The sequence below is a fragment of the Colossoma macropomum genome, unplaced genomic scaffold, assembly GCF_904425465.1.
Source record: "Colossoma macropomum unplaced genomic scaffold, Colossoma_macropomum, whole genome shotgun sequence".
Lineage (NCBI taxonomy): Eukaryota > Metazoa > Chordata > Actinopteri > Characiformes > Serrasalmidae > Colossoma > Colossoma macropomum.
In genome coordinates this window covers 10,341,283-10,413,371 of record NW_023494786.1, presented here as the reverse complement: position 1 = coordinate 10,413,371, position 72,089 = coordinate 10,341,283, and the positions used below count along the sequence as shown (strand labels likewise).

Genomic DNA, 72,089 nt, shown 5'->3' with positions numbered 1-72,089 from the left:
CTTTTCCAACAATACTAGCTATGACCTTCTAGCCCAAAGAGAACCGGAGCTAAGTGTGCCAATGCCATTAGGTCAATATTTCCAGGCCCAATAGCCCCCCTGCGGGCACGTGCATCATGACCAAATGCTGTCAGTGGGAGGGGCTGCCCCATCTACTAATCAACTCATTAGCATTTTGAAAGCTCGCTCTCTTTCTAAGTTCCAGGGCCAAGAAAGTTATCACTTGGGTCCGACTTTGGAGCTTCAGATCTCGGCCGTGCTTTTTTTCGAAGGTCCCTAACTTTAACTTTACTTCTTTCTACATACTTCCGTTCTGGAAATATAAGCCTGGGAATGTGATACTTTAGCCGGGGGGACTTTGAAAGCTCAACAGGGGCCCTTGAGAATTAACCACTGCCACCAAACTTTAATAGCTTACATCCGAGACCCAGTCCTTCATCAAGTAAAAACCCCCTGAGTCAATGATTCACACCATTTCCAAGATACAATCACCTTACCCCTTTATTTCAATTGCCCATTGCTCCAGGGATGTTATACCCACCACCACCACCAAATATTAATAGCTTACTCTGCTTCTCCACCTGCTTCCAACGACCCATCATCCAATACCCTAGCATGCTCTGTTCCGGAGATCAACAATACCCACCCTTCTGTACCGCCACAATATCCATATACTTCTTGCGGCTCTTCTTCCCCTAGTTCCATCCTCGGGCTTCCTCGGATACCCCACTCTCATCCCTACTGGGCTGTGGACTCCCAGGAACACAGTACACCATTTGAACTCTTTGGGCCCACACTTAAGCACCCCAGGGGGCTTATATTCTTTAATATGGCTGCCATAGAGAACTGGGCCACTGGGAAGACCAGAAAAACATTAACCCTGAAATTGATTCCCACTGGAAGACCATAAAGACAATTTTTCAACATTTTTACCAACCAATGGTAGGCTATAAAAACAATTTTTCTGTTTTCCTTAGCCACTGGTAGACCACAAAAGCTTTTTCACAGCACTTTTCACCCATAGTGCCATCTGGTCAGCCTGGCAGCATGGGTCATACACCCTGGAGCTGCCACCTAGGTGAATTATGGCCACTTGGAGACCTATGGGTTCTCCAAAATGGGGGGCTTTTGTTTTCCCACTCTGGCTGCAGTGCAGAGCCCCACATTGGAGTAGACAAAAGGTTGGACTGAGGGATGACTTTCAATGGATCACAACGAAGGAGCTGCCCTGCCACTCATGACACCCTGGCCCAGAATCAGGTCATTTGAGAGTCCTTTAACACCTGGTTCCACACAAACTTGCAAGAAGGTGCGGGACTTTTTCAGCCACACCTGAGCCCAGTCACGGATGGCTCTGCTCATGGGGGGTCCCCCGGGAGGGAACCCCAGCTATGCCAGACCAACCGAAGATCCGTGGCGCAGGGTTATTGTTACTTTTAGGTGGGATTCTGACTTGGAGGCATTCAGTCATAAACCCCCAGATGGTAGCTTCACACCATTGGCTCCTCAGCCAAGAACATGCACCAAATGTCTAAAACTGCAGTTCCTCTTGTACTGAGCAGGATTACTATTGCCACAACACTACATCAGTAGGGTAAAACTAACCTGTCTTATGACGGTCTAAACCCAGCTCACGTTCCCTGTTAGTGGGTGAACAACCCAATGCTTTGTGAATCTTCTTCACAATGATAGGAAGAGCCGACTTTGAAGGATCGAAAAGTGACTATGAACACTTGGCCTCTACAAGCCAGTTATCCTTATGGTAACTTTTCTGACACCTCCTGCTTATAACCCAAAAAGCCAAAAGGATCGTGAGGCCCTGCTTTCACGGTCTGTATTCATACTGAAAATTAAGATCAAGCAAGCTTTTGCCCTTCTGCTATATGTGAAGTTTCCATCCTCCCTAAGCTTGCCTTAGGACACCTGCATTACGCTTTGACAGATGTACCGCCCCAGCCCAACTCTGCACTGGTCACTGTCCCCGGAGCAGGTTGTGGCCATGGGTCGGGGAGGGGCCCACAGAGCTTGACACTGAAAGTGAAAGCCCCATGTCAGGGGGCTCACCTCCCTGCCTCACTAGGTGAGTGAGGAAACGATAAGAGTAGTGGTATTTCACTGGTGGCACCCAACGGAGTGGGGCCTCCCAATTATTCCACACCTCTCATGTCTCTTCACAATGACAGACTAGAGTCAAGCTCAACAGGGTCTTCTTTCCCTGCTGAGTCTGCCAAGCCTGTTCCCTTGTCTGTGGTTTCACTAGATAGTAGGTAGGAATCTCGTTCATCCATTCATTCACATCACTAATTAGAAGACGAGGCACCTGGCTTCTTTTTGGAGAAAACACATACGAGTTCTTTCGTGGTGATGTAGCTGCTACCACTTGCCCAAACCATCCACAGGGGCATAGGCACGTGCCCATGTCCACCCTTGGGCTGTTAGTAAGTTGATCATTTGGGACGCCCCTCAGGTATCCAACCCACTTGTCATCAAGTGATCCAAAGGCCACTTCCCAGTAGAAAGTGTACCCCACACAATGGCAATCCTACCAGCCCCTCCTTGTAATTTTGCCTCAGGGGAAAAAATAAAAAAGCAAGGATGATGTGCAATGGCTGGCGGATGAATCATGGCAGGATCCCCTGGCAGCCAGTTGTAAGACTGGGGGTGAGCTTACTCTCCACCTCGGGCTATGGATGCGCCATCTTCGGGTCCACCCCCCATCTGTAAAGAGGTGGACCCTAGTGTATCAGACGAAGAACTCGCCCATACACCCAGTTGCCCGATGGGCTGCACCAGCTTTCTGAAGTCCCTCAGGACATCAATAGAGTACAAGAGGGCTCGTCGGCTGAACAGCTCACCGAAAGTCTTGAACCAACGTGGCTATCTGAGAATCATAAGGAGTATAATGTCCGACCTTTTTTCTCTGCCGCCATCTTGAGAGACCATACAGAGCACTCGAACTGCACAGTGACAGTAACAACCAAAGCAGTGGTGCCTTTGCATAACACCAGGTCAGGCAGTCTCAGTTCGCCCAAAGGTCCACTTATCCTGAGTTCCCCGAGTACCAGGGCCACCTCTCAGCCTCCTCCACCACAAGGGCACACAATTTGTTGTGTCACTTAGTCCTGCTTCCCTGAACTGCCAGACACTGCCCAAGTATGTGTGAGCAAAATTCTAGGTGCACGCCACATCTTTGGCACTCTGCACACAACTTAGATTTACCATGTGTTAGGGTTTCACGAGTTGGGTACACATTCGCCATTAGCTGCAATGCAGCTATGTAGTGACGTTGTTCGGACCCTACCCTCGCCAGGTTCCTCATCCTGCCACTACTAGCCATGTCATTAGTTAAAATCTCAACTCCTCTGCCCTGTACCGTAAGACTGCACCATGCAACCTTCTCCTCCCTCCACCAATCACTTGGGTTTGGCCCTTCCGGTGTGACATGTTCTCCCTGTCAGGACTGTCCACCTGGGGGTTTTGGGCAGGATCCCCCCCTGCTCTCAGCTATAGTCTTTCAAACTCAGATCTGCCACTCATCTCTGTCACTACTGTATGTACAATATCATCATTGGAGCCCAGCAACCGGTATAGGCAACAAGCTTGGATGGATGGAACAAGATCCTCAAGCTTCTGGATACCTAGGCCGCCATACATGGCCCTCGAATACAGGAGACCTCCACAGGTTGACGGTGGCAGGTGCAGCCACTCCTTCACTGCTTTCCTGATTGTATTATCCAGTGTGGCCAACATTGTGTCCTTAATATCATAGTGATCGGCCAGATAAATCAGCCATGGTATTGCAAAGTCATTAAGCAACCAAACTTTCTGATATGGTTTGAGAGGTGTGCCTACAATCTTGGCCACCCACTCCCGTAGCTGGGAGTGCATATCTGGTTTGGTGATCCCCACCCAAAGATTCACCTTAACACCCAAATATTTCTCCATCTCATGAGGCTGAATGAGGTGGATGGATTCCTCTCCCATCGTCCAAGGAGAACAGTCATTGACTGTGTAAGAGATACTGCCCCATTTAATTCACAGAATTAAAATTACAGAAGTTCTCCAGTACGGCAAGGTTGCCACACATGCGTTCCCTTGAGCTGCTAATAAGGACCAGATCATCTGTGAATGCTAGGGTAGTAATGCTATTGCCCCCTATCATGTAGCTACTTCCAAAGGTTTCAAGGGCTTGGATAAGGGGATCCATAGCCAAGTTGAAGAGGATTGCTGACATTGGATCACCTTGCTTCATTCCAGCTTTCATACCAATGGGTAGTGACTTAACTCCAATGATGATGATTCTGGTCACATAGTCCACATAAGCTGACTGGATCAGCTTAATCACATGTAGGTCAAACTGTCTCTGCGCGAGTGCACACAGGATATGTTAGTGCGAGATGGAGTTGAAGGCCTTCATGAAGTCTATAAAAACACAAGAGAGTCATATTTACTCCTGCCGTTTCCCCGTGCTTCTTTGAATTTCTTTACTTTGACATTCAGACCATTGGGCAGAGATCAAATCATGTCAACACCCGCTGAGAGCCTTCATGATGCTTTGTTTTAATTAAACAGTCGAATTCCCCTGGTCTGCACCAGTTCTAAGTTGACTGTTTGATGCTGGCCATTAGGCAAGGAGATCCGTGAGAAGGGCCCAGCATGCGTCCTGGAGTCACAAACGCAGCACGCCCAACACACACATATCCCCAACTTCTGGCACGGCGTGTAGAGGCGCAGCCCCCACCCAAATGGATCGGCCCGCGCACACCAGACCCACTCTGCCTCCCCTTCTTTCCAGAGAAGGTGGGGAAGGTGGAACGGGAGAGACAACAAGGGCTTTATGGCAGGGAGGCGATGTGAACGGGCTTAACAGAATGGCTGCTCTCCCTAGCCGCGGCGCAGGCCCAGCCCCTCCCCCGCTTCGCACCCTGGCCCAACTGACTCAGGCCTACAGAGCCAATCCTTTTCCCGAATTTATGGATATGGCTTGCCAACTTCCCTTACCTACAGTGTTCCAACGTGCCAGAGGCTGTTGATATGGGTACGGCTTGGCGCAAGATTTACACCCTCTCCAACGGAATTTCAAGGGCCAGCGAGAGCTCACCAGACGCCGCAAGAACTGTGGTGCTTTCCAGGGCTAGGGCCTCTATCTTGGGGTAATCCTATTCCAGGGCCCCCTGCCCTTAACATAGAAAAGAGAGCTCCTCCGAGGGCCCGCGTTGGTGTCTCCGGGTTCAAATGCATTACCACACTGGATGCCTTGTGGCACCCATCTCCAAATCTGGGGATCTGAACCCGACTCTCTTTCTATCAGCTGGGGCCACCTAGGCCATCACCACACCCTACCGAACGACATTTGCCTATCCCTTAGGACTGACTGACCCATGTTCAACTGCTGTTTACATGGAACCCTTCTCCACTTCAGCCTTCAAAGCTCTCATTTGAGTATTTGATACTACCACCAAGATCTGCAACAACGGCAGCTCCACCTGGGCCCAAGCCAAAGGCTTCTGCGCCACCGCAATGGCCATACCACTTGTCGCAGCGTAAAGCCCCGAGCTTTGGTTCGTGATGCCAGTGACAGCCGGGTATGGGCCCGCTGCTCAGCGACATCCATTTTTATGGCGAGTTGATTCACTAGGTGAGTTTTTATACACTCCTTAGCGGATTCCAACTTGCATGGCCACTGCCCTGCGGTATATATCAACTGTTAGAAATTCGGCAAGAAGAGTCAGGAGACTGGAGCTTCAGTGTTGACTGGAGTTTATTTCCACATACAGAGTATGGGTACAGCGTGGTCGATCAGCAGTCAATCAGCAGGATCAGGAGTCTGGTCTTATTCACATGCAGACAATCATGCACGGGCACAGCTTGGTTATCAGTGTGTCACCAGTCTGGTCTGGTCACCAGTCTAGTCTAGTCCAATCTGCAGTCCAGTCTCACACGAATATTTTGGAAAGACCTTATATATTTTGAAAAACTAAAGAGGGGGAAGGGGGAACAAAAGGACTTTGAGGAGGGGTAAGGAGGGATTGTTGACAGGGGGTATGAATAGAGATGTAGGGGGCAGAGATAAGGGGTGATAGTATCACCTTAAGGTCATGAGACGAAGGGTCATTTAAATACAAACAAAGGAGGGAGGGGGCAAGGTGAGAGTGTGACAGTTATCACTACTTCTGCCATTTGCTCTCTACAGTGAAAATGGTTTAGACCTTAAGAAAATAACATAAGGGAAAATAACATATATTGAGAATATTTTCTCTCACAACCAACGCCTTTTATGGGGTCTGATGAGCATCAGATGAAGGCGCACGGGAGTGGCACCTATGAACCTCCAGCCGCAGTCCCCTGAACCCCTCAGAAGGGGAATGGCGAATCCGATTGATTGCATTAGCGACCCTCAGACAGGCATCTGATCAATGTGTAGAGCAGCATCCATACTCATGCGCATACACCTTCAAGTCCAGTGGATGGAATCTGTAATCTGTTATTAGTCACTCCTTACAGAACTAACTCTGCGTGTTTTCTTTTTCTTTGCAGAGTTGAACAGCTCCCCATCCTGTGCGGACTGATGCTGCTGCTTCTTCTGCCTTGATTGAGTGCCCACCGCTTGCCAGCCTTCTGGACCGTTTCAGCCTTCTGGACCACTTTGACCACCATGAAGCTTCATGCTGTACAACGCTGTGCAAACCTCACCTGCATGAACTGACTCTCCTGATGATGATGATGCTGCTCCTACTGCATAAACTCAAACTATTTAATTAACCATTGCTCCACCAGTTTTTCCCTGTTTTGTATACTAATATTACTAATGCTGTTTCCTATCCAGTGTCAACCAGAGAACGATGGGTTCCCTTTTTGAGTCTTGGTTTCTCTCAAGGTTTCTTCCTCTTGCTCTTAAGGAGTTTTTCCTTGCCACTGTCGCCATTGGCTTGCTCATGGGGGCTTGGACCTGGATATTTTTGTAAAGCTGCTTTGTGACAACACCAGTTGTAGAAGGCACAATATAAATAAACTTTGACTTGACTTGACTTGAAGTGGTATAGGAGTGCGGCAATGTGGCTGCAAATAGCAGGCCCCGGTGGTCCCTACGCATAGGAGAGCCCGGCCCTTCACGTCATTGAATCTCACCCCTGTGCCTGCCACAAGCAGCAGTAGATACCTGTGTCCTGTGCTGAAGCACTGAGTTTAGGAGAATGAGCCTGGAGGAATGGAGAAGAAGGAGGAGTGTGGCGGTGTGGCTGCAAACGACAGCAGGCCCTAGTGGGAAAGCAGACCAGCGTCTGAAAGCACCTCTGGTGCCTCAGCACCGGAGGGTAACCGCCTCACCTGCCTCTGAGCGTGGAGCTTGCAGTGCAGCATCCACCCTCGCATGCATGCACACCCAACCTCTATGTCTAGCAGATTTAGCAGCAGAAGAGAGAAATTGGAACCCACACCGAGCCAAACTTATCCAGCCTCTCTCCTACCGCACTGGGCACCAGCACCGGGCCAAGCCAGGGGTTAGGAGTTTGGCAGGGGGGGTCATTGACCCGCTGATCCATCCATTGTGGTGCACGTGTGGCCCCAGACATCTAAGGTCATCAGAGATCTGTTATTGCTCCATTTTGTGTGGCTGAACGCCACTTATCCGCCTAAGAAGCTGGGAATGCCGACCACAGGGGGCCGCATAACTAACATGAGGGTATCTCATTCATTGGAATTAACCAGACAAATCGCTCCACCAACCAATTGAGAAAGAGCTAACAATCTGTCAATCTTTTCCATGTCCGGGCCGGGTGAGGTTTCCCATGTTGAGTCAAGTCAAGCCACAGGCTCCACTCCTGGTGGTGCCCTTCCATCAATTACTTTAAGTTTCAGCTTTGCAACCATACTCCCCAGAACCCAAAGACTCTTGGTTTCCTGCAACACTGCCCAGCCAGTATTTGGTGTAACGCCGCCGGATTGCGGGTCGGCATAGTTTACGGTCAGACCTACAACGGTATCTGATTGTCTTCAAACCTCCAACTTTCATTCTCACATTCTTGGCAAATGCTTTTGCTTTCATCCATCTTGCGCTAGTCCGATCGGTGCAATACAAATGCCCCCAGCCGTCCCTCTTAATCATGGCGCCGGTTCCGGAAACCGGAGCCCTATTCCATTATTCCTAACTCAGAGTATTCAGGTGTGTGTGGGCCTGCTTTGAGCACTCTAATTTGTTAGAAGTAAACGCTCCAGGCTCCATGGCACAGACACCCAACCAAGGGCATCCGGGGGGCGCCGGCAAGCAGGGCGTGCAATGGGCATGTGGCTGGCCTCATGGTGGACAGTGGAACAGTGCTGGCCGGCCACGCGAGTTGAAAGCAGACCCTGTAAGTGCCACTATGGCGAATTTTTCAAACTTTTCACTGGCCACTGGTAGACCGAAGGACTTTTTCACACCTTTTTTCATCCAGGGGGGCTTTCTTAAGTGCTGTAGTAGATCAGAGTGGCATCTGCTCAGCCTGACATGGTGGGTCATACACCCTGGATGTACCACTTACGCTGATGCTGTACATTCTGGATAATTACTTGGCTAGGTAGGCCATCACTGATAGCTTCATACACTGCCTGTACATCTGGTGTTTGAATGAGAGGGTTTTTATTAAAGCCTACATTTCCCCTATTCTCAGATACTACAAAATTTTGTAATGTTGGTTGAGCTTCAGACCCTTTCCCTGAGCGGATGAATGGGAAGTTTGTGAGTGCACTGAAAGAGTATCAAAAGAGAACTCTTCTGAGCATGACAGGGAATTATCTATTATTATCACCATATCTCCCTCAGTGTAATGTTGCTTTTTTGCAATTGAAACCTATGCAGTCAGCCAGACTGTCCTTTTGACTTATTTTTTGTGACTGGGATATTAATATATCAAGATGCATGACATGCTTTCTGACGCAGTAATGCACTTCTAGCAGTTTTAACAAAAAAATCTTACTTAGTGCTGCTTCAGCAACTAATGATTATTCATTAAAATTAGCAGAAAGGTGCCAAATTTAGTTTGCATCTTGAAAAGGTGGCATTATTTTCACTTAGAAGAAACAAGTAAAATAAACTTAGAACAAACTTAGAACAAAGAGGCAAACAGTAAACAACATCTCAAAACCAAAAGTATGAGGACAAATACCAAGTACAAGAAAGACTGTGGTAGATGTGGTGCAGGGACGATATATGCACAGAGAGACGTCCCAGTTCGAAACACAGTGCTGTAAATGTAGCAAAAAAAAAGCAATTTGCTGCTGCATGTGCACAATGAGTGAGTGTGAAACACACTTCAAGGATTATTCTTTTCTAGAAGAATTATCCTCAGCTACTAATCAAGAATGGACAAAACCATTTGTGTTAATGTATAATTGATGTAAAAAGGGTGTTTTCAGAGTGTACTCACAGCAAAAGGGCACAGCTGTTGTTTTACACTCTCCCTGCTATTCCTGTCCATAAAACCTCTTTGTTCATTTTTACTCAGCAGAACCTGCACTCTATTCCTCCCTCGTCTCTTGCACCAACTGTCCTGACTACCCTTCCCCATCCTTACTGATTTTCTTCTTACTCACTGGACACAGCTACAGATGTTTTCCTTTCTGCACTCTCATCTGCAGTTAACGTCCTGTGCCCTCTCTCCTCCAGGCCAGCAAGATCCTCCCCACCTGCTCCCTGGCTGACAGGTGTCCTGCGCAGCAACTGGCAAGAGCTAAGGAAGGCTGAGAGAAGGTGGAGGAAATCTCAGCTTGACGCAAATCTTCGCTCCTACCAATCTCTCATTTCTCACTTGAAGTTATTGCTGCAAATTCATCTTTCTACAGAGGGAAACTGGAAGCATGAGCATCTGATCCACGCAAGCTCTTTAGCGTTTTCTCCTCTCTCCTCAACTCTCCTCCTCCCCCTCCACCCTCTTCTCTCACCCCTCAGGATTTTGTCACCTTCTTTGAGAAGGTTGATAGGTTGAAGGTCTTTCCCCTCTAACTCCTTTCCTCTCCTTTCACTAGTCCTCGTCCTCTTGCTTTCAATTCCCTAGACCGTTTTTCTTCTCTTTCTACAGATGTCCTACAACTGATCAAATCCAGTAATCCAACAACCTGCCAACTGGATCCCATCCACATTGCTTCAGTCAATCTCCATGGATCCACTAGCCTTTCCTCAATTTTCTTATGAAACAACTCCTTGTCATCAGGTCACGTTCCATCAACTTTCAAGACTGCAAGAGTGGCTCTCATCCTGAAGAAGCCCATGCTTGACAGCTCTGATGTCAACAGTTACGGACTGGTGTCACTCCTTTCTCAAAATTTTTTCAATGTGCCAACCCCAACCAGTCTGCCTTCAGACAGGCACACTCAACAGAAATTGCCCTCATAGAAGTGATTAAAGATCAGGCATCAAGATCAGCTAAACGGTCATCTGTTCTGATTCTTCTTGACCTCTCTGCAACTTTTGACACAGTCAACCCTACGATCCTTCTGGCTGTCCTCACCAACCTTTGAATCACTGGCTCTGCGTGAAAGTGGTGCAAGTCCTATCTGGAGGGGCACTCTTTTCAGGTAACATGGAGAGGGTCCACATCCTTTCCATGCAGGCTTTCCACTTTCCACTGGCATCCCACAAGGCTCAGTGCTGGGTCCTTTTCTCTTTTTTACTCTACACTCATTCTGTTGGTGATGTAATATCCTCTCATGGCTTCTCTTACCACTGCTATGCTGATACTTAACTAATGCTTTCCTTCACACCTTCTGGTACCAAGGTTTCCAGTCACATCTTGACACATCTGACTGACATCTCTTCATGAATGGCAGCTCACCACCTGAAGCTCAATCCTAGCAAGACTGAGTTGCTATTCATCCCTGCAACTACAGGTCCTTATCATGATCTTGCCATCTCATTCAAGAACTCTCTGATCGTTCCATCTGAAGTCAAGAAGTCTTGGTGTGATTCTGGATGGCCAGTTATCGTTCACAGCTCATATTGCAAACCTGACTTGGTCATGCAGGTTCCTCCTGTATAACATCCGGAGGATTCAACACTTTCTTACTCAAGAGAATCGGAGATCATACAGTGTTGTGGAACCAACGACGAATGCTCTGAGCTGTTGGAGGTTCACTGTCGACAAAAATCATGTTGCACAGTTAAGATGGATTCACTCTAATTAAAGTGGAGAATGCAAAACGCTTTCTGCTCAGGGGTCACCATCTCCTCGTAGACTGAAGGGAGCCATTTTCCGGTGACAGTCAGAAAGTCTATGACCCCCTCTTTCAATTGGTATGTGATTGGTTCCTAGGCACCTCATGGTTGTAAAAATATGGCGCTTTGAAATTGGATTAATCTTTTTGAATCAACTTATACTTTTTGTTGGATACAAAATTACAGCCAATGGTCTTGAGGCAGATCTAAACAAAGTTAGAGCTGTCCTGATGTTTGCAGGCTTATGGGTTTGGCTAGATATCTTACCAAATTTCTTCCACAACTCGCATCATTCACCGTGCCATTAAGGCAATTAAGAAAAAGTGGATGTAAAGGGTTCAGCAGAAAAATGTTATTTGTTAAATGGGTTATTATTTAGCTTAAAGGGAGAGGTGAACTAATAGGTACTACAGTACCCAGAGTTACCAGTGAATGTATTGTACATGAGCACTGACTACGGTAGGGTAGTACAGTAAAAACACTTTGTAAGAAACTGCTCAATTCTCTGTGTGTGCTAAATAAGTGTATAATGTATAAACCCAAAGATAATTCCAATGTCCTTTTATCCAACATAGACTGACTAATTAACCTTTACTATTGTGTGTCTCTTTGTGGTTTGTCTTGAAATTTAATTTTGCGCTTGAAATCAAGCACATAAATGCAATTAAATCTAATACCAAACAAATGATTTGTATAATTAATTTGTGTTTCTGGATTTCAAAGGTGATTTATGCCAGGCTCTTTTGCTACATATGCCAAACCCAAAGTATGAAACCTGGGTGTAATCTGGGCAATCGTTCCAACTCAAAATACTGTAGACTGGATCCCAACAAAAACAAAGGGAAAGATCATGTCACCACTGTATTAAAAGAACTAATTGCTACATGTACCCTTATAGAATAGATTTTAAAGTTCTATTACTAGTTTTTAGTTTAAGACTCTAAATGACCTAGGACCTGCTAACATCACAGAATGTCTGCCTGTTTGTGTTCTGTAACATGACCTTCGACCTGCAGATTCTGGCTTTCTACAAATACCTTATGTAAAACACTAAATGTGGAAAGGCCTCTCTTTGTTATGCTTCTAAACTGTGGAACTCAACTGCACATTTTATTAGGCAGTCAAGCTTTCATAAGATGGGACAGACCTGTTATTAAAGCCAGTGTAAGTCTTTCATTTATCAAATTATTTATTTATTGACTGTTTTTTACTGAAGAACAGCCACTTTTCTGTAAACAAACATTTTTAAAAGAACTCTGGCCTGGGGACTATCACCAGGGACACAGATGCTGCTGCCCTGGATTTTCATGTTTCTCCTGTGGCTGAACCCAGTGCACCGCCGTAACTGAAGCAGCTTGGACAAGTTGCTTTCTCTGCTGGTCTCCAAAGTCCAAGCACCTGCAGTGACTAATGCCAAAGCATCTGCTGCCCTTATCCTGACTTTCCTCTGTTTTCCTCTGCCCTTAACTCTGTAGTAGAACCAGAGATGTAAACAGAGAAACACATTCTCATTCAACATAATGTTACTTGTCATGCACAGTTAACAAAAAATAAAAAAAACAAACTAGTTAACTAGATAATATTAACCATTTACTGAACTATATATGCCCAGCGATGGACTGGTGACCTGTCCAGGGTGTATCCTGCATTCCACCCAATGACTGCTGGGATAGGCTCCAGCTCCTCCCGCAACCCAGAAGGATAAGCAGCTTAGAAGATGTGTGTGTGTGTGTGTGTGTATGTGAAATATATTCTTTTCAAAACCGCCTCATTTCAGGACAACCCATTCCTGCCTGACTTTTCTTCCACCTCATGAAGAAAACAGCATTACAACAGTCCAGTGTGACTGCAGCTTTACAAGCAGTACTGTTTTTTTTTCCACAAAATTCTGCAAGGGTGCTAAAACATTTGACAGGAATGCGCCAACAAGGCATTTGTCATGCTACCATCACGGCGTTGTGGTGGTTCTTGATCTAAAGACGACCAGAGGCTATGGCGATTTAAACAAACTTAAGGACAGTGAACCAGTACTGATTTTGTATTTTGCAGTTTGCATCACTCTTGTTACCTTCACTGATTAGTTTTAAACTTGTACGTTTTCTTTTACGTTTTTCTTTTACATTTTGGAAGGAAAAAAGAAAAGTATCCATGTTTATATGGCTAAACAAAAATAATCAACAGCGTCAATCTAAAGTAAATATTTTTAGTGACTGACTGAAGATCAGTGTTATAGGGTGTCTACTATTTTGATTAAGAGTGGGCAAAAACAGGACTATAATAGCAGTCACTATGTTCTTAGGGAATGCGTGTGTACACATACACAAATTATTTGTGTGTAAGTATGTTTTCCGGAAGGTGGAAAAGATTTAGGAACTAGTAGCCTAATTACATTAATCTAATTTTTATGCCAATAAAAGCAATTTAGGCCAGTGAAAGTTTTTCAGGTTTTCAAGGAGTGCTAATGGGGAGAGACTATAAAAAGATATCTAAGAGAAGACCACAAAAAGATATGTGACTTCCTGCTTACACTTTTCACTGTCTGAAAAGTCAGAAAAATTAAGAAAAAGAATTTAAAAAGTGTTGAGGATGAAACAAGGTGAAAAGCAAAACCCCCACATTACTGCCAAAGAGCTATATGAAGATTTGGGTGGCACGCGAATAGTACTGCACCGAGTTATAGCACAAACATCATCTGCATGGAAAAGTCATCAGAAAGATCATTGGAGATGTTGCAGAACACCTAGACACCAGAGGCATTTTAGAAAAAAGGGTTGTGAACTGATAAAACAAACAAACAGAAAAACCTCTGTATACCACAACTACAAGGTAAGTTTGGTAGCAAAGGATAAGGATTTTAACAAAATAACACCTTACCAACTGTTAAGCATGCATAACATAACTGATCAATACCAAAGTGAAGTAGCATCAAGATCAATGGATTACCCTGAAATATTATGAAAATAAAAACATAATTCTGTGAAACAAAAAGGAAGGAAATGTACTCATAGTCTAATAATTTCATTTCTACTCCAACTCCTCTATGAAAGATCAGAAAAAGACCATAGCTTGGAAATCTACAAACCAAAATTTTACACGGCAGCACTTGTGTTTGTATTTGTTTGAGATAAGTGAGCATTCAGCACAGAGAGAAAAAAGATAATATTTTATCATTATTGCAATAAACGTTGTTATTGAGATGAACAATATACTTTTCTAAGCATATTGATATCGTCAGCACTTAAAGAACACTGACCGCCTGCATGTTTCATTAAAATGAGAACATGATTAGTCCTGTTTAATTGGATTTCGTATAGCACAGTTTGTAAAACATTGAATAAAATTACTGAGTTTTATGGCAATTTTTAAATGTGTAACTACAAGTGCATTATGTCTGTGTGTCATAATATCAAGATACACATGTATAGCGAAAATATCTTTAAATATTTATATATTTTCGCTATATTGCTCACCCCTAGTTCAGCATTTTCATGATTATACTGATTCAATTATTCTCATACATGAGTGAGAAACCACAGTGAATAAACTGCAATACTGAGCTGTTCAAAAAAATTCTCACATTTTAGTTTGCTAAGTCTTATTTTCCATTCATTGAGTAAAGTTGACAAAAGGCTGTGAAACCACACATAGCATTATGTTTTAAAAGAAGGAAAAACTTTTCATCCCTGAGACCATAAATCAATGGACTAAGACAACGTGGTGTGATAACAAACACAATAAAATTAGAAAATCTTACATTATGAAACACCAAGAAATCTACCTTCCAAAAAGCCATTTCAATGTATGGGGTTATAAACTGAACTATACATAGAAACAGCTGAAAGGCATGAAGGATCACAGTTCTGAGACTCTTGTTGGTTGATTTCTTATTCTCAGAGGACACGGCTCTGGCTGCAATCATTATCTTGATGTAAGTAAAGACAATGATAATGATCATAAATAGGAAAAGGATCTGGAAAATTATAGCCCGTGTTTGTGCCTGCCACTCTTCCCCCATCATTAACTCTGCACTACACAAAGCATAGGAGAACAGAGCAGCAGGAGGAACTACAAATAAATATGCTATCAACGTGAACAATGGAACTATGGAGCTGATGCCCCATATGAACAGAAATCCAAAACATCTATTTCTGCTGGTGGAGATGTCAGCATGTCTTAAAGGCATGCATATAGCAACATAGCGCTCCAGACACATTGCTACAAGAGTCAGTGGAGTACAATTGGTGAAAATAGTTGCAATTGTACACACAATTATGCAAGGAATCATGTGTATGCGGTACTGGTATAAATTCACAATCATTAGCATATCAGTTAAAACCATGAGAGCAGAGTCAACAAATAGGGTTTGTGCAAACAAAATGTAGCGAGTGTCCTCCCTGAACACTGCCTTGTTCAGAAAGGTAAATATCATCAGACAGTTCACATACAGAAAAATCCCCACCAGAACCTGCACCAATGTCATCTTAACCAATAAAGATCTTGACAGTTCTGTTAACACATTTATGCTTAAATTACTGTTAATTACAGAGTTCTGCATTTTTAGAATAAAAGCTTTAAAAAACTACAGTTGATTTTAAAAATACACACCTTACAAGTCGACAACTGTACAATAAAATCTGTATAAAGCAAAAACACACAACAAGCACAGGGAGCACAAGGAAATATGCTCATTCTAACATTTCTCATGCATTTATAGTATCTGGTAAAACTATCAAACCTGACGTAGAGGGGTGGAGCCTGTGGGACATGTTGCTAGACAACAGCACTGCAACAATTTTCATCACTAATTATTTATGTGTTGATTTATATTTAATTATGTTCTCTTACTTTTATTTTCTGGTCACACTTTTTTAAGGCTTACTCCTTAATGATCACTAAAGCATCAGCAAACATTTAATAATGACCTGTAAACAGAAACATAATTTGTGAGCAAGCTTAGAAATGTGTTAGAAATGTATTTATATTATGTGTTAATAAAGTCTTCTGTAAATTAGTTATTAAGTGTTGACTGTTGAGTTACATGTTAATTAGTTGTGATCTTTCAGCTGAATGCATACTTGAAATGTTTTTGTGTGACATGTTAATCAAGGAATATTTACACTGATCACACATAGTAAATGCTATTAAATGGTCACATTTCAGTTGCAAGTTTAGTCATACATGTTATATGTTCTGAACATGTTTGTATGTCCTGTTAATCAGAACTCAAACAAAGGACAAATAATCATACAGTGATTAGCAGATAACTGTTTTAAAATGTAATTTACAGATCTTCACTTTCACATCTTAACACATTATACATAAATTCATAACACATTTCTAAGTCTGCTTATAAATGATATGTATATTTGGGTATTTTTAAGTGCTTGCTAATTGTTGATAAATTGTTAAAAAGCAGGCCTTAAAATTGTCCTTCTATTAAACATTTTAAATATTATTTTACCAGGTAATATGTATATTCTACACATATTATAATATTATCTACCTATCTAAAAGTGATTTAATTGAACAACTATTACATTGATGCCCAAGTTAATATTCCAATTATCAGCATCTACTGAATTAGCTAGCTTGTCCTATATGCTACACTGCTTGCTTTTCTCTTTGAATGGTGCTTGTCCATTTGACTTATCCTTGCTATGTTTACAAATGCATCATTCCATGGTAATCATTAATGCTGCAGTAAGTTACTCTATAGGCATAAAAATAACTGTCACATTGCTAAAACTGTCACTATGCCCAGACAGTAGTCTGTGAGACAGAAAATCGGTGTAAAAATCAGGCTCCTCTGACTACTCCTCCTCAGACTCCAAAGGCCATTTGCAAGAATCCACTGCACCTGAATCAAAACAATCAATCAGAGCCCTTAGGAGCATCTGACAGAGCGTTCTCCCCCATGCACACTAATTCAGTCTATATCAATGTCTTCAGTGAGTAGCTTTAGGAAACGCAAACGCAATGGCAGAAAAATAATCACCACCATGTAAAAACTGATCATTTCTCCTTTGCCAACAACAGCACAAACAACAAAAACAAGTAAACAGAAAAAGACAGATGAAGAGCAGAAAAAAAACAAGTTAAAAAGAAAGACTTAGACGGAGCCAGAGATAAAACGAGGGTTAAAATCGGAGCAGCTTTAGGCTTCTAGTCCAATGCCAAGTTTGAGTGGTAATTCCCCTTATTTGATTTAGGTTTTATTTGATTTCTGGGAAAAAAATAACCACAAACCTAACATAGTAATAGTTTCAGTAAGACTGATAGAGTATGTCACAGCTGGGCTAACATTAGGTAGATTCTAATGCTAAGGCTCCTGGTTTCCATTGTTTTATTTGAAAGTTTCTGAAAATATCCTTTTGAAGTGCCCAGGCAGTAATATCGGTTTAGTGTTTGTCCTGATATTTATGTGTGCCAGTACTTTCTAGCTGTGTGGAGTTTAGTTCATGTTCTTACTGGTGTGTGCTACATGCTGTTTACCTGGCCCCCCTTGTTGCCATGTTTGCTACCCTGTGCGTGCATGGCAGCCTCCTCTGTGGGGAGTGGCTTTGGAGGCGGGCCTAGAGTACATCGGATGGGAGGGGGAGCGATTTGGAAGTTGCACTCTTTCAAATGTTCAAGCCCACTCTAACCTGGCTGGGCTCAACCTGAAAAGGAAATATGAGGGGGCCCATGTGGGTCCACCAACTACAAGGTTCAGCTGGTAGGACTGGTGCATTGCCTTATAGGCAGTGGGAGATGGCAGGAATGTCCTTGGAAGCATGGACCCCTGCTGCAGAAACTGGACTTGGACTGTAGAACCCACTAGATATAGTTAGACTCACCTCCATTCACAGTGTAGACTCTGGAACAAAACTCCTTAATAAGGGTTGGTCCCTCTCCTACTCAGGAGTTGCACAGGGCGAGAGGTGCCAGGTGGGTGTGGGGATACTCACAAGCCCCAGGCTGGCTGCTGTACAGTTGGAGGTTTTCCCGGTCAGTGAGAGGATTGCCTCAATGTGGATTAAAATCAAAGGGAGAAAACTCCAACTGTTGTGTGTGCTTATGCGGCCAGTGGGTGGGTTTCTGGAAAGGGCTCCACCTACAGACTTCATGGTCTTGCCAGGAGATTTCAATGCTCATGTTGGCAATGACTGGGAAACTTGGAAGAGGGTGATTGGAAAGAACAGCCTGCCCAATCTAAATCCAAATGGCGAATTGTTATTGGACTTCTGTGTTAGACATTGATTGTTCATATTGAACACACAAGGAAGTTCATAAGTGAACTTGGTACCAGAGCTCCCTGGGTCGTTTGACTTCGGATCATATGTTCTAGACACCTGGGTGAAGAGAGGCGCTAAGCTGTCAACCAATCACTATTTGGTAGTGAGGTGTATCAGATTGCAAGGAAGACTGGTGGTCAGACCTTGTAGACCCAAGCAGATAGTGAGGGTACACTGGGAACGATTGGCACAGGCCCCTGCTCAGAATAATTTTAACTCCCACCTCCAGGAGAATGTCTCAAGACATGAAGGGGGCCATCAGGCTGGAGATAGAGGCCTTTAGGGAATGAGCAATCGCTCCCACTCTTACAAAATACTGCAAACTGGATCCCAACAAAAAACAAAGGGAAAGGTCATGTCACCACTGTATTAAAAGAACTAATTGCTACATGTACCTTTAGAATAGATTTTAAAGTTCTATTACTAGTTTTTAGTTTAAGACTCTAAATGACCTAGGACCTGCTTACATCACAGAATGTCTGTCTGTTTATGTTCTGAAACATGATCTTTGATCTGCAGATTCTGGCTCTCAACAAATACCTTGTGTAAAACACAAAATGTGGAAAGGCCTCTCCCTATGTTTCTAAACTGTGGAACTCAATTGCACATTTTATTAGGCAGTCAAGCTCGGAAGACACTTTTAAGAAACATTTGAAAATGTATCTCCTTAAATTAGCATTTAATTACAATTCTACATCTCTTTTTATTGTCTCTGTAATTGGATCTGTCATTGCTTTATATTTTAATTTAATACTTATATCTTTTATTACTGTTAAGCTTTATCATCTGTCTGTAAAGCACTTTGAGCTGCCACTGGTATGAAACATTATCTATAAACAAAGCTATTGTTATTACTGCCTCATTCTGGCCAGTTACCACACTATAGTCTTTCCATTCAGTACAGTCAAGTATGCTTTCTTTCCTAGCCTAATACTTTTTTCAAAGTGGGCTGTTGCTGTTTAGACAATGGTTAATAACATGGGACACACCTGTAATTAAAGCAATTCTTCCATTTATCAAACCATTTATTTATTCACTGATTTTTGTTTTGTTTTTGTTTGTACTGTTACATGTGAAACAGTCTCTCTCACATACAGCGCAGAAGATCTGCTGAACAACAGGCAGTCCATGCCACAAGGCATTGCTCCTGACTTTTCATTTTCAGACTGTTTTTTGGACATTTCAGTGAGCAGAGTGGCTGCTCTCTACAGCAGGCGCAGACACAGGTGGACACACAGATGCGGGAAGCACGCTGGAGTGCTGGTTAAACTCAGATAGCGTGGACACTACTCCCCAGCATTCACATGGCAAATCTTCGTTCCTTAGGGAATAAATTGGGAATAAATTGGTTAAGTTTCCCTTCTAAAAAGGACTAACAAGGACTTTTCTCTCTCTGCTGTGCTGTGCTTCACTGAGTCTTGGCTCACTGAGTCCACCACAGACAGCGCGCTCCAGCTCCACAGCTTTAACCTCTACAGAGCGGACTGCTCCACGGTGCTCTCTGGCAAGAAGAAAGGCGGAGGAATCTGCTTTTTTTATCAACCAAAGCTGGTGTACATATGTCACAGTATTAACGAAAACATGCAGTCCTAACCTGGAATCACTTTTTATAAACTGTGAACTATTTTACAGTCCGAACGAAGTTTTCGTCCGTTGTTCTTGCAGGAGTCTACATTCCACCCCAGGCTTGCGTGCACAAGGGGCTGCGTGCTCTCACAGATCAGATCACCAGCACAGAGCTCAAACACACACACTCTGTTTTTATTATTTTAGGGGACTTCAACAGAGTGCAACTCACCAGCAAACTGCCTAAATACAGACAGCATGTTACTTCAAGATGGCGGCATGTGCACACGCTGCGGCTTCTCTCTTTTCTGATGAAATGGTGTTTTTGTGTTTTTTGTCCTGCGAGTCACAGGGTTTTTGTGCATCTTCATCACGTTTACCTGTCTTGAAGCGCACATACAGCTGTGAGTTCCTGCTCAACGTTGGCAGAACCTCATTTTTAGAGTTAAACTCGCGGCACAAAGAAGAGCTACGAGTCTGCGGAGTCCAGCACCAACACCGCCCCCAACTCCTGTATCTCGCCCAGAGTGGAGGCACCACAAGCGGCATGAGAGGAGGCAGAAGAGGGGTAAACGCGGAGGTATCTGAGCTTGGCTAACGGCTAGCCCACACAAGCCGGCCATCCCCACCATGGTACCGGCCAACGTACGCTCACTGAACAAACTAGACTACATACGTCTGCTACACACAACCCAGAAGTCTGTGAGTTTGTGTTTACGGAAACATGGCTCAGTAACAACGTCCCGGACCACACTATTCAGCTCGAGTGGCTAGCATGCTATCGAGTGGACAGAGCTTTCGTTGAAGGAGGTAAGACCCGTGGCGGGGAGCTTTGTGTTTACATCAATGATGCCTGGTGTTGCGACGCTGCTGTGGTCTGCCGTTAGTGGAGTTTATGGCTATTAAGTGCAGACCATTCTACATCCCGAGGGAATTTACTGCCATTATAATCATTGCTGTTTGTATCCCTCTGAGCTCCAATAACAACAATAGGAGTGAGGCACTGAATGAGCTGTATCGACACATCAGTGAGCAGCAGACAGCCCACCCTTATGCTTTTCTCATCTTGGCTGGAGATTTCAATCATGCAGACCCAAAGAGTGTGTTTCCAAAAAATATATCAACACATAGACTTTCCAACACGGGGAAAAAACACACTAGACCATGTTTACACCACCCAGAGAGAAGCTTACAAGGCCATTCCCCTCCTCCACCTTGGTGCCTCTGACCACATCACTGTTATGCTAATGCCAGCATACAGACCACTGGTTAAAGTCACCAAACCAGTTTGGAAGCAGGTACGAGTGTGGCTGGAAGGGTCTTCAGAGACACTTCAAGACTGTTTTAACACCACAGACTGGAATGTGTTTAAACAAGCGGCAACCTACAACAACACCACAGATCTCCAGGAGTATGCGGACACAGTCACTGGTTACATCTCCAAGTGTATTGAGGATGTAACTGTTCTCAAAACCATCACGGTTCAGGCCAATCAGAAGCCATGTCTGACAGGGGAGGTCTACAGACTACTGAAGGCTAGGAATGTTGCCTTCTCAGCAAGAGACAAGGTGGGCCTGAGGGCAGCTAGGACCAACCTGTCCCATGGCATCAGAAAGGCAAAGAGGCATTACTCCAGGAGGATAACCCATCGCTTCAGCGACAGCAGAGATACACGGAGCCTGTGGCGGGGGATACAGACCATCACAAGCCCCCAACACAGACCTGTGACAGCTCCACCTCTCTGCTGAATGAGCTTAACAACTTCTTTGCCCAGTTTGAGGTAGAAAACAACATGCCTGCACAGAAGATCCCACCCCCTCCTGGAGACCAGGGGCTGATGGTGTGCCCACTCAGTGATCATTCAGCAGGATCAACGCTCGGAAAGCTCCTGGTCCTGACAACAAACCCGGTCATGTGCTGAGGGACTGTGCTGGGGAGCTCACAGATGTCTTTACAGATATCTTTAACATCTCGCTGAGTCAGGCTGTTGTCCCCACATGCCTGAAAGCCACCACCATCATCCCTGTCCCGAAGAAAGCGTCATCCTCCTGTTTCAATGACTACCATCCGGTTGCACTCACTCCCATACTCATGAAGTGCTTCAAACGGCTGGTCATGCAACACATCAAGTCTGTCCTTCCCCCCTCCCTGGACCCCTTCCAGTTTGCATATCGCCTAATCGCTTGGTTGATGATGCCATCTCCACTGCCCTCCACTGAGCCCTCATACATCTGGACAAAAAAGACTCTTTGTCAGAATGCTATTCATAGATTTCAGCTCTGCATTTAACACCATCATCCCCCAGCAGCTCATTCTCAAACTGGACAGGCTGGGGCTGAACACTTCACTGCGGAACTGGCTGTTATACTTCCTGACTGGGTGACCACAGGCAGTATGGGCCGGCAACAACACATCCCGCACCATCACACTGAACACGGCAACCCCCCAAGGATGTGTACTGAGCCCCCTCCTATTCACTCTGATGTCCCGCGACTGCACACTGTCGCACAGCTCCAACCTCTTCATCAAGTTCGCGGATGACACGACTGTGGTGGTTCTCATCAGCAACAATGATGAGACAAACTACAGGAGCAAGTTGAGCTGTCTGGCCTTGTAGACACAACAATCTCCATCTAAACATTGAGAATATGAAGGAGATCATTGTGGACTATGTGGAGAATGTGCACCCAGGCTTCTCCTCTGACCATCAACGGTGCTGCTGTGGAGAGTTCCTGGGTGGGCACGCGTCACAGAGGACCTCTCCTGGGCCAACAACACAGTATCACTGGCCAGAAGGGCTCATCAGCGCCTCTACTTCCTCTGCAAACTGAGAAGAGCCAGAGCCCCAGCCCCCATCATATGCACTTTCTACAGAGGTACCATTGAGAGCATCCTGACCAGCTGCATCACCATGTGGTATGGCGCCTGCACCGTGTCTTGCCGCAAGACACTCCAGCGCATCGTGAGAGCAGCTGAGAAGATCGTTGGCACCTCCCTCCTGTCATTCAGCCACCTATTCAGCCTGGCCTGAAGATCTGCGAGAAGGACGTGCATTGACTCTTCAGGAAACAAAAAGTGAGGAAAGCACCAGGACCAGATCGTGGATCACCCTCCTGTCTGAGGGCCTGCGCCAAGCAGCTCGCACCTGTTTTCACAACGATCTACAAAAAATTACTGGAGCTGTGTGTCATACCTTCCTACTTCAAATGCTCCACCATGATACCAGTTCCCAAGAAAGCAACTGTAACGGGTTTTGCAATTTTTAATATTATTATTGCTAGAACCTTATGTGAGGGTGTGGGATAACCCGGATTTATTTGAAGTCTACAGACCAGGGCAAGAGAGAAAAACGCTTGCACCAAGGATGCTTCAGAAAAGGGAATTTATTGGCTAAATATCAAACTACTTTTGGACTACATTCAATGATAAACAATAGAAAATAAAACCAGAAAACGAAACAAAACAAAGTGATAGTAATGAAAGACAAAATAGCTCGAGTAAGTTAGAGTGATTCGCGGCTAAATGGTATGAGGCAGTGTGGTTTGGAAAGTCGCTTAGGAGAGCCCCTAGAGAATTAACCTAAGCATGGACGGGAATAACTATATGGCTGGATGTACCTATAAAAGTTCTCTTATTAAATAAATTGGCGTCAGGGCCCTGACTGCAAATTGATGGAACCAGCTTACGTTGGAGTCGGGGGCTGACTTTAGGTGGGGTCGTCTCAGGACAGACTCGACCGAAGGCTGGAGCTCACGCGGTGGTTCCTCTCCTCGCTGGCCGTGGATGCTGCATCTCCATGCGGGCACGCGCCTTTCCGTCAGTGATTGGGCGGAGGCGTCTCGTGGCCGTCTGATGGTGGAGCTTGGGCAGCCTTTCGATGGTCGATCTGTTCACAGATCAGTGCGTGGCTCTGGGTGTGATGCTGGGTCTCCGTGGCGTCAGAACCGCTCCCACTCCGCTGGCGAGGTTCAGGTTGCAATCACGGTTCTGAGGCTGGTGTTACTAATTTAACTAACTACCTCTCTTTAGCAGACTCGAAAGTTATGGATATATTCTCCCTGGCCAGACAAGAAATATCCACCTTTCTTCTCTGAGGGTGGTTTAAACTTAAGGTGTGTAGATAAACAGGCAAGTTACAAAACAAACAAAGGTTTCAGATCTGAAAATTTGGCGTTCTAATACTTCTGACCTGTCTTTCTGACCAAGGCCGGCACAAACTTAGAAACTTAGCTATTCTTTGTTCCGAACGCAGGAATCAGCACTCAAATTTGTGGTGCACTCTGGTTTTGCTTGGCTGGAGGCCCTACCCTTTGGAGGTGGAGCCAGAGTGCTGATAGGTTCTCCTCACCTAAGGTTACTAGCTACTCATGGTTTCCAACTCTGATTGGTTGTGCATAATTTAGGAATGCCTTCCCCAGAATCACTGCCTCCTTTGTTTCAGCTAGTTTAAACAAAAGAAAAAGAAACATTTCTATATCATCAAATTGGTTTAACTTTCAAAATCAAGGAATGAACAATTAGGATATTCAGGCATGTTTCTAAGAGAGAGTTTAACCCTTGTTACCTGATACACAACACATGTCAAAGAACCCAGGTACTATTTGCCTATCATATCTGAACATGACCCAATGCATGAAAAATGACGACAATAAAAGGAAAGGAACAAACGAAGAAAAGAAAAGAAAACCACATTCAGGATACATCTTGGTCAATGGTCTAAACTCATAGCAATTAAATGGTTGGGTCTGACTGTTATCAAAGTTATGCTCTACGTATTTCTAGCGCTTAATAGTAGAAAAAGATACAGGTAATATTTAGGTACTACCCAACAACAAGATTAATACAACAAGTAGTATTGCTTACAGATTATATAAATGTTGATAAGCAGACAAAGCAAGAAGTTTCTAGTGTTCCTTATAAGCACCTTACGGTGGTGATGTGGTAATTTGCGGTTTCACCCCTTGGGGGTGCTGTGGGTCCATGCTTGAGATCCCTAGGGAATTCAGAAAGTTGGAATTTTGCCACCCAAAGTCGTATGAGTTCAGTTTTTGGTATGTCTAGTTTAGTTAAAAAGAGTTCTAATGAATGGTTGCAGTTTGGAGTGGACATATACCTTAGAAATGTACTTTCTGTTACTTAAGATAAAGTTGTCCACAGTACTTTGGAGGGCCATGTGGCCAATATTCCAGGGAGGCGTTGTCCTGTTGCCCTCTAGGTCAAGGGAGAGGGGTGCTGGTTCTTGATTCAGCTGTAAATCTGACTGAGTCTGGGGTTGGGGGGTGTTAAGCTAACAGATTTACACCTCAACTCCAGACTTGCTGGAGCCAAAAGGCCCTTGACTTTGGGTTGTTGATACGTTAGAAACACTAACCTAGGGGTAAAGTTTCAGCCAGTGTTCGTTACACAACCATCACAGGATTCAACAACTACAGACCCATTGTTGTAGTGATGAAATCCTTTGAGAGACTGGTGCTCACCCATTTGAAGAACATCACAGATCCTCTGCTAGATCCCATGCAGTTTGCATACCAGGCAAACAGGTCAGTGGACGACGCAGTGAACATGGGACTCCATCTTATTCTCCAACAGCTTGAACACCCAGGAACTTATGCAAGAATTCTGTTCTTGGACTTCAGCTCAGTCTTTAATACGATAATGAGGACAGCTACACAACAAACTGCTCCAACTCATTGTGCCAACCCCCACCTGCCAGTGGATCACCAACTTCCTCACTGGCAGAGAGCAGCAGGTGAGGTTGGGAAAGTTCACCTCAAACACCCAGATCATCAGTACAGGTGCTCCACAGGGTTGTGTACTCTCACCATTGCTCTTCTCACTGTACCTCCACAGACCCCTCAGCCAAAATCTTGAAGAATGCAGATGACACTACGGTCATTGGTCTCATCCGAGACAGTGTCAAGTCTGCTTACAGACAGGTGGTTGATCAGGTGGTCCTTTGGAGCAGCCACCCTTCAGGAGGAGTCCTCCAACCCTGCCAGCACTCTCCGTTCTGGACAGAACTGTGATGGCAGTGGAGTCCTGCAAGTTCCTGGGCACAACAATCACCAGGGACCTGAAGTGGGTCAGCAACATCAGCTCTATCATCAAGAGAGCCTAGCAGAGAATGTACTTCCTGCGTCAGCTGAGGAAGTTCAACCTGCTCCAGGAGCTGATGGTGCGGTTCTACACAGCCATCACAGAGTCCGTCATCACCACGTCCATCACAGCGTGGGGTAGCTCAGCCACCAAGCATGACCTCCACAGACTGCAGCGCATCATCAGGTCTGCAGAGAGGACAATTGCGGTTAAGTTGCCCACATTGCTGGAACTGCATGCCTCCAGAACCAGGAAGTGTGCAGAGAAGATCTCCGCTGACTCGTCACACCCCGGCCACCACCTGTTCCGGCTTCTTCCCTCAGGCCGGCGCTTCAGCCAGATGAGGATCAGGACATCCAGGCTACAGAGGAGCTTCTTCCCAAACGTCATTACGCTCTCGAACAGTTAAAATATTAAACATAAAAATATTCCAGCTTCTAAACTGCACTTCTAAATATACTGGTATATTTTATCACACTCAACATTCCATCCTCTGACACTACCGTCTCAGACCAGCGCTTCTTCTAGCACCTCAGTTACTTGCCTTATTGCCCCACTTATCTGACTGTTACCTCACTTATCCCTTTCTTTGCATACACTCTTTAATTTCTGCTGTGCTCAGCACTTTAACTTAAGACACATACTTTGCACATTGTAAGGTTTACAGGTGTGACTGTGTGTATGTCTGTGTGTGTGTTTGTATGAGTGAGTGATGGTAGAAATGCATGTTTTATTTTATTTCATTTTATTTTATTTACTACATGTAAATGTTTGTCTGATACTGTGCACTGTGTGCTCCTGTAACCAAAACCAAATTCCTTGTATGTATAAACATACCTGTCCAATAAAGCTTGATTCTGATTTACTGAAGAATTGCCACTTTTTTCTGCAAACAAAATTTTTTAAAAGAACTCTGGGCTGGACACTGTCATTAAGGACACAGATGCAGTTCCTATTCCTGCTGCCCTGGATTTTCATGTTTCTCCTGCTGTTTGCTCTGCCGGTCCCCAAAGCCCAAGCACCTGCAGTGACTCATACCGAAGCATCTGCTGCCCTTACCCTGACTTACAGTGTCACTTTGTCAAGTCAAGAGGCTTTTTTTTTATTTTTATTGTCATTCCATCTATGTACAAGTACACAGTGGAGCGAAATTACGTATGTCATGTCAATTTTAAAACAACCTCAAAACCGCCTGACTTTTGTTCCACCTCGTGAAGAAAACAGCAAACTTCACTGATTAGGTCTCAATTTTTATGTTGTCTTTTGGAAGAACAAAAAAATGATCCATAATTAAATGGCTAAACCAAAATAATCAACAGCGTCAATCTAAAGTTATTATTTTCTTGGTGACTGACTGACGATCTGACGAGTGTTTTAGGTGAAATGTCATTAGGAAATGGAATTTAAAAAGTGTTGAAGACGAAACAAGCAAAACTCCCTCATTACTGCCAAAGAGCTATATGAAGATTTGTGTGGCATTGAATAGTACTGCACCAAGTTATAGCACAAACATCATCTACATGGAAAAGTCATCAGAAAGATCATTGAAGATGTTGCAGAACAACACCTAGACACCAGAGGCATTTTAGAAAAAAGGGCTGTGAACTGATGAAACAAACAAACAAAAGAACTGTATATAACAACTACAAGTTATGCTTGTTAGAAAATGATTAGCATTTTAGCAAAATAACACCTTACTAACTATTATGCATTGGTGTGGATCTTTTGTGCTCTGCAGCTGTAAGTTAGGAAATGGCATAAATTTCATCAAGACTGGCAGCTGTCATGATTATTTATCATACACAATTTATAAGTCCGTGTTGTTTATGTTCCTAAGGAATCTTGGAAACAAGGTAAAAATGGTACAGGTGAAGTCTCAAGTATTTTGTTTTCTTACCAAAATAACACAGCAACATATAATGATATGAATACTAGGACTAATATTTAATAATGATCTATGCCAAATGTATTTAAAAACTCAGAATTTAAACAAAGTATAGAATGTATTGGGTATACTTTTGTAAAATACTGAACATTATTTAACAGAGAAATAGAGTGTTTGTAGTGTAATCCAAATATAGTTTCTCATTTAAAGTTTTGTGTGATGTTTCCTAATGTATTTAAGACAGAAAAGGATTTAAATTATGTATCTTGTACTCTTTTCAAATCATTAAACATTAGTCCATTTTTAGACAGAATTCTTTCCTAAAGTGTATTACAGATACACCTGGTAAACAAAAAAGGTAATATGTGATCCAAAAGAGAACAATATTTGCCTACATGGATTTTTTGTTCAGAAAAACATAAAAAAAAACCCAAAATGCAGTATTAAATTTTTTTTTTAAACTTTCAGTAAATTATATTAGTACAATGCTTCAGTACATGATACATTTGGAATTTTTTGTTAAACCTTAGTTAAATTTCTATTCTGGACAATGTGCGGAAAGTATTTTTGATACCTACCGATATTTAATAAACTGGATAATCTAATTATTTCTCTATAATTCACTCAACATGAATGATGCACATATTCACATCTCAAAATATGAGCTATATACTGTGGAAACAAAAGCTGCATACCATTACTGATCACTAGTAAAGTGAAGTAGCATCAATGTCAATGGATAGCACTGTAATATTGTGGAAATAAAAACATAATTCTGTGAAAGAAAAATGAATGAAATGGACTTATAGTCTAATAATTTAATTTCTACTCCAACTCCTCTATGGAAGATCAGAAAACAATTTGATTGTAGCTTGGGAACGTACAAACCTTGTAACAAACCTTGTAAAGTTTTACACGGCAGCATGAATTATCAAAGAAATACAAGATACTTATTAATGTTTGAGATAAGTGAGCATTCAGCATACAGACTTTTATGGCAATTTTAAAATGTGTAACTACAAGTGCATTATGTCTGTGTGTCATAATATCAAGATACACATGTATAGCGAAAATATCTTTAAATATTTACATATTGTTGCTATATTGCTCACCACTATTTCAGCATTTTCATGACTATACTGATTCAATAGTTCTCATAAATGGATGAGAAAGCAGTGAATGAACTGTGATACTATGCTGTTCAAAAATGATCAAAAAATATATATATCACATTTTGGGGTGCTAAGTCTTATTTTCCATTCATTGAGTAAAGTTGACAAAAGGCAGCCAAACCACACATGGCATTATGTTTTAAAAAAAAGGAAAAACTTTTCATCCCTGAGACCATAAATCAATGGACTAAGACAACGTGGTGCAATAATAAAAACAATAAAATTAGAAAATCTTACATTATGAAAAACCAAGAAATCTACCTTCCAAAAAGGCATTTCAATGTATGGGGTTAAAAACTTAACTATACACAGAAACAGCTGAAAGGCATGAAGGATCACAGTTCTGAGACTCTTGTTGGTTGATTTCTTATTCTCAGAGGAGGCAGCTCTGGCTGCAATCATTATCTTGATGTAAGTAAAGACAATGATAATGATCATAAATAGGAAAAGGATCTGCAAAATTATCGCACGTTTTTGTGCCTGCCACTCTTCCCCCATCATTAACTCCGCACTACACAAAGCATAGGAGAACAGAGCCCCAGGAGGAACTACAAATAGATACGCTACCAATGTGAACAGTGGAGCTATGGAGCTGATGCCCCATATGAACAGAAATCCAAAACACCTATTTCTGCTGGTAGAGATGTCAGCATGTCTTAAAGGCATGCATATAGCAACATAGCGCTCCAGACACATTGCTACAAGAGTCAGTGGAGTACAAATGGTGAAAATAGATGCAATTGTACACAAAATTATGCAAGGAATCATGTGTATACGGTACTGGTATAAATTCACAATCATCAGCATATCAGTTAAAACCATGAGAGCAGAATCAACAAATAGGATGTGTGCAAACAAAATGTAGCGAGTGTCGTCCCTGAACACTGCCTTGTTCTGAAAGGTAAATATCGTCAGACAGTTAACATACAGAAAAATCCCCACCAGAACCTGCACCAACGTCATTTTCAAGAATAAAGATCTTGACAGTTCTGTTAGGACATTCAAACTTAAGTTTCTGTTAATTACTAAGTTCTGCATGTTTGGAATAAAAACTTTTAAAAAGTACAGGTGATTTTAAAAATACACACCTTACAAGTCGACAACTGTAGAATAAAATCTGTTTGAAGCAACAACACACAACAAGCGCAGGGAGCACAAAGAAATATGCTCATTGTAACATTTCTCATGCATTTATAGTCTTTGGCAAAACTAGCAAATCCGAGATAGAGAGGAGGAGCCTGTGGGACATGTTGCTTAAACAACAGCACTGCAACAATTTTGATAACTAATTAAGTTTTGATTCATATTTAAATTATGTTCTCTTACTTTTATTTTCTGGCCACACTTTTTAAAGGTTTGCTTCTTAACGATTACTAAAGCATCAGCAAACTTTTAATAATGACCTGTAAACAGAAACATATCATTTGTGAGCAAGCTTAGAAATGTTTTGGAATGAATATTTATACTGACCAAACATGATAGTAAAAGCTAGTAAATGCTCACATTTCAGTTGCAAGTTTATGTCCTGTTAATCAGAACTCATGAACAAAGGAACACTAATCATACAGTGATTGGCAGATCACTGTTTTAAAATGTAATTTACAGATCTTTATATCAACCAGTACTGTAACTGATGAACTGACGTGAAGTGGCAGCAATTTGTATCACTCTCCTTAGCTTCACTGGTTAGTTCTAAACTTTTATGTTGTCTTTTGAAAGGAATAAAAAAATTATCCATGTTTAAATGGCTAAACAAAAATAATCAACTGCGTCAATCTAAAGTACAATCCCATTTCCAAAAGTTGGAACGCTGTGCAGAATGTACATAGAAATAGAATGCAATAATATGCAAATCATGTGAACCATATTTTAAAGGAAAATACAACAGAGACAACGTATCAAATGTTGAAAGTGAGAAATTCTGTTGTTTTTTGAAAAATATATGCCCATTTTGAATTTGATGCCAACATGTTCCAAAAAAAGGGAAATGTTTTTCCATTCCTGCTTGATATAGGATTTCATCTGCTCATCAGTTCAGGGTCTCCTTTGTCGTATTTTGGATTTTATAATGCACCAAATGTTATCAGTAGGTGACAGGTTTGGACTGCAGGCAGGTCAGTTTAGCACTCAGACTCTAAATACAGAGCAATGCTGTTGCAAAAACATGCAGAATGTGGTTTGACATTGTCTTGCTGAAATAATCAAGGCCTTCCCTGAAAAAGACGTTGTCTGGATGGCAGCATATGTTGCCAAAACATGTATATATCATTCAGCTTTAATGGTGCCTTCACAGATTTGCACGTCATCCATGCCATGTGCACTAATGCCCCCCATGAATTTTGAACTGTGCACAGCCCAGTGGACACAGTGTCCATGATTTCCAAAAAGAATTTCAAATGTTGATTCGTTGGACCACAGGATACTTTTCCACTTCACCTCAGTCCATTTTAAATGAGCTCGGGCCCAGAGAGGGTGGCAGCATTTCTGGGTCCTGTTTATATATGGTTTCTTCTTTGTGTTTTTGAGTCTTAACTTGCATTTGTGGATACAGTGACAAACTGTTTTCACAGACAGTGGTTTTCAGAAGTGTTCCTGAGCCCTTGCAGTGATTTCCACTACAGAATCATGTCTGTTTTTAATGCAGTGCCGCCTGAGGGCCCAAAGATCATGGGACTAAACAGGACTATAACAGCAGTTACTATGTACTTAGGGAATGCACGTGTATACATGCACAAATTATTTGTGTGCAACCATATCTTGCAGAAGGTTGAAAAGAATTATAAACTGGTAGCCTTATTATTTTCAAGGAAGGCCAAAGGGGAGAGACTATGAAAAGATATCTAAAGAGAAGACTAAAAGATATCTGACTTCCTGCTTACAATTTTTACTGTCTGAAATGTTATTAAGAAATGGAATTAAAAAAGTGTTGAGGACGAAACAAGGCGAAAAGCAAAAGCCCCACATTACTGCCAAAGAGCTATATGAACATTTAGGTGGCACACGAATAGTACTGCACTGAGTTACAGCACAAACATCACCTACATGGAAAATTCATCAGAAAGATCGTTGGAGATGTTGCAGAACAACACCTAGAGACCTGAGGCATTTTAAAAAAAAGGGCTGTGAACTGATGAGAAAAAAAACTCCGTATGCAACCACTACAAGGTATGTTTGGTAGAAAAGGATAAGTATTTTAACAAAATAACACCTTACCAACTGTTAAGCATGGGTGTGGATCTGTTGTGCTCTGGGGCTGTGAGTTAGAAAGTGGCACAAATTTCAATAACACTTGCATAGTTTCTCATTCAAAGTTTTGTGTGATGTTTCCTAAGGTATTTAAGACAGAAAAGGATTTAAATTAGTTATGTATCTTGTACATTTTTCAAATCATTAAACATCAGTCAATTTTTAGACAGAATACTTTGCTAAAGTGCATTACAGATACACCTGGTAAACAAAAAAGGTAATCTGTGATCCAAAAGAGACCAATAATTGCCTACACCTACTGAACTTTCTTTTCAGACAAACATATAAAAAATCAAAATGCAGTATAAATTTTTAAAATGAACTTTCAGTAAATTATGCCTTAGTTAAATTGTCATTCTGGACGATGTGCGGAAAGTATTTTTGATACTTACGGATAATTTATCAACTGGATAATCTAATTATTCCTTTATAATTCACTCAACATGAATGATGCACATAATTACATCTTAAAATATGAGCTCTATGCTGGGGAAACAAAAGCTGCATAACATAACTGATCAACACTAAAGTGAAGTAGCAGCAATATCAATGGATAATACTGAAATATTGTGGAAATAAAAACATAATTCTGTGAAAAAAAATGAAATGTACTTATAGTCTAATAATTTAATATCTACTCCCACTCCTCTATAGAAGGTCAGAAAACAACTTAATCATAGTTTGGGAATCTACAAACCTTGTAAGACTAAATTTTACATGGTAGAATAAATCATCAAAGAAATACAAGACACTTAATGTTTGAGACAAGTATGGATTCAGTATAGAGATGAGCAAAAATATGATTTATCATTATTACAATAAATTTTATTATCAAGATAAACAATATACTTTTCTAAGCCTATTGATATCATCAGCATTTAAAGAACGCTGACTGACTGCATTTGGTGTACCACAGTTTATAAAATGTTGAATAAAATTAAAAAAGGTTTTATGGCAATTTTTAAACGTGTGCATTATGGCTGTGTGTCATAATATCAAGATATACATGTACAGCAAAAATATCTTTAAATATTGACATATTTTTGCTACAACCCCATTTCCAAAAAGTTTTTGAAATGTGTTGTTAGCACCAAATTCAAAATGGGCATATATTTTTCAAAAAACATTAACATTTCTCAATTTCAACATTTGATATGTTGTCATTGTAGTATTTTCAAATAAATATAGGGTTTAAATGATATGCACATCATTACATTTTGTTTTCATTTACATTTTGCACAGCATCCCAACTTTATTGCAAATGGGGTTGTATATTGCTCACCACTGGTTCAGCATTTTCATGACTATAGTGATTCAATATTTCTCATAAATTAGCAAGAAAGCACAGTGAATGAACTGTGATACTGAGCTGTTCATAAAATTTCTCACATTTTAGTTTGCTAAGTCTTATTTTCCTTTCACTGAATAAATTTGACAAAAAGCTGTTAAACCACACAGAGTATTATGTTTTAAAAGAAGGAAAAACTTTTCATCCCTGAGACCATAAATCAATGGACTAAGACAACGTGGTGCGATAATAAAAACAACAAAATTAGAAAATCTTACATTATGAAACACCAAGAAATCTACCTTCCAAAAAGCCATTTCAATGTATGGGGTTAAAAACCTTACTACACACAGAAACAGCTGAAAGGCATGAAGAAGCACAGTTCTGAGACTCTTGTTGGTTGATTTCTTATTCTCAGAGGACGCGGCTCTGGCTGCAATCATTATCTTGATGTAAGTAAAGACGATGATAATCATCATGAATAGGACAAGGATCAGCAAAATTATCGCACGTGTTTGTGCCTGCCACTCTTCCCCCATCATTAACTCCGCACTACACAAAGCATAGGAGAACAGAGCCCCAGGAGGAACTACAAATAAATACGCTACCAATGTGAACAGTGGAGCTATGGAGCTGATGCCCCATATGAACAGAAATCCAAAACACCTATTTCTGCTGGTAGAGATGTCAGCATGTCTTAAAGGCATGCATATAGCAACATAGCGCTCCAGACACATTGCTACAAGAGTCAGTGGAGTACAAATGGTGAAAATAGTTGCAATTGTACACACAATTATGCAAGGAATCATGTGTATGCGGTACTGGTATAAATTCATAATCATCAGCATATCAGTTAAAATCATGAGAGCAGAATCAACAAATAGGGTTTGTGCAAACAAAATGTAGCGAGTGTCCTCCCTGAACACTGCCTTGTTCAGAAAGGTAAATATCATCAGACAGTTCACATACAGAAAAATCCCCACCAGAACCTGCACCAATGTCATCTTAACCAATAAAGATCTTGACAGTTCTGTTAACACATGCAGGCTTAAGTTACTGTTAATTACTGAGTTCTGCATTTTTAAAAAACTACAGTTGATTTTAAAAATACACACCTTACAAGTCGACAACTGTACAATAAAATCTGTATAAAGCAAAAACACACAACAAGCACAGGGAGCACAAGGAAATATGCTCATTGTAACATTTCTCATGCATTTATAGTCTTTGGCAAAACTATCAAATCTGAGATAGAGAGGAGGAGCCTGTGGGACATGTTGCCTAAACAACAACACTGCAACAATTTTGATCATTAATTAAGTTTTGATTCATATTTAAATGATGTTCTCTTACTGTCATTTTCTGGCCACACTTTTTTAAGGTTTGCTTGTTAATGATTACTAAAGCATTAGCAAACATTTAATAATGACCTGTAAACAGAAACATTTGTGAACAAGCTTAGAAATGTGTTAGAAATGTATTTGTGTTAATAAAGTCTTCTGTAGATTAGTTATTAACTGTCTGTTGAGTGTTGAGTTAAATGTTAATTAGTTGTGATCTTTTAGCTGAATGCATACTTGAAATGTTTTGGTGTGACATGTTAATCAAGAAATATTTACACTGACCACACATGATACTAAATGCTAGTAAATGGTCACATTTCAGTTGCAAGTGTACTTATACATGTTATATGTTCTGAACATGTTTGTATGTCCTGTTAATCAGAACTCAAACAAAGGACAACTAATCATACAGTGATTAGAAGATCTGTTAATACTGTTTTAAAATGTAATTTACAGATCTTCTTCACTTTCACATCTTAACAAATTATATACATAAAATTATAACATATTTCTAAGCCTGCTTATAAATGATATGTATAGTTGGGTTATTCTAAGCGCTTGCTAATAGTCTATAAATTGTTAAAAAGCAGACCTTAGTATCACCCGTTTTCCTTCTATTAAATACTTCAAATATTATTTCACTAGGTAATATGTATATTCCACACAAATGATTACAATCAACAGGTGCTGCTGGGGTAATAATACCACTTCCAAACCAATTCATGTATGTATTTATAAATGATAATTATCTTCTTAACCTATGTTTGTTTAAATCTTAATAAATTCTATTGCCACTATTTTTCTTCCTTTTTACATGCCATAGTTAAAGTCACATTATGTTTAAATCAACATTCTTGTCACAGTATTTGTAGCTTTTACATATATAATATTACCTACTTATCCAAAAGTGATCTAACTGAACAACTATTACATTGATGCCCAAGTTAAAATTCCAATTATCAGCATTTGCTGAATTAGCTAGCTTGTCCTATATGCTACGCTGCTTGCTTTTCCCTTTGAATGGTGCTTGTCCATTTGACTTATCCTTGCTATGTTTACAAATGCATCCTTTCATGGTAACCATTAAAACTGCAGTAGGTTACTCTGGAGGCATAAAAATAACTGTCATATTTGCTAAAGCTGTCTGTATGCCCAGACAGTAGTCTGTGAGACAATCTGTGTGAAAATTGGGCTCTTCTGACTCCACCTCCTCATTTGCAAGAATCCACTGCACCTGAATCAAAACAATCAATCAGAGCCCTGAGGAGCATCTGACGAAGCGTCAATCACTGCTCATGCACACGCTGCAGGCAGCAGTTCTCCCCTATGCACACTCACTCAGTCTATATCAATGTCTTCAGTGAGTAGCTTTTATTGGGCAGTTAAGCTCGGAAGACACTTTTAAGAAACATTTGAAAATGTATCTCTTTAAATTAGCATTTACGTACAATTCCATATCTCTTTTTGTTATATTTTAAATCAGATCCGACATTGTTGTAATATCTTCTATTACTTTTAAGCTTCATCATCAGCTGCCACTGGCATGAAATATTCTCTATAAATAAAGCTATTGTTATTACTGACTCATTCTGGCCAATGACCACACTATGGCCTTTCCATTCAGTACAGTCAAGTATGCTTTTTCCCCAGCCTAATACTTTTTTCAAAATGGGCTGTTGCTGTTTAGACAATGTTTAATAACACGGGGCACACCTGTTACTAAAGACAGCATAAGTCTTTCATTTATCAAACTATTAATTTATTGACTGATTTTTACTGAAGAACAGACACTTTTTTCTGCAAACAAACATTTTTAAAAGAACTCTGGGCTGGAGACTGTCATTAAAGACACAGGTGCAGTTCCTATTCCTGCTCCTCTGAATTTTCATGTTTCTCCTGTGGCTGAACCCAGTGCACTGCTGTAGCTGAAGCAGCTTGCTAATTCCGTGGCCAAGTTGCCGGCTCTGCTGGTCTCCAAAGCCCAAGCAAGCACCTGCAGTGATTCATACCAAAGCATCTGCTGCCCTTACCCTGACTTACAGTGTGATTGTGTCTGCCATGGAGTTCTCCTTGGACTTCCAAATTTCAACTCTGTAGTAGAACCAGAGATGTAAACAGAGAAATGTTACTCATTCAACATAATGTCACTTGTCACGCAGAGTTGCAAAAAAAAAGTTTATTTTCAAAACCATGTCAAAACTGACAGACTTTTGCTCCACCTCGTGAAGAAAACAGTGAGACAATAGTCCAGCTTTACAAAGCAGGACTGCTGGTATTTTTTTTTTTCTTTACAAAGGTTCTACGAGGGTGGTAAAACATTTGAGGGGAATGTGCCAACAAGACATCTGTCATGCTACCCTTGCAGTGTTGCGGTGGTTCTTGCTGTAAAAACAACCAGAGGCTAAGGTGATTTAAACAAACTTGATGCCAGTGAAACGGTATTGTAACTGATGAACTGACTTGAGGTGGGAGCAGTTTGTATCACTCTCCATTCCTTCAATAATTAGTTCTAAACTTTGACGCTGTCTTTTGACAGAACAACAACAAAAAAATGATCCATGTTTAATGGCTAAACAAAAATAATCAACTCTGTCAATCTAAAGTAATTTTTTTAGTGACTGACTGAAGATCAGTGTTTTAGGGTGTCTACTGTTTTGTTATAGCACAAACATCATCTACATGGAAAAGTCATCAGAAAGATCGTTGGAGATGTTGCAGAACAACACCTAGACATCAGAGGCATTTTAGAAAAAAGGGCTGTGAACTGATGAAACAAAAAAAAACCTCTGCATACAACCACTACAAGGTATGTTTGGTAGAAAAGGATAAACATTTTAGCAAAATAACACCTTACCAACTGTTAAGCATGGGTGTGGATCTGTTGTGCTCTGCAGCTGTGTGTTAGAAAGTGGCACACATTTCAATGCACTTGCAGTTGTCATGATTATTAATTATACACAATTTGTTCTCATTGTTGTTTATGTTCCTAAAGAATATTGGAGTCAAGGTAAACATGGCACAGGTGAAGTCTCAAGTATTTCATTTTCTTACCAACATAACACAGCAACATAGAATTAAAATAATATTAATAATAGAATTAATATTTAATAATGTCAGATTTAATAATGCGAAATGTATCTAAAAACTCAGAGTTTAAACAAAATGTAGAATGTATTGGGTATACTTTTGTAAACACTGAACACTGTTTAACAGAGAAATAGAGTGTTTGTAGTGTAATCCATATAGTTTCTCATTCAAGGTTTTGTTTGATGTTTCCTAATGTATTTAAGACAGAAAAGGACTTATATTAATTATGTATCTTGTACATTTTTCAGATCATTAAACATCAGTCAATTTTTAGACAGAATTCTTTGCTAAAGTGCATTACAGATACACCTGGTAAACAAAAAAGTAATCTGTGATCCAAAAGAGACCAATAATTGCCTACATGAAATTTCTTTTTAGACAAACATAACTAAAAATGCAGTATTCATGTACATTTTTAAAATGAACTTTCAGTAAATTATGCTATTAAAATGCTTCAGTACATTATGCTTTTGGCATTTTTGGTTAAAACTTAGTTAAATTTCTATTTTGGACAATGTGCGGAAAGTATTTTTGATACCTACTGATAATACATGAACTGGATAATCTAATTATTTCTCTATAATTCACTCAACATGAATGATGCACATATTTACATCTTAAAATATGAACTATATGCTGGGGAAACAAGTCAAGTAGCATCAATATCAATGGATAAGATTGAAATATTGGGGAAATAAAAACATAATTCTGTGCAAAAACAAAAGATTAAAATGTACTTATAGTCTAAATTTCATTCCTACTCTAACTCCTCTATGTAAGGTCAGAAAACAACTTAATCATAGTTTGGGAATCTACAAACCTTGTAAAACTAAATTTTACACGGTAGCATGAATCATCAAAGAAGTACAAGAGACTTATTAATGTTTGAGATAAGTGAGCATTCAGCATACGGATATGCAAAAAGATATTTTATTATTACTGTGATGAATTCTGTTATCAAGATAAACAATAAACTTTTTTAAGCATATTGATATCGTCAGCACTTAAAGAACACTGACCGCCTGCATGTTTCATTAAAATGAGAACATGATTAGTCCTGTTTAATTGGATTTGGTGAAGCACAGTTTGTGAAATAAAAAGTTACTGAGGTTTTATGTCAATTTTTTAATGTGTAACTACAAGTGCATTATGTCTGTGTGTCATAATATCAAGATACACATGTGTAGGGAAAATATCTTTAAATATTGACATTTTTGTTATGTTGCTTACCCCTAGTTCAGCATTTTCATGACTATACTGATTCAATAGTTGCCATAAATGAGTGAGAAAGCACAGTGAATAAACTGCGATACTTAGCTGTTCATAACATTAGTCCCATTGTGGGGTGCTAAGTCTTATTTTCCATTCATTGAATAAAGTTGATAAAAAGCTGTCAAACCACACATAGCATTATGTTTTAAAAGAAGGAAAAATTTTTCATCCCTGAGACCATAAATCAATGGACTAAGACAACGTGGTGCAATAACAAATACTATAAAATTAGAAAATCTTACATTATGAAACACCAAGAAATCTACCTTCCAAAAAGGCATTTCTATGTATGGGGTTAAAAAATTAACTATACACAGAAACAGCTGAAAGGCATGAAGGATCACAGTTCTGAGACTCTTGTTGGTTGATTTCTTATTCTCAGAGGATGCGGCTCTGGCTGCAATCATTATCTTGATGTAAGTAAAGACAATAATAATGATCATAAATAGGAAAAGGATCTGCAAAATTACAGCACGTGTTTGTGCCTGCCACTCTTCCCCCATCATTACCTCTGCACTACACAAAGCATAGGAGAACAGAGCCCCAGGAGGAACTACAAATAAATATGCTATCAATGTGAACAGTGGAGCTATGGAGCTGATGCCCCATATGAACAGAAATCCAAAACACCTATTTCTGCTGGTTGAGATGTCAGCATGTCTTAAAGGCATGCATATAGCAACATAGCGCTCCAGACACATTGCTACAAGAGTCAGTGGAGTACAATTGGTGAAAATAGTTGCAATTGTACACACAATTATGCAAGGAATCATGTGTATGCGGTACTGGTATAAATTCACAATCAACAGCATATCAGTTAAAATCATGAGAGCAGAATCAACAAATAGGGTTTGTGCAAACAAAATGTAGCGAGTGTCGTCCCTGAACACTGCCTTGTTCAGAAAGGTAAATATCATCAGACAGTTCACATACAGAAAAATCCCCACCAGAACCTGCACCAATGTCATCTTCAAGAATAAAGATCTTGACAGTTCTGTTAACACATTCAGGCTTAAGTTACTGTTAATTACTGAGTTCTGCATTTTTAGAATAAAAGCTTTAAAAAACTACAGTTGATTTTAAAAATACACACCTTACAAGTCGACAATTGTAGAATAAAATCTGTATAAAGCAAAAACACACAACAAGCGCAGGGAGCACAAGGAAATATGCTCATTGTAACATTTCTCATGCATTTATAGTCTTTGGCAAAACTGCCTGAGATAGAGAGGAGGAGCCTGTGGGACATGTTGCTAGACAACAACACTGCAACAATTTTCATCACTAATTAAGTTTTGATTCATATTTAAATGATGTTCTCTTACTGTCATTTTCTGGTCACACTTTTTTAAGGTTTGCTTCTTAATGATTACTAAAGCATTAGCAAACATTTAATAATGACCTGTAAACAGAAACATAATTTGTGAGCAAGCTTAGAAATGTGTTAGAAATGTATTTATATTATGTGTTAATAAAGTCTTCTGTAAATTAGTTATTAAGTGTTGACTGTTGAGTTACATATTAATTAGTTGTGATCTTTCAGCTGAATGCATAATTGAAATGTTTTTGTGTGACATGTTAATCAAGGAATATTTTACACTGATCACACATGATAGTAAATGCTAGTAAATGGTCACATTTCAGTTGCAAGTGTACTTATACATGTTATATGTTCTGAACATGTTTGTATGTCCTGTTAATCAGAACTCAAACAAAGGACAAATAATCATAGAGTGATTAGCAGATCACTGTTTTAAAATGTAATTTACAGATCTTCACCTTCACATCTTAACACATTATACATAAATCTATAACACATTTCTAAGCCTGCTTATAAATGACATGTATATTTGGGTATTTTTAAGTGCTTGTTAATAGTCTATAAATTGTTAAAAAAACAGACCTCAAAATAAAGTGTCACACATTTTCCTTCCACTAAATACTTTAAATATTAATTTACCAGGTAATTATATATATGTACTACCCAAATAAATACAATCACCAGGTTTTAGTAATAATACCGCTTCAAAACAAATGTGTTTGTAAAGGATGATAATTACCTTCTTAATCTATGTTTGTTTAAATTTTAACAAATTCCATTCCCACTATTTTTTTTCTTTTTGACATGACATAGCTAAAGTCACATTATGTTTAAATCATATATTTTTGTCACAGAATTTGTAGATTATATATATATATATATATATATATATATATATATATATATAGATAGATAGATAGATAGATAGATAGATACATATAAATATATATAGTATTAACAGCTTATGTAGTGATCTAACTGAACAACTGTTACATTGATGCCAAAGTTAATATTCCAATTATTCGTATCTACTGAATTAGCTAGCTTGTCCTATAAGCTACGCTGCTTGCTTTTCCCTTTGAATGGTGCTTGTCCATTTGACTTGTCCTTGCTATGTTTACAAATGCAGCCTTTCATGGTAACCATTAAAGCTGCAGTAGGTTACTCTGGAGGCATAAAAATAACCATCACATTTGCTAAAACTGTCTGCATGCCCAGACAGTAGTCTGTGAGACAGACAATCTTTGTAAAAATCAGGCTCCTCTGACTCCACCTCCTTAGACTACGAATGCCATTTGCAAGAATCCACTGCACCTGAATCAAAACAATCAATCAGAGCCCTGAGGAGCATCTGATGGATTGTCAGTCACTGCTCATGCACATGCTGCAGGCAGCTGTTCTCCCCATGCACACGTACTCTGTGAAGCTCAATATCTTCAGTGAGTAGCTTTTATTAGGCAGTCAAGCTCAGAAGACACTTTTAAGAAACATCTGAAAATGTATCTCTTTAAATTGGCATTTCATTACAATTCTACATCTCTTTTTGTTATATTTTAAATTGGATCTGTCATTGCTATAATATCTTCTATTACTGTTAAGCTTTATCATCTCATTCTTGCCTATGACCATTCAGTACAGTCAAGTATGCTTTTTCCCTAGCCTAATACATTTTTCAAAGTGGGCTGTTGTTGTTTAGACAATGTTTAATAACACGGGACACAGCTGTTATTAAAGCCAGCATAAGTCTTTCATTTATCAAACTATTAATTTATTGACTGATTTTTATTAAGGAACAGCCACTTTTTTCTGTGAACAAACATTTTTAAAAGAACTCTGGACCGGAGACCGTCACTAAAGACACAGATGCAGTTCCTTTTCCTTTTCCGTTGCTGAAGCAGCTTGCTAATCCAGTGGCCAAGTTTCTTGCTCTGCCGGTTTCAAAAACCAAGCACCTGCAGTAACTAATACCAAAGCATCTGCTGCCCTTACCCTGACTTACAGTGTCACTGTTTCTGCCTTGGACTTCCAACTTTCAACTCTGTAGAACATCCAGAGATGTAAGTAGAGAAACATCATTCTCATTCAACATAATGTCACTTGTCACACACAGTTGCAAAAAACTGTTATTTTCAAAACCACCTCAAAACTGCCTGACTTTTGTTCCACCTCGTGAGGAAAACAGTGAGACAATAGTCCAGTGTGACTGCAGCTTTACAAAGCAGGACTTTTGCTATTTTTTTTTAAACAAAGGTTCTACAAGGATGCTAAAACATTTGAGGGGTTTGTCCCAACAAGGCATCTGTAATGTGACAGACCCAGTCAGACGCTTGCGGTAAAATCCAAGAGAAGACGCTTTACTACAAAAGGGATTGGCAAGAATCGTAGTAGTGGTACAGATGTGGGTCAAATCCAAAATAGCAAAAATGCAAAACAGAGCAATCATATCCAGTAGGGCAGAGACAAAAGACAGTGATGAATGATCCAGAAGAGAGTCCAATAAACCAAAAAGGGAACCAAAAAACACAATGGAAACGCTCAGTAGTTCTGCAGGAGAAACAATCCCTCGCAATTTGGCTAAGCTAAAGCCCAGGCTTATAATGGACATTGAGCACAGGTGTAGAGAATCAGTACTCAGGAGACTTAAAGCACTGATTGGTTGAACAAGGAAGTTCAGTCACAAAATCTCCCAAAGAGTTCTGGGAAATGGAGTCCATGTGTGAATGGAGGCCGGAGGGATGCGTAACACATCTGTCATGCTACCTTCGCGGTGTTGCAGTGGTTCTTGCTGTAAAGATGACCACAGGCTATGGCAATTTAAACAAAATTGTGGGCAGTGAACCAATACTGTAACTGATGAACTGACTTGAAGTGGCAGCAGTTTGTATCACTTTTCTTACCTTCACTGATTAATTCTGAACTTTTTCGTTGTCTTTTGAAAGGAATAAAAAATGATGCATGTTTAAATGGCTAAACAAAAAAAATCAACTGCATCAATTTAAAGTAAATATTTTTTAGTGACTGACTGAAGATGACTCAAGTGTTTTAGGGTGTGTACTGTTCTAATTAAAAGTGGGGGAACATATAACATGGACTATAACAGTAGTTACTATGTTCCAAGGGAATGTGTGTGTATACATACACAAATCATGTGTGCGTTAGTATGTTTTCTGGAAGGTGGAAAAGATATAAGAACTGGTAGCCTAATTACATTTGCTTTTATTGGCATAAAAATTAGATCATTTAGGCCAATGAAAGTTTTTCACGGAGTGCTAATGGGGAGAGATTATAAGAAGGTGTCTAAAGAAAAGACTAAAAAAAAATCAGAGCTTCTGCTTACACTTTTCCACTGTCTGAAATGTCATTAAGGCATGGAATTTAAAAAGTGTGTGGTCGATACCAAAGAGCTGTATGAATATTTAGGTGGCACATGAATAGTACTGCACCGGGTTATAGCACAAACATCATCTTCATGGAAAAGTAATCAGAAAGACTGGAGATGTTGCAGAACAACACCAAGACACCGGAGGCATTTTAGAAAAAAGGGCTGTGAACTGATGAAACAACAACAACAAAAAAACTTTGCATACAACCACTACAAGGTATGTTTGGCAGAAAAGGATAAACATTTTAACAAAATAACACCTTACCAACTGTTAAGCATGGGTGTGGATCTGTTGTGCTCTGCAGCCCTGTGTTAGAAAGTGGCACAAATTTCATTAAGACTTGCAGTTGTCATGATTTTTTATGATACACAATTTGTTTGTTCTCATTGTTGTTTATGTTCCTAAAGAATATTGGAAACAAGGTAAACATGGCACAGGTGAGTCTCAAGTATTTCATTTTCTTACCAAAACAACACAGCAACATAGAATTAAAATGATATGAATACTAGGACTAATATTTAATAATGATCTATGCCAAATGTATTTCAAACTCAGAATTTAATAATGAATTGTTGGACAATTTTTTTTTAATGGATTACAGATACACACACAACAAAAAAAACAAAAAGGTAATCTGTGATCCAAAAGAAATATTTGCCTACGCCTACATACAATTTCTTTTTAGACAAACATAAAAAAAACAAAATGCAGTATTCATGTACATTTTTTAAATGAACTTTCAATAAATTATGCTACTAGAATGTTTCAGTACATGATGCATTTGCAATTTATGGGTAAACCTTAGTTAAATTACTATTTTGGGCAATGTGCACAAAGTATTTTTGATACCTACTGATAGTATATGAACTGGATATTCTAATTATTTCTCTATATTTCACTCAACATGAATGATGCACATATTTACATCTCAAAATATGAGCTATATGCTGTGAAAACAAAAGCTGCATTACATAACTGATCATTAGTAAAGTCAAGTAGCATCAATGTCAATGGATAACAGATATGTTGGGGAAATAAAAACATAATTCTGTGGAAAAAAAATAAATGTACTTATAGTCTAATAATTTCATTCCTACTCCAACTCCTCTATGGAAGGTCAGAAAACAATCATAGTTTGGGAATTTACAAACCTTGTAACATTAAATTTTACATGGTAGCATGAATTATCAAAGAAATACAAGATACTTATTAATGTTTGAGATAAGTGAGCATTCAGCATAGATAGGCAAAAAGATATTTTTTCATTATTGCAATAAATTTTATCATCGAGATACACAACATACTTCTCTAAGCATATTGATATCGTCAGCACTTAAAGAACACTGACCGACTGCATGTTTCATTAGATTGAGAACATGATTAGTCCTGCTTTATTGGATTTGGTGAAGCACAGTTTGTGAAATAAAAAGTTACTGAGGTTATGTCAATTTTTAATTGTGTAACAACAAGTGCATTATGTCTGTGTCATAATATCAAGATATACATGTATCGCAAAAATATCTTTAAATATTTATATATTTTTGCTATATTGATCACCGCTATTTCAGCATTTTCATGACTATACTGATTCAATTATTCTCATAAATGAGCGAGAAAGCACAGTGAATAAACTGTGATACTGAGCTGTTCACAAACTCACATTTTGGGGTGCCTTATTGGGAGTCTTATTTTCCTTTCATTGAATAAAGTTGACAAAAAGCTGTTAAACCACACATAGCATTATGTTTTAAAAAAAGGACAAACTTTTCATCCCTGAGACCATAAATCAATGGACTAAGACAACGTGGTGCAATAACAAATAAAATAAAATTAGAAAATCTTACATTATGAAACACCAAGAAATCTACCTTCCAAAAAGGCATTTCTATGTATGGGGTTAAAAAATTAACTATACACAGAAACAGCTGAAAGGCATGAAGCAGCACAGTTCTGAGACTCTTGTTGGTTGATTTCTTATTCTCAGAGGAGGCAGCTCGGGCTGCAATCATTATCTTGATGTAAGTAAAGACAATAATAATGATCATAAATAGGAAAAGGATCTGCAAAATTATAGCACGTGTTTGTGCCTGCCACTCTTCCCCCATCATTACCTCTGCACTACACAAAGCATAGGAGAACAGAGCACCAGGAGGAACTACAAATAAATATGCAATCAATGTGAACAGTGGAGCTATGGAGCTGATACCCCATATGAATAGAAATCCAAAACATCTGTTTCTGCTGGTAGAGATGTCAGCATGTCTTAAAGGCATGCATATAGCAACATAGCGCTCCAGACACATTGCTACAAGAGTCAGTGGAGTACAAATGGTGAAAATAGTTGCAATTGTACACACAATTATGCAAGGAATCATGTGTATGCGGTACTGGTATAAATTCACAATCATTAGCATATCAGTTAAAACCATGAGAGCAGAATCAACAAATAAGGATTGTGCAAACAAAATGTAGCGAGTGTCCTCCCTGAACACTGCCTTGTTCAGAAAGGTAAATATCATCAGACAGTTCACATACAGAAAAATCCCCACCAGAACCTGCACCAATGTCATCTTCACGAATAAAGATCTTGACAGTTCTGTTAACACATTCAAACTTAAGTTACTGTTAATTACCGAGTTCTGCATGTTTGGAATAAAAGCTTTAAAAAGGTACAGTTGATTTTAAAAATACACATTTTACAAGTCAACAACTGTAGGACAAAATCTGTATAAAGCAAAAACACAAGTGCAGGGAGCACAACAAAAAATATGCTCATTGTGCTCAATGCTCAACATTTCTCATGCGTTTATAGTCTTTGGTAAAACTATCAAATCTGAGATAGAGAGGAGGAGCCTGTGGGACATGTTGCTTAAACAACAGCATTGCAACAATTTTCATCACTAATTACGTTTTGAGTCATATTTAAATGATGTTCTCTTACTTTCATTTTCTGGCCACACTTTTTTAAAGGCTTGCTCCTTAATGATTACTAAAGCATCAGCAAACATTTACTAATGACCTGTAAACAGAAACATAATTTGTGAGCAAGCTTAGAAATGTGTTAGTAATGTGTTTATATTATGTGTTAATAAAGGTCTCTGTAAATTAGTTATTAATGTTGACTGTTGAGTTACATATTAATTAGTTGTGATCTTTCAGCTGAATGCATACTTGAAATGTTTTGGTGTGATATGTTAATCAAGAAATATTTACACTGACCACACATGATAGTAAATGCTAGTAAATGGTCACATTTCAGTTGCAAGTTTACTCATATGTCTTATATGTTCTAAACATGTTTGTATGAGAACTCATCAGAACTCAAACAAAAGACTAACAATCATGCAGTGATTAGCAGATGACTTTTAAAATGTAATTTACAGATCTTCTTCACATTCACATCTTAACACATTATACATACATTTTTAACAAATTTCTAAGCCTGCTTATAAATGATTTGTATATTTGGGCATTTCTAGTGCTTGCTAATAGCTAATTAATTGTTCAAAATCAGGCCTTAAAATAAAGTGTCACTCATTTTCCTTCTACTAAATATTCTGAATATTATTTCACCAGGTAATATGTATATTCCACACAAATGAATACAATCACCATATATTGCTAAGATAGTAATACCGCTTCTAAACAAATTCAGGTATGTCTTCATAAAAGTCAATATTCTTCTTGATATATGGTTGTTTAAATTTTAACAAATTCTATTGCCACTATTGTTTTTTTTTTGACATGACAGTTAAAGTCACATTATATAGTTCTGCCACAGTATTTGTAGCTTTTACATATCCTTTCATGGTAATCATTGAAGCTGCAGTAGGTTACTCAGTAGGCATAAAAATAACTTTGTCAGATTTGCTAAAACTGTCACCATTCCCAGACTCCACCTCCTCGGACTCCTCCTAATGCCATTTGAAAGAATCCACTGCAGCCGTATCAAAACAATCAATCAGAGCCCTTAGGAGCGTCTGATAGAGCATTAATCACTGCTCAAGTTTAAAAGAAAGAATTAGAGCCAGAGATAAAACAAGGGTTAACATCAGAGCAGCTTTACGGATGTAGCAGGAGCTATGGCACCTGAAAGGCTTCTAATCCAAGGCCAAGTTAGCCATATTTCTGCTTGACAGGTAATTACAGCTATTTTATTTATTGTATTTGATTTTTGGAAGAAAAAAAAAATCACAAACCTAAGATAGTAATGGTACAGTAAGACTGCACTGTTCAGTAAGTATAGTAAGACTGATAGAGCATGTCACAGCTGGGCTAACATTAGGTAGCTTGTTTCTAATGCTAAGTCTACTGGTTACCGTTGTTTTATTTGAAAGTTACTGAAAATATCTTTGTGAAGTGCCCAGGCAGTAATATCGGTTTGCCGTTTGTCCTGATATTAATGTGTGCCTGTACTCTCTAGCTTTGTGGAGTTTAGTTCATGTTCTTAATGGTGTGTTCTACATGCTGTTTACCTGGCCCCCCTTGTTGCCATGGTTGCTAACCTGGGCATGCATGGCAGCCTCCTCTGCAGGGAGGGGCTTTGGAGGCGGGCCTAGAGTACATCGGATGGGAGGGGGAGCGATTTGGAAGTTGTACTCATTCAAATTTTCAAGCCCACTCACTCTAACCTGGCTGAGCTTAGCCTGAAAAGTAAATATGAGGGGGCCCATGTGGGCCCACCATCCGCTAGGTTCAGCTGGTAGGACTGGTGCTTTGCCTTATAGGCAGTGGGACACGGCAGGGAGGTCCTTGGAAGCATGGACCCCTGTGGCGGAAAACTGGCACTTGGAATGTAGAACATAACCTCACTGGGGGAAGGGGCTAGAGCTTGTACGAGAGATTGAGAGGTACCAACTAGATATACAGCATTGGTTCTGTAACGAAACTCCTTAATAGGAGTTGGTCCCTCTCCTACTTAGGAGTTGCACAGGGTGAGAGGCACCAGGTGGGTGTGGGGATACTCACAAGCCCCAGGCTGGCTGCTGTGCGTATGGAGTTTTTTCCCGTCAATGAGAGGGTTGCCTTAATGTAGACTAAAATCGTAAGGAGGAAAACTGTGTTTATGCACAAAACAACAGTTCAGAGTATTCAGACTTCTCTAAGCCAGTGGGTGGGGTTATGGAAAGGGCCCCTCCTACAGACTCCATGGTCTTGCCAGGAGATTTCAATGCTCATGTTGGCAATGACTGGGAAGGGTGATTGGAAAGAACAGCCTGCCTGATCTAAACCCAAATGGTGAATTGTTATTCGACTTCTGTGCTAGGCATTGATTGTACATATCAAACATTAAGTTCAAACACAAGGATGTTCATAAGTGTGCTTGGTACCGGAGCTCTTTAGGTCAAAGGTCAATGATTTACATTACTGTCATTTTGTTTGACTTCGGACCATATGTTCTAGACACCTGGGTGAAGAGAGGTGCTGAGCTGTCAACCAATCACTATTTGGGGGTGAGTTGTATCAGATGGCAGAGAAGACCCAAGACCCAAGCAAACAGTGATCGTGCACTGGGAACGACTGGCAGAGGCCCCTGCTCTGAATGATTTTAACTCGCACCTCCAGGAGAACTTCTCATGTGGCAGGGAAGATGGGGCACCTGGAGTCTAAGTGGACCCAGTTTAAAACCTCTGTTGTGGAAGCCACTAGACATAGCTGTGGCTAAAAGCTTGTTGGTGCTCATCAAGGCAGCAACTCAAGAACCCCCTGGTAGACACCAGTGGTAAAGGAGGCCATCATGCTGGACAAGGAGGCCTTTAGAAATTGGTTGCTCCTTGGTGGAAAGGCACCGGGGGTGGATGAGATTCACCTGGAAATGCTTAAGGCTCTGGATGTTGTGGGGCTGTTATGGGTGACATGCCTCTGCAATGTTGTGTGGACCACAGGAACAGTACCCTTGGACTGCCAGACCGGGATTTTTAAGAAAGAGGAGAGAAGAGTTTGTGCCAGTTACTGGGATATCACATCACTCAGCCTCCCTGGGAAAGTTTATGCCAAGGTGTTGGAGCTTGGATTGAGGAGGAACAATGTGGATTCCATCCTGGCCATGGAAAAATGGTGTCTGTACACCCAACATTAATCAAGCTTCTTGTGAGTGTTGGACTCTGCCAAGGTTGTGCCTTGTCTCCACTCCTGCTCATGATATTCATAGACATGGGGTCAAGGTGTTGCCGAGGTTAGGAGGGCATTATGTGTGGAGGCTGGAAAATGGCATCTCTGCTTTTTTCGGATGATGATGTCCTCATGGTTCCATCACATGGATGCCTCCAGCAGTCACTGGAGTGGTTTGCAGCTGAGTGTGAAACAGTGTGCGAATCAGCACCTCCATGTCTGAGTCCGTGGTCCTCACCCAGAAAAGGTTGGCATGCCTACTCCAAGTAAGGGGAGAGGACCTGCCTCAGGTAGAGGAGTTTAAGTAGTTAGGGGTCTTATTCATGAGTGATGGGAAGAAGGATCGAGAGATTACGCAGTCATTGTACCGCAGTCACTGTAACACAGTCACTGTACCATACTGTAGTGGTGAAGAGGGAGCTGAGCCATAAGGCAAAACTGTTTACTGGTTGGTCTACATCTCGACCCTCATCTATGGTTATGAGCCTTAGGCAATGACTGAAAGAATGAGATTGCAGAGGTGGAAATTGGTGGAAATGAGCTTCCTTCGCAGCTTCACTCTACTTGATAGGGTGAGGAGCTCAGTCATCCAGGAGGACCTCAAAGTAGAGCCAAACTCTTCCACATTGAGAGGAGCCAGTTATGGTGGTTCAGTCATCTGACTAGGATGCCCCTGGCCACCTCCCACTGAAGGTTTACCAGGCACGGCCAACTGGGATGAGACCCTAGGTTGTCTTAGGACCCGCTGAAAGAGTTACATCTCCAAGTTGGCCAGGGAGTGGCTTGGGATCTCCCAGCATGAGCTGGAGTACACTGCAAGGGACAGGGTCATCTGGGATTCTCTGCTTTCCCTAATGCTACCATGACCCTAGATGAATCAAGTGATTTAAGAAAATGAATGAATGAATGAAAGAGTGAATGAATGACACTGTTAGCAAAAATCCCATTTAACCTTATAATAAATTGTGGCACACTTTTAGAATCATTATAAACCATAGTTTACAGTTAAATTGCTATGCTACTAAGCTCATTTTTGTGGTTTTAGCTGATCAAAACTAAGCAGTCTGGAAATGACAAGATTGAATTTGCCACCATACTAACATTAGCACAGACACAAACAAAATAAATACCCTTGTAAAAAAAATAAACATCTCTAAATTTAGATTTTACACAAATTCAATTTGAGTCATGCACTACAGTTTCTCTTGGGAATTCTGGAAAGTGCTTAGGCACACTTGCAACATTTGCTACAAAAGGCAATGTTTTTTTTATAATTACCTAATCATCATCTTCGCAAGTGTTGTACGGTGTGACTATCACAAACACTACCAATCAGCGTGTCAAATTAACTATTCAGAATTACTCGTCATATCAACTTTTGTTATTTGATGTACAATAATGCTGTGTTGATTATTTAATAAAAGATAACAGTTGCAGTCATTTTTGTCAAGGTATCTGCCTCAAGATTTGATCATCATTTAAACACACAGCTGCTTGGACATTAATTTTATTCTAATTTCATTCTCAATGCTGAAATTCTTAGACATTTCAGAGTTATATACATCCATCCTTCATTCTGGATACATCTGACTAAATTTTTTACACATTTCATTCCCTGTTTTAAACCTTTTCCCACTAATTATTTGAAAGCTTCATAGCTTCACCATCCATTTATAGAATGTATTTTCTTCTAGAATTCACCGGTGGACTGTACTTATTGGGTTTAGGCCTTAACTTTACTTGGCATCATGAAAATAAAAATCACTGTAATATCAAAGATACTTGCAAACCATTGTCAAATCCATCCTCCTTGCTACACCTTGCATTTCAATTAAAAAAATTACTTTTCAATACTGATTGAAGCCATTGCAGATATAGTCAGGACTGTCCTGAGGTGTTCCTCACATAGGTCTTATGTTCTTTCCACAGAAGCAGTTGAAACTGGAATTGTTAAAATTAAACTTGTCAGTAAATATAGCTGGTGCATACTGTCACACCAGTTCCCAGCCCAAGGGTAATGTTAATCGCAAGAAAATGATAAACATACACTTTTCCTGCCTGAGTAAGTAGCTCAAGTTGAGGTGTTGGTCACCCTTTACTCACAATATCCAGTTTTTCTTTGAAGGTCTGTCATGGTGTTAACAATTTGTTGACAATGCAGACACCATCAGCCTACAGCAGTAATGATTTAATTTTTTCAGTAATACTATAGAAATCATTATACAAAAACTTCAAAAATCACAGTTAACCTCCACAAACCTGCTGCCCTGCAAAGCCAATCCAGATCTTGAGTACCATGCAACTACTGCAGAGAGGCTGGAATCCTTTACTTTACTTCAACAAACATACTTTCATACTAGATCTTTACTCAAAGACATTTGATCAGAAATTACCAAGCTTGTTTTATCAATAAAAACTCTTTTCTTACACTTGGCTCTATATATAAAAAAACCTCTAAAATTAGCAATAATTAAACCTATGATTAAGAAACCCAAATAGATCCCTGCAAGCTATCAAATTATAGACTTACCTTAAATCTTTCCTATATATATCAAAGATTTTGAAAAAGCAGTGGCACTACAACTACGTTTCTACTTGCACAGGAATCACATATACATTTCAGTCTAGATTGAAGCCTCATCATACAATAGAGACAGCACTAGTAAAAATTTTAAATAATCTCTTATTCTCTGACCGGGAAATGTATCTTTGCAGGTTCTGCTTTATCTTAGAGCTGCCTTTATATAATACACCACATTCCTACTAGACAGAAAACCGTGTAGGAGTAACAGGAATAGCTCTTAAATTTATAGCAAACAGTCAGTTTTTTACCTGACTGTTTGCTATAAGTTTCTGTATGTAAACAGTATATCAACTGTTCGAATAAAAGTGTGTTCTCCACAAGGTTCTGTTTCAGGACCTCTACTGTTCACATTTTATATATTTTACAACTAAGTACTGTTCCCAGACAACATGACATGAATTTTCAGTGCTATAGTCATGACATACATTTGTCTATATCGGCCAAACTAGTTAAATTTTAACTCAATAAGATTGAGGACTGCTTGGAGGACAAAAAACACTGGATGTAGAAAAATATCCTTATACCCTACATCCAGGTTCTTTTTAGTCCAAAAGCTGCTAGAAATAAAATTTCATGCTAAAACTTAATAGCTTCTCAGTTGCATCAGGTATAGAAGTGAAATACACTGACATCACAATCAATCCTGATCTGTCCCTCAATGCACATATGAGCAATATTACTAGAAAAGCTTTCCTTCATTTTTGAAATATTGTCAAGTTAAGAAATCATAACCCCAGCCACTAAAACTGTAAGTTCTGAAATAAAGTACGGAGTGTTTTTGAAAAAACTGATTCAGCACATGCATAAATGTCTCGATGTAACAGCTTTACTTTCTATTCAGTTTCTTTTGAATGTATTGAGATCACACGTGGTAGTGAAACCTAGTTTTACAGTGAGGAGTAGCTAAAATACAACTGAGTAGAGTGAGAGCCTATATTCTTTTCCACCAATCATAGTGGTCTAAAAGCAGGATCACATAGGGGAGGGGTAGCGAGCAGACACAGACCAAGAGACAAAGAGAGAGAGAAAGAAATACCCTCAAGCAGAGTGAGTGGCAGTGGGGAGAGAGACTTTGCAGCCCGCGTAGCTCCTGAGTACCCAACGCCTCTCTGTTTTGCCAGTGTTACTAGAGCTTAGAGCTTCCTCAGTTCAGCCTGGGTGGGACATTACGCTACCCAATAGCATCTCAAGTTTCTGAACACACCCTTCACAACATTTGGGGGTGGGGGTGGGTATGTAAGCACCTATTTGACCCCCAGACTAAGAACAGAGATTGATGAGAAAGTTTCCAAGTTATCAACTAAGAAAGTGACCAATCCATATGCCAATGGGAAGACAAGCTAATGCAGTAAAAGAAAGGGGCAGGAACAGAGGAGAAAAGTACAGTCCACAGCATTCAGAAACAAGAAAGTGTGATAGAACACCAACTCCAGGCCATTGCTGTTGCCTTTAAAGACACCTTCTCCAAAACAGAAAGGGGAAGACCAGGAAAAGAGGTCCTCTTAAAGCTCCCAGAGACTACCAGAGGATACAGCCAGAAAGAGTCTACTGAATTAAGTCACAGAAAAACATTCTTTTGTTAATGATCTGAGAAAGGTGATCATGTAGCTAGAGGGTGTACTGCCTCAGAAGATTCTAGTAAGGTCATCTCCAAACTGATCTGCTCTTTGAAAAAAAATGATGAAATGACACCATAATCTCCCATGTGGAAAGTGGAATCCACAGAGATCCACTGCCACATCAAGACAAGTAATGTGAGTACCCCTAGGCCACCAAGCCTCCCTGAAGGTCTATTCAACAGCCCTTAGTTAAGTCAAGTGATTATTAAAGTTTGAAGTTGTACTGCACTGATGGATAGTGGCTCCACAGTAACCATTATCTTTGAGGAGTGATACCAAGAATTTTGAGTAATGTTCCTCTCCACCCCATTTCCAGCCTTGCCATTTGGAGGTTAGGAGACTTAAGTTATCCTTACAAAGGCTGCATGGCAATCATGATAGAGTTCCTTGAAGATGAATACTGTTGAAAAGCCCAAGACCATACTGGCTCATGTGCCAAGACCCTGCAGACCACCAACCAAGTGCTGGTGATCATCGTTACTAGTGCAAGACCATTCCGCCACGGACCAAGTGTCGAGGCAAGTCAAAGAACACAGTAAAAGAGCTCAAGTCTGAAGAGTGAATACTCTACAAGCAAACTGTGAGCGACCATCTTCCCAAAACCCACTGTTGGATGAATGCACAGGGCATGCTATATGCAGCTGCGCTGTTCGTGCTGCTTAGTAACATTGCAATAACAACTGCAGTTAATTGTTTGCGATAACTTGCAATGAGTCTTTTACATCACTGTAGAGTAATTTTGACCCACTCTTCTTAGTGGAATTGTTTTAATTTGGCTATATTGGAGGGTTCTCGAGCATGAACTGCCCATTTAAGGTCTTGCCACAGCATCTCAATGGGATTTGACTCAGCCACGCCAAAACCTTAATTTTTTTCTTTTAAGCCATTCAGAGGTGGACTTGTTTGTGTGCTTTGGATTGTTGTCCTGCTGCATGAGCCAACTCCACTTGAGCTTTAGGTCATGGACTGACCAGTGGACATTTTCCTTCAGGATTTTCTGATAGAGAGCAGAATTCATGGTTCCGTCGTCTAGGTCCTGCAGAAGCAAAGAAGATCCAGATCATCCCACTACCACTACCATTTTGACTGTTGGTTTGATGTTCTTATTGTGAAATGCGGAGTTAGCTTTATGCCAGATCTTCCCACGTCTTCCAAAAAGGTCCACCTTTTGCTCATTAGTCCACAGAATATAATCCCAAAAGTCTTGGGGGGTCATCTAAATATTTTGGGCAAATGCGAGACGAGCTTTTGCAGTCATTTGGGCAGCTCTCCCGTGGATGCCGTTTTTACCCAGTGTCTTTCTCATTGTGGAATCATGTACATTAACCTTAACTGAGGTAAGTGAATCCTGCAGTTCTTTAGATATTTTTCTGGGTTCTTTTGAGACCTCCTGAATGAGCCGTCCATGTGCTTTGGTCAAATTTTGGTAGCTGGCCACTCCAGGGAAGGTTCACCACTGTTCAAGTTTTCTCCATTTGTGGATAATGGATGTTAGTGTGGTTCACTAGAGTCCCAGAGTCCCAGAGTCCCAATTGCTTTGTAACCCCTTCTTTTTTGTTCATTTTGTGAGCCTGTAATGGACTCTCGTGTTGGGCAACAAGAACGCCCTTCTTGTTTGGGGATGGTCCATCTGGTTGAGGATGTGGTCAAAGCCTGTGATGCAGATGTCCCTAGAGAGGTAAGACTTCTCAAAAACCTGGAAAAATCTGTGGCAGAAGTGAACCCACCTCGAAACAAACATCTCCTGGACAGGACAGGAATTAAGGATGGGCAGAACCTTTTGGAAATGGTATCACAGCTATTGGCACAGTGACAGCAGATCTGTAGCACCTCCTCTGATCAGAGTGTCAGTAGCTACTGGCACTCAAGTTGCCTGCTGATTACCAAACAAGTTCAGTCTGAGCAAACAGACCGCTTTAGGTCAAGTCCCTTGGCAAACATGGAGGAGCCTTCTTTCACTGTGCTTCAGGCACCCCATCAAGAACATGGTCTGAACACCCAGGTGTACTATTTCCCCTTAATTGGCAGAGAATTAACCTTGTTATGATTGTCCTCTCCTTTGATGCTAACAGGTCTCTTGATAAATTAGACATTGACTTCTGCCTAATGGAGTGGTCATCTCCAGCACGGACTCTGTGGCAGAGACTGCCATTGCAAAGGACAGCCTTACTGCAGTGCTGCAAAGATTATGGGAGTGCAATTGCCATTAAACGAGATGACTTCTTCAGGTGGCGTCTGAGCAGATGTCTCATGGACAGAGCACACGTTTGATCCCAGTCACTGAATATTGTGCCCTAAAGGTATTGGTCTAAACCAGCAGTCACAAACCCTGGTCCTGGAGTTCTACCTTCCTGCAGACTCTACTTCTAATTACAATTTGCTGCACCTGCTGAAGCTGATTAACCTCTTCCCAACCTCTTCCTAAATCGCTGATTGGTTAGATCAGACGCATTAGTATTAAGTAGGGTGGTGGGGCAGCCAGTAAGATACAGGTTGGAACTAAATCCTGCAGGAAATTATATGTCCCAGAGGTGGGTTGGTGACCATTGGTCTAAACTATTGGCTCCTCAATACCAACTTAAGTTTCAATACAAATAGCTAACAATACTAAATGCTTCCAACAATGCTAATTATGAGCAGTGTCCCTTAACTTAACTGGGCCCTAACATGCATTCCTTCTTGTCCTATGAAGGAGTATGCAAAGACTAATGGTCTTCCCTGTCACATGTATAACTAGCAGCAGTATGGGCAGACATGTTGGGCAATGCTCTGGCCATCATTAAGGCAACTGTGTGCAAAATAATTCAAAATGAGCACCTGGATGTGAAGGCCATGCACAGTCATGTGCCACAGGAACTTTCTCAAAGAAAAGGCCCCCAGGCAAAGAATGGAAGGGAGACACAGCATAGCATCCAGGGGATGCTTCTCCCAGTAGTGCCTTGAATGTTGGGAGAGTCATGTGACTGATGCCTAAGGTAAGGTCTAGGTAACAAACAAAGGTTATCAGGTCCAATTTTGGCAATGCACACCAACTTTTTAAGAGATCTGCATAACACTGGTCCCCAGCTAGAGCAAGGCCTTGTGATTTAGGAAATCTGAAGGCAGCAATCTCCAAAGTCCCAGAGAACTAACATCATGTGTCAGTGTCCTTCATTGTCGGAGGGACAGGGATCATCTTATGTGTATCATATAAACCAACAGGGAAGCACTTTCATTTGCAATTTCTGTCCCAGGTATTGCAAATCAAGCAGCTAATTTGTTCTTCAGGACAGGGCCTCTCCTGGGGCAATGCACCCTTCTCCCAGAAGTGGTTGCTCAGATTTGAGGTATAGTGGGAGTTTTGGTGTGGCCCAGTAGGACGTGTTTGCTTCTAAGAAGATAATGAATTGTTCTCAGGTGCTGTGCACTGATGGGCTCTGGGGAGACCACTTGGCCTAAGTGCTCTATATCTCAGTAGCCAGGCAAGTTGTTGTATGCTTCTCCAATGTTCTCACTGAATACAGTCCTTCTTCACATCCTTTTAGGCAACCACACAATGCTCTTAGTGGACCCAAAGTGGCCAGGATGGCTGTTGTTTCCCATCCCACACCACTTATTGCAGGGCATTCTTTGCCGCTTGCAAGGATAGCAGATCTCTTATTGCAAGCGGGCAGGCAGATTTGGCACCCCAGTCTGGCAGCTCTACACCTGCAGTTGTGGCCATTATCAAGCCTAGCCCAGCGGCAACCTTAGACGATGCTGTCAAACTACTGTATGATAGAGCCTCATCCACTAGGTCTCTGTGTATATATCATTGGAAACTATTAAAGTTCTGGTGTGTAGAGAATGGCATCACCCACTGATCTTATCCCTCTGGTGCTGCATTTTCTTTAAACATGCCTTAATTTGGGTAAGTGTGCTAGTACCATTAGAGTGTATGTATGAGCTTTATCTGCACTTCTTTGTGCTGTGAATGGGTACATATTGTACCCATTACTGGTACTGTGTGACAACACCCCCTTGTCACACAGTATCTAAGGGGTGTATGGAGACTGCATATTGGCCACTCACCTTATTCCCCCACATGGGTTTTGCCCAGGTGTGCCCTGTGCCTTTGCTGGGGCACTGTATGAACACCTAATAGCTAGCCCACAGTATTTCTCTCTTAACATGGCCTTTCTGCTGGCAATCTGCCCAGCCAAGTGGGTCAACGAATTACATGCTCTCAGTGAGACCAGAGTGTATAAGGTGGAAAGCAGATACATCTGGTATCTTTAGAAAGAAAGAAGGGTTTGGTCATAATGGTGCCTTTTATCCTCAGCTCTAAGTGGAGTCGCTATTGCAGACATTTGTGCAGCGGCTTCTTGGTCCTCACCTTGCAAATTCAACTGTCCTAAACTCTGGGGCTCCAGTGGAGGTTTGACATGCATATGCCCCTGCTCTGTCTTTGTGAATGAAAAGTCACAGGGAGCAGGGGCATAAGCACCTTAAAATACTAGAGCATATGCTCCTGCTCTTTGTGATTTTGTTGGAATTACTCGTACAATTTCTCCAAAGTTAAAGACTAACATTTATAGTGAAGTCAGAGGGAGATTGAAATAGATTCTGAGTTATGCATATAACTATGGAGACCAAAAGATAACCACCACTGGTCTTTGTCACTCTGTTTGATGATTTGACAAGCTGTTCAGCCAAAAGATTGAGGTGCATCTGAACTGGATATTAAGCAGAATATATTAACTAATGATAGGTCATGACCTTTTTTGACAGAGTCTTAATGACAGGCTACCGCAGGCATCATTATGGTTAAAGACAATAACACATAGTGATCCATGCGCTCTCTCACAGATCCATAGTTACATACGTAACTCACTTTCGGCGTGGTGCAAATTTAAAAGAACAGCATTAGTTACAAAGTTTTTACCTTATATTTTCTGCTGTGCAAAACCTCTGAAAATTTTAGTGCATTTCAATAAATGCTTTTTGTAGTGTTTCTATTACTATAGAAATTACACAACTATTTTTATTTATGACATGACACACTAATATATTAACAGATGACTTGTGAATATATTTACATCATGGGAATGGATAAGTATTTATTTATGTATGTATTTATTAAGTATGTATTTATTTTGAAAAAAAAAAACAATAAAATTCAGTGAAACACCAAAGAATGTGCTGATGTATTGTTTTCAATGCAACACAGGTCAAAATAATTTACAAATCACTATTTTCAGTTTTAATTTTAATTTGACACACTGAGTGCATTTACATGCACTTAATAATGTGATAACCGATTAATGCGTTTATATGCTCTTGAATAATCAGATAATGGGGAAACTCTGAGTCTACATGAGTCAGGCAGTAATTGGACTTCTGCTTTGCAACCAGCCAATAAACTCACAGAAGAAGACATGGTGTAAACATAATGTAAAACTCAAACTTTATGCCGTAGCTTTGATTTTTTTTACTGAGCTAAAATCCAGCTCTCTTTATCAAATTTCTTAATCAGATTTCTAGATCAGCATATGGTGTTTACATGACCATTTGAATAATAGGATAACTGCAGAAATCCCATTATGATCAGATTATTGAGTGCATGTAAACACACCCACTGTTCCAACTTCTTCTGTTTGGGGTTGTAAGTATGTTTCTAAGTAAGCGCTGTGTGCTGCAGACACAAATGCTACATCAAATCATCAGTTGCTACCCTAACAACTCAAAAAGTAGTAAAATCAATTTTTAGTGGAATGATGGGGGAATGAAAGTATAATAGAGTTATTGAGTTGTATCAGTCCAAATTTTAGCTAGTGTGCTCTGGGTCAATAGTTATGTGGTTGTCACGGAACCATGTTACCATTTCCTATGCTTCCTTAGGTTCCTGTTTCCTGTGGGTTGGTTTACTCCTGTACTACCAAGCATTAACATAAAATAACAAAGTTACTATGAGTTAGAAGTTAGTTGCTAGAAGTTAGCAAGCTGCAAACAATTTTGTTTTTGTTCTCTCACTTAGAGGTTGTTGTATTAGAGAAACCTTTGGTTTTTATGCCCTATGCAAGTATCAATTGAATGTTCCTGATGCTTCATTTGTAGAAGGACTCCTTTCCCCTCTTTACCATTTATTTCTTGTTATTTTGTCCATGTGACATTTGAATGTCGCTGACTCTAGGCTCAAACCCAGAAGAAGAATTGTCCCAATGGAAAGCAAGCACAAGCTCAGGGAACATCAGGAAGGAGATACATGAGGCATAATGTGATTTTCTGAAGTGGTGCCTCATCCTGGATAATCCTTCATTTTCTTTTCCTGAATAAACACCACTATCGTCCAATCACTGATTTAGGACATCACCAGCCTGTGTTTTTGCCATTTTTGAAATTCCTACCTGTGCAGAACAGGTAATTACACAACTACATCATTAATGAGCTATTTTCATACTGAAATGTATTAGTATAAAACAAATGGGTAAAAATTTTTACTAAAGGCATTTCATCCATTGACAGATGTGTGGATTGTGTGGATAGACGGATTGACAGACTGTGCCAGGCTGGTCAGTTATCTTACCACAGCACCAGCTATCTCACTAGTTAGGTTATGTTTAGCAAACAGTTACAGTAAGAAAAGTGTGATTTTTTAAGGATTTATTTGACAACATTAACAAATGGTATTGAACCTGGATTGTTAATTGATCTGGTTGATGAATAGGTTACTTGGAGAGTCAATTAGTCATGAACAGTCACGATCCAGTTAATGACTGTATTGATCCTGGTCAGCCAATTAATCTAGTTCATGTGTGCATTGATCTTGGATAGCCATTTAATCCTGTTACTGATGGTACTGATCCTGGATAGCCAGTCAGTCATATTATTGACTGTTTTGATCTTGGATAGCTAGTTATGTATCCATTCTGGATAGCCAGTTAGACATATTACTGCCTGTTTTAATAATTGTTCATCAGTTAATCCTGTTCCTATCTGATCCTGGAGAGCATTTTAATCTTATTGATGATTTCACTGATCCTGGACAAAGAGCTAATTCAGTTCATTGCTGTATTGATCCTGGATAGCCTCCTAGTCATATTATTGACTGTATTGATTCTGGACAGGCAGTTAATATAATTCATGACTGTATTGATCCTGGAGAAGTTAATTCAGTTCATGACTGCATTGATCCTGGATAGCCTGTTAATCCCATTACTAATGGCACTGATCTTGGATAGCCAGTTAATTTAGTTTCTGACTGCACTGATCCTGGATAGCCTGTTATTTCTACTTCTGATTGCACTGATCCTGTATAGTGAGCTAATCCAGGTCATGACTATTGATCCTGGACAGCCAGTTAGAACTATACTGATGCTGAATATTAAATTAATCTGCTTCTTGGCTGCATTGATACTCGACAGACATATAGTCCTATTACTGACTCCATTGATCCTGGATAGCCAGTTAATATAGTTCTTGGCTATATTGATCCTGGATAGTCAGTTAATCGAGGTCTTGACTATATTGACCCTGTATAGCCAGTTAGATCTATTATTGACTATACTGATGCCACATAGTTGGTAATCCAGTTCCTGACTCTATTGATCCTGGATAACCTGTTATAATTATTTATTTAAGGTCTACAGACCATGGCTAGAGTGAGACAAACACTTGCCCCAAGAAGGCGTCAATCAAAAAGAGACTTTATTGGCTAAATATAACACTACAACTGAATTACTTTCAATGATAAACAAAGGAAAATAAAAACTAAAAACAAAAGAAACAGACAGTTCAGTTAATGTGATTCACAGATAAAATAGTATGGGCAATGTAGTTTAGGGCACTCCTTGGGAAAAGCAGCTCGAAACTTAGACGTAAAAGAGCCTCTAGAGAATCAACGTAAGTAGATATATCTAAAAGGGTTTTTATATTGAATAAATTGGCATCGAATCTTGACTGCAAAAATGAATGATAGAGAGCCTTACTTTAGAGTCAAGGGAGCTGATTTCAAGCCCTCCGAGAAGGGTCATCTTGGAACCAGCTGGAGCTCATGCATTGGGTTCTCTTATAGCTGGTAATGGAGGCTCTGCAGGAGTAGCCATACAGGTGAAGCGCCGTAGTCAGCGACCAGGCTGGGGTGTCTCGAGGCTGTTCGAGGATCGAGCATGGAGCATGGGCAGTCTTTCGATGGTCAATCTGCTCACAGATTGAGGCATGGATCTAGATGGGATTCCGGACGTCTGCGATGGAACTACCTTGACTCATAGGCGGCGGTGATGGATGCAATCAAGCTTCGAGGTTGCTAACCTAAAAACTTCTCATGGTCTGAGATGAAAACTTGCAGAAATTCCTTAATTGGCCATGTAAGGGAACTCTTCACTTTCCTCTCTAAGGTTGGGTTAAACTTAAAAGTACAAACTGACAGACAAATACACAGACAAACAAAGAATTTCAGATCAGATTTTAAGTGTTCTAAAACTTTCTCACCTCGGTACAGATTTATAGACTTTTCTCTTCTTCTCTGGAATGCTAACTGAGGAGAACCCTTGTGCACTCAGGTTTTGTTTGGCTGCTGGCACTTCCCTTTGGAGGCAGAGCCAGAGTGCTGATAGGTTCTTTCATCTAATGGTTAAATAGTAATTAATTGTTTTCGACTTTGATTGGTAGTGCTTTCACTGGACACACCACAGTGCTTCCCATGGACACACCCTCCTTCGTTCCAACTAGGTCTGAAAAGTAAAATTAATTCTAATAGAACAAAAATGGTTTAGGCTATTCATTAAAATTTCCAAAACCCACAACAGAACAAATAGGATATTCATGTATGTATCACTATAAGGCTTTACCCACGCCACCTGAAAACAACCACGTTAAAGACAGAAACAGCCTTATAGGTAATATCTGGGTGTCCTTTCATTAGGAGTAAATTTAAACACAGTATGCTCATCACTTAAATAAAATCAAGTAAAAGAAAAGTGGCTGAATTCCAGACGAGATGTTTTGTTGCTCCCTGGGTAGGGAGAGGTGTTCTGGTCCTTGACTCAGCCATAAATTTGGCTTAGTTTGGGGTTTGTGAGTGTTCCTGCGACAGGTTTATGCTCCTACCTCCAGATTCTCTGGAGACAAAACTCTTGGGTTGGTGATAAGCTAAGTAAACACTCAGATTGAAAGAGTCCTGGAGAGTCAACAGAACTACTGTTTCCTGGATATACAGTTAATCAATTTGTAGTGTTGATCCTTAGTTAATGACTGTAATGATCTTATACAGTTTGACTGTATCAATCCTGAAATGCCAATTTGTCCTATTCATGACCTCTACTCATACTGGATAGTCAGCTAGTCCTACTCATGACATCTGCTGACCCTAGATAGTTAGATTGACCTGTTCTTGTATAGATTGTGCATGGGCAGTTAATGTGGCAGTTAATACAATTCACAATTATGCTGATCCTCGATACCCAGTTACTCCTATAAATTTACTGGCCCTGGATTACCATTAAATCTTCAAGATACTTAGTTAATCCAGTCCATAATAGTATTTATTATGCATGGTCATGATCAGTGGGAGTTATTAATAATCATATTGATTGTGAATAATCAGTTCAACTGAACTATGGGTATATGCACAAGGTCAAATCGGATTTTAAATGTGTTTTATTACGTTTATGTTGATTAATATGAACAGTCAGGACCATAAACATAATAAAGTTATTTTTGCTGCATCACAGCTACCACTGCACATTTTAGTTGAAATTAAATAATGAATATGAGCTCAAAGTGCAGATTTTCTGTTTCTGGTGATATCTGTGTTCCAGATTCAGGCAAATTACTTGTAACCATGTATTAAAAATACAAACACAAAGGCTAATAAAAATTATCAAGTCAAAAGCCTACACTTTGAGCTTATATTCATTAAAAACTGTTAAGAGAAATCATTGTAGATTTTTTAAGAAAATAAAAATAGTAATAGGCCTAGAAAATGTTTTTGTGAAGGACAATGTGTATTCTTTTTCCATTTCTCACTGTTGCTTGAAAAATTTTGTTAACACTTTATTTTGATAGTCCACAGTAGATGCTTTATAGATATTAATTCTATCTTTTAATAACATTCAACTAAATATCTCTTAAATGTAACAAAGTTGAGTGTGAAAGATTCCATTAAATCAGCCCTAACCTTTAACCTAACCCTCGCTTTATCTTTAACCCTAAACCTACACCTATTCCTAAACGTAACAGTAACATTGTTGATGACTAGAATGTTTGTTAATAATTAAAATATCTGTAGATCATCTGTAGGGAATTATTAACATAAAGTGTGAACAAATTATTTTGCAGATCTATGGAGGGAGCTTGCTCACAAAGAGGATGTGCTATTCTGGAAATCCATCACTTTATTACAAACAATTACTTTGTACTTTAATGTCTACTTCATGAAGTTCACTTACTTTATAGGCCCCTCATACAGTTGTACAATTACATGCTGTAGCCCATACACTATACTGCCAAAAGTATTCACTCGTCTGCCTTCACACGCATATGAACTTGAGTGACATCCCATTCTTAATTCCTAGGGTTTAATATGATGTCGGCCCACCCTTTGCAGCTATAATAGCTTCAACTCTTCTGGAAAGGCTTTCCACAGGGTTTAGGAGTGTATTTACGGGAATGACCATTCTTCCAGAAGCACATTTGTGAGGTCAGACACTGATGTTGGACGAGAAGGCCTGGCTCGCAGTCTCTGCTCTAATTCATCCCAAAGGTGTTTTATTAGGTTGAGGTCAGGGTTCTGTGCGGGCCAGTCAAGTTCTTCCACACCAAAGTCCCTCATCCATGTCTTTATGGACCTTGCTTTGTGCACTGGTGCGCAGTCATGTTGGAACAGGAAGGGGCCATCCCCAAGTTGGGAGCATGAAATTGTCCAAAATCTCTTGGTCTGCTGAAGCATTAAGAGTTCCTTTCACTGGAACTAAGGGGCCAAGTCCAACTCCTGAAAAACAACCCCACACCATAATCCCCCTTCCACCACTTTACACTTGGCACAATGCAGTCAGACAAGTACCGTTCTCCTGGCAATTGGCAAACCCAGACTCGTCCATCGGATTGCCAGACGGAGAAGTGTGATTTGTCACTCCAAAGAACACATCTCTACTGCTCTGGAGTCCAGTGGCGGCGTGCTTTACATCACTGCTTTCGACGCTTTGCATTGTGCTTGGTGATGTAAGGCTTGGATGCAGCTGCTCAGCCATGGAAACCCATTCCCTAAAGCTCTCTATGCACTGTTCTTGAGCTAGTCCGAAGGCCACATGATGTTTGGAGGTCTGTAGCGATTGACTCTGCAGAAAGTTGGCGACCTCTGTGCACTATGCACCACAGCATCCGCTGACCCCGCTCTGTCATTTTACATGGCCTACCACTTTGTGGCTGAGTTGCTGTCGTTCCCAATCGCTTCCACTTTGTTATAATACCACTGACAGTTGACTGTGGAATATTTAGTAGCAAGGAAATTTCACAACTGGACTTGTTGCACAGGTGGCATCCTATCACGGTACCACGCTGGAATTCACAGAGCTCCTGAGAGCGACCCATTCTTTCACAAATGTTTGTAGAAGCAGTCTGCATGCCTAGGTGCTTGGTTTTATACACCTGTGGCCAAGGAAGTGATTGGAACACCTGAATTCAACAATTTGGATGGGTGAGTGAATACTTTTGGTAATATAGTGTATGTAGTCATGCACAATTTTTCAGCTGCAATGTCATCATCGGTCAGTTTCTTAGACTGCTGCTGACCAGACATAAGTAGATCAGTACAGTAATGACACTGACATGGTAGTGATCTTGGTGGCTAACCGTGTTGCTGGATTTTTACACATCTGGACCACTGCTGGGTTGAGAATAGTCCACCATCCAAAATAGTTCTTAACTGACACAATGTTATAGGTAATATTTGACATTGCAATGCATGATACGACTTTATACATGATTCAGTCATGTGCAAAAGTTTGAATACCCTTGTTCAAAATTATTTTTGATAGCACTGATTTCACATGTATCTTTGCCAAATATGAATAACATAACATAACAGAAATTCAATATGTTTATCCTGTAATATACCTTAGATAGCTTCTGGGAAAACCTTATGAGACAGATTCTGGGAACACTTTACATAATTCAGTCACGAGCAAAGGTTTAAATATCCTTGTTCAAAATAACCCTAACCCTAATGGCATGAACCACTTATAAAAAGCTAGAGCAGGAGCTGCACCCACACCAGCCTTTGTGGATAAGATTGGACACCCCTGAGCTAGAGGACGACTAACACATGCATTCCTATTTTCATTGATCTTCTATAGACTACATGATGGATGAGTATAAGTGATGAATGTATTCTGTTCCAGCATAATGGTATCATGTGTTTTCTTGGGTATTTAATTATCTCTACAGATTGTATAACATTACTAGTGAAATGATGATTGGGAAGACAACATTTAAGTCATTTAAAGATGGAAAGATGGCTTGATGACATAATTTTTTGTCTGTTTTTAATTTGTTAACCATTACTGAGAAATGTGTAAAGTAGGCTTTCATTCTTCTGAAGAACTCTCATTGCTTTTGAACTGCCAGCATTGAAGGGTTCACTGACTTCTAAATCGAACCTCATTAGCCATTCTTGGTGAGGAAAAACCTTTTTATAAAACACTACAATAATCATATCTAGACATGCTATTGAAACTCTTATTTGTGCATGTAATTATGTAATTATGTACTGTGAATTGTAAGTACGTAATTATACAGACTTGAAGAACAGGTTACTACCAAAGGAGAGCCACCAATTCTGGGAAAACTTTATTATAGCATTGATTTCACATATATCTTTGTCAAATATAAAACATTCAATATATTTATCCAGCTATATGCTTTAGACACTTACAGTATAGCAAGAGAATGCCATGCAGATACCTGTGTGAAGTGATGCATTTTTTTGTATTTAATCCTTAAATTGACAGAGCAAATAATATATAATCCAGCATAATGTGCCCTTTAATTGACACAATGTTATAGTTAATATTTGACATTGCAATGCTTATTATATAAATGATAAGACTTCATACATGACATCTGAATACCCTTGTTCAGATGAGGTTTTGTTGATTTTCCAAGTGAAAATAAGTTAACACATCTTCTACACGGAACAAAAATACATGGTATAGTTTTAGTGCTCAATTTTCAATAATAGTTTGATATACTAAAATTAAATAAAGCAATATAGATATTTTGCACATTGAAAAAGAAAAAAGCTATTTTGTTCTCTTTTAATGTGTTTTTATTCAGCAAATAAAGAGTAACTGTGTATTAATATGTGCATAAGTTTGTTTTCTGTAGAGAATGTGTATTATTTTCACTGAGAGAATCAACAAAAAAGGTAATTTGACCAGGGGCACCCAAACCTTTGCATATAACTATAGTATACATTACTCAGTAACTACCTTGAATTCAAAACCTACAATGAAACATTCAGTTTCAATAAATTGACAGCTATGAATTGTTCTGTAACTACTATAAATTGTAAAGTATTTACTATAAGCAATTCAGTATCTACTATGAATTATTTGTTAACTACTGTGAATTATTAGATAACTATTATAAAGTATTCAGTGACTGCTATGAAATATTTCGTGACTACTTTGAATGATTCAGTAACTGCTATGAATTATTCAGTATCTGAATTGTTTAGTAAATACTACGTATGATACAGTAACTATTGTCAATGATTCTGTAACTTTGTGGTTTTTATGCAGTAACTATGCGAAACATGCCACAATATAAAGCTCAAAGTATGACAACAAAGGACCCGTACAATTGCATAGCTCAAAACTTGTTTAAGAGAAGAGTGTCAAAAAATTATACTTTCAAACCTAGAACAATTGCCATCTTCAGTCCTCAAACAATTATAAAATGCTCTTAAAAGGAAAGCTGATGTAAATATGCTCCTGTCCCAACTTTTTTGGAATGCGTTGAAGGTATCACATGTGAAATGAGCATTTATTTACAAAAATGTAGAAGTTCATCAGGTAAAAACAAAAGTGTATGTTGTGTTTTTGTCCAATTCTTTTTTTTTTTTAATACAGGTCAAACACAATTTACAAATTACTGCTTTCTGTTTTCATTCACATTTCTTATACTGGAATTGGGTTTGTATTATTATGAACCACACTCTTAAACTCAAATCCTGGAGGGCCAAAGTTTTGCATTTTTCCTGCTCTTACACAACTGTTTCAACTGATTGTTTCATTATGATATATCAATAACACGTCAAACTATCTATCCACGGTCAGTCATGAACTGGATTAACTGACTATCCAGGATCAATACAGTCATTAACTAGATTAACTTGTTATCCTCGATCAATACAGTCATGAACTAGGTTCACTGACTATTCAGCATCAATACAGTCATGAACAGGATTGACCAACTGTCCAGGATCAATTCAGTCAGTAAAGCGCTATGCAGGATCAATACAGTCATTAACTGGATTAACTAATTGTCCAGGGATCAATACAGTCATAAACTAGACTAACTGACTATGCAAGGATAAACACAGTCATGAAATGGATTAACTGACTATCCAGGATTAGCACAGTCATGAGCTGGATTAACTGACTATCCAGGGATAAACACAATCATGAACTACATTAACTGACTATCCATGATCAATACAGTCCTTAACTGGATTAAGTGATTATCCAGGATCAATGCAGTCAGTAAGAGGACTAACAGGCTACCCAAGATCAATGCAGTCATGAACTAGATTAACTGACTATCCAGGATCAGTACAGTCAGAAGCTGGATCTACTGACTATGCAGGATCAAATCAGTCATGAACCTGGTTAAATGAAAATCCAGAATCAACATAATCATGAACTAGATTAACTAACTATCCAGGATCAATACAGTCAGTAGTAGGATTAACTATCTATCAAGGATTAATACCATAGATAATAGGATGAATTAATCTAAATCTCAGATTAAATGTTATTGAAAGGATTACAGAAGAAATACAATCATGAATAACATCCAGTTGACTCTCCAGGATCAGCAGCTACTGACTACCCAGGATCATGTTGTGAAAAGTACTACTAAGTTTGCTAGCGTGCTACTCTAGAAGGAGGCACAAGTACAGATTTGAAAAATGGCAAAGATGCAGGCTGATGATGGCACAAATCAGTGATTGGACGATAACATTCTTTATCCAGGAAAAGAAAATAAATGATGATCCAGGGTGAGGCACCACTTATAAAAGTCACACTGTGCACTACATGAGCTAGCATTGCTAAACTGGCTCGGACATTGGATTGAATCTGGACAAGTGTACTTGTCTCCCATAAACTTTACACCCAGTGAGAGCAATCTAGTTTTTCTTCTTGCCGCTGATGTCATTTAAAGACGAAAGAACTTTTCTAAGAGACACAACTTGTAAATAACTGATGTTAAATGGATGTGGGATTGGATTGTTGTGGGAACAGCTTTTGTATGTGAACACAAACTGGATGTGAATACATGTTTGTGCACACAATATATGTTGTGATTGAATCTGTACAGAGTTAAAACAGCAAGCAAGGTACCAACCCTCAGTATCTATAAAATGGCCAATTTAAAACTAGCAGTTCATTCGTTACAGTTTGGTGCCTACTTAGTAAGGTTTAGAGTGGTTGTATCGAGTGTTTATTTATTGATTTATATTTTGATTTTGTGATTACAAGCAAGAGTGCAAGCAAACATGGCGGCATCTCAACGGAGTGAACAGTCTTTACAGGAAGTAGACATGGACAAGGAAGTGCTGTTTTCTCCACCACCCCTAGCATGTGACTTGGAAGATAACAGAAAAAATTCAGGAATTATAAGTTAATTTAGCATCTTTCGAAACTAGGTTGAATCAACTTAAGGACAAAAAAAAGCAGGGCAGGACAAATGTCAATATCTACTAGAAAGAGAAAGTAGTAATGTTGAAAATTGGCTAAAATAAACATATAGGAGCTGGGGCAAGCAATGATTGATTGTTTAAAGTGCAAAGATAGACAGGTTAAAGCTATGTTTCAAGTACATTCCACTGCCACATCTACCCCTAAGCTTAAAAGTAAGTCGTATAGGAAGTGTATCTGGCATTCAAATTACACCATCCATTCATACTGAATTCCCCCATTTTGGTAGAGGACGAAAGGATCAGGACCCCGTCAGCTACATTGAAAAATATGAAGAGTTTCCTGCTATACGTCCTCATTCTGATACTGAGATTTTGGCAGCTGTTTCCTCTGTACTAACAGGAACTGCAAAAGACTGGTGGTTGGCAGAGAAGGAACATGTTAAAACCTGGACACAATTTAAAACTTCTCTTTTGCATTCTTTCTATCAGGTGACTATGATGCAGAAGCGGAGAAGTGAGTCTTAGAGAGAGAGAACAAGTGCACAAGAGACGTTGCATTCCAATACAGAGTATTGTGCATTAGATGTAACAGGAGGATGTCTGAGATGGGCGAGGGATACTGAGGAATTGCAATCCAATTGGTTGGCCACTCTGCTGAGGAGTACTGTAAGAGGAACAGAACAGAAGATGTATTAATCCAAGTTGGAACTTCAATATAATGAGACCTCAGCCAGGCTAAATCATATTGGGCTCAGGCCAAAGCTGAAGAAACTTAAAGAAACAAGCTCCAGCAAAAGCACCCAACCCATATGCCGTGGTACAGCATCCTCAGCGGAACCCTACTTCCATTTCCCTGCCTCTTCTCATAAAATCGAGGTACACACTGGCCTTGATGGACAAGAAGCATATACTCCCCAATCCAAGAATCATGGTGGAGATACCTAAAAGCTCCTTCAGAAGTCTGATGAGGTTGAAAAGGAGAAACCTTCATGCTGGCCAAATGGTCAAATTTAAAGAGCTTTAGGAACTGCCAACTGGGAGTGCATTCTCCAAAGACAGACTTACCCACTATCGCTACATATTGTATCTGTTGTTTACCTCACTTTTCCACTCATTTTGGTTCAGATTTATTGACGAGTTATGGCATGACACTTGACTTCCACATGTAGTGTCCCAGCAACCAATGGAGATTTTTAACTTCAGCTCTGATCTACAACACCACACAGAGAGTTTGGGTCTTCATTTATGTATTGCCCAGCCGCTTCCTGGTGGGTACAGCAGAAACGTCTAGTACTCTCAAATCTCAGCTAGAGTACCTCCTGCTTGATTGTCCAATGATGTGTCCATCAGTAATACTGACCATATACAACATCAAATCACAACTGATTAATTCCCTGCATGCAAAAAGGCATATCAAGTTCCTGTCACCCCACAGCACATCAACCAAACCATAGAAGATGCTGGAGGAGGGCATCATTCAACCTTCTAGTTCTCTATGGTCATCAGATGTTGTTCTTGAACCCAAGAAAGATGGAGGACGTTGACTCTGCATGGACTTTTGTGGCCTGAACACAAAAACCCACTTAGATGCCTACCCCATGCCTCAAATCCATGAAATTCTTAAATTGCTACACATAGTCCTCTGGACTTGAGAAGTGGCTATTGGCAGGTGGATGTTGGACCACAGAGCATCCCCAAAACTGCATTTGTCACAAGAGAGAGCCTTTCGAATTTTTTGCATCTGCTGTTTGGGCTCAAGAACTCTCCTGCCACG

At 40.0% G+C, this 72,089-nt stretch overlaps 5 protein-coding genes across 5 annotated transcripts; all 5 read right to left on the bottom strand.

The window, feature by feature from the left end:
* Positions 1–14,727: 14,727 nt before the first annotated feature.
* Positions 14,728–15,954, bottom strand: LOC118797663 (odorant receptor 131-2-like). Its single transcript, XM_036556931.1, has 2 exons — positions 15,924–15,954; positions 14,728–15,694 (listed from the first exon to the last, which is right to left on the bottom strand). Exons 1-2 carry the CDS (start codon positions 15,952–15,954, stop codon positions 14,784–14,786), a joined length of 942 nt encoding a protein of 313 aa, XP_036412824.1. The 3' UTR covers positions 14,728–14,783.
* Positions 15,955–29,313: 13,359 nt separating this feature from the next.
* Positions 29,314–30,144, bottom strand: LOC118827280 (odorant receptor 131-2-like). The gene has a single exon (XM_036598575.1). The coding sequence runs from the start codon at positions 30,142–30,144 to the stop codon at positions 29,314–29,316; it is 831 nt and encodes a 276-aa protein (XP_036454468.1).
* Positions 30,145–33,834: 3,690 nt separating this feature from the next.
* Positions 33,835–34,867, bottom strand: LOC118797647 (odorant receptor 131-2-like). Its single transcript, XM_036556929.1, has one exon. It carries the CDS (start codon positions 34,792–34,794, stop codon positions 33,835–33,837), a length of 960 nt encoding a protein of 319 aa, XP_036412822.1. The 5' UTR covers positions 34,795–34,867.
* A 4,633-nt stretch (positions 34,868–39,500) lies between these two features.
* On the bottom strand, positions 39,501–40,460 carry LOC118797631 (odorant receptor 131-2-like). The gene has a single exon (XM_036556928.1). The coding sequence runs from the start codon at positions 40,458–40,460 to the stop codon at positions 39,501–39,503; it is 960 nt and encodes a 319-aa protein (XP_036412821.1).
* Positions 40,461–45,806: 5,346 nt separating this feature from the next.
* On the bottom strand, positions 45,807–48,883 carry LOC118797614 (odorant receptor 131-2-like). Its single transcript, XM_036556927.1, has 3 exons — positions 48,805–48,883; positions 48,597–48,676; positions 45,807–46,691 (listed from the first exon to the last, which is right to left on the bottom strand). The coding sequence occupies exons 1-3, from the start codon at positions 48,881–48,883 to the stop codon at positions 45,807–45,809; spliced, it is 1,044 nt and encodes a 347-aa protein (XP_036412820.1).
* Between the last annotated feature and the right edge of the window lie 23,206 nt (positions 48,884–72,089).

Coding starts and splice junctions, on each gene's coding strand:
- LOC118797663 (XM_036556931.1), bottom strand. CDS start 15,954: ATGTCCCACAGGCTCCACCCCTCTACGTCAG. Junction 15,695..15,923: donor GCTCCACCCCTCTACGTCAG/GTTTGATAGTTT, acceptor ATGTGTTAACAG/AACTGTCAAGATCTTTATTG.
- LOC118827280 (XM_036598575.1), bottom strand. CDS start 30,144: ATGACGTTGGTGCAGGTTCTGGTGGGGATTTTTCTGTATGTTAACTGT.
- LOC118797647 (XM_036556929.1), bottom strand. CDS start 34,794: ATGCAGAACTCAGTAATTAACAGTAACTTAAGCCTGCATGTGTTAACA.
- LOC118797631 (XM_036556928.1), bottom strand. CDS start 40,460: ATGCAGAACTCAGTAATTAACAGTAACTTAAGCCTGAATGTGTTAACA.
- LOC118797614 (XM_036556927.1), bottom strand. CDS start 48,883: ATGCTTCCAAGGACCTCCCTGCCGTGTCCCACTGCCTATAAGGCAAAG. Junction 48,677..48,804: donor CCAGCTGAACCTAGCGGATG/GTGGGCCCACAT, acceptor GATGTACTCTAG/GCCCGCCTCCAAAGCCCCTC. Junction 46,692..48,596: donor ATGGCAACAAGGGGGGCCAG/GTAAACAGCATG, acceptor TTATTCGTGAAG/ATGACATTGGTGCAGGTTCT.